This window comes from Ovis aries, chromosome 2 (assembly GCF_016772045.2).
Source record: "Ovis aries strain OAR_USU_Benz2616 breed Rambouillet chromosome 2, ARS-UI_Ramb_v3.0, whole genome shotgun sequence".
Taxonomy (NCBI): domain Eukaryota; kingdom Metazoa; phylum Chordata; class Mammalia; order Artiodactyla; family Bovidae; genus Ovis; species Ovis aries.
This window is the reverse complement of record NC_056055.1, coordinates 49,667,059-49,737,988: the sequence shown is the minus strand read 5'-3', so window position 1 is coordinate 49,737,988 and position 70,930 is coordinate 49,667,059. Positions and strand designations below refer to the sequence as shown.

The window sequence follows — 70,930 nt, the reverse complement described above, 5'->3', positions numbered from 1 at the left end:
TGCAGGGGGCCCAGGTTCGATCCCTGGTCAGGGAGCTAGATCCCACATGCTACAACTAAGACCCAGAGCAGCCAAATAAATAAATAAAATTTAAAACAAAACATGCCTTTCTTTAAAGTTTTTTTTTAATGTAGACTATTCAAAAAGTCTTTATTGAATTTGATACAATATTGTTTCTGTTTTTATGTTTTGGTTTTTGGGCCAAGAGGCATGTGGCACCCTAGTTCCCTTACTAAGGATTGAACCTGCACCCCCTGCATTGGAAATCGAAATCTTAACCACTAGACCTCCAGGAAAGTTCCCCTCATGATGTTTTGATGTTGAAATATAATTGAAATATTTTGAAACATGGTCTAATACTGGCCCACGTTTCAGCAGTTCGTGATCCTGGCCAGAGAGAACATAGGTGTATTTTGCAGCCCAGAGAGCTAAGTTGGCACTAATGGCGATCAAGAAGTCAAGATTTCAGCTCAACCCAAAAGGTTTCCTATGCAATGAAGCACCTCAGGAGGTAGTGAGTTCCTTGGCACCAAAGGCCATTGTTTGAGTCTAGTTAGAATTTGAATTATATGATTTTTGAATTCCTATTCATTGATATCCATATAAAGTGCTGTATATACATATCACCCATATACTCTTCAGCTAACATCAATAGCAAACAGCAATGGGATTGCACCAATGGTTCTACTGAAACACAACTCAATTTCCTTTTCCTAGAAAACACGCTCCACTTGACTCATGGCTTCTGGATACTTCAGCATCCAAGGAAACAGAAGGTGAAAAGAGAAGCATGTGTTTCATTGCCCTATTCTAGTCTTAGATACAAAAATGTCACCAGCAAATCCATTATGAGACCCTCTGTTGCTTAGAAATTAGCATTATATTCTAGATATCAGAGCTGGAAGCATCTGAAAGGTTATGCAGTCTTGCTTTCTTATTCAATAGGAGAAACCACAGAAAAGAGAAGGAACCCACCTGAAAGACACAGAAAAGCCAGGACTAGGACCCAGATCTCTTTACCCTTGAAGGTGAGTTCTTGCTACCACGCCAAACCCATTTTTTATTTTTTTTTTGTCATTAAGTTGCTATCAGCAAGTTATCCTGGAGTGATAGGACTTCTGGGCTAATGGACCTCAAGAGTCTCACAGACAGGAGGTAGCCAGACTCTGTCTTTTTCAGCGGTCTAGAATGCCTAACCATTTATAGAGACAGTTTATTTGATTCTGTTTAGAATTTTTTGTAAAAGGTAATATGCTCACATGGTTTAAAAAAAAGAGGTATACACTAAAAGTTTCACTCCCACTTCTTCCCCCAATACCTCTTCCCCCTCCTATAGGTGATCTTTCTTATTAGTTTCTTGTGAATCATTATAAGAAATTTGAAATTACTTCCCCTGATTCTCAAAACCATCTTGGTAGGGTGGGGATATGCACTCATCTTCATTTTACCTATGAGGAAACCAAGACTTAGGGAGCCTCAGTGAATGAAAGAATGAAAAACTAACCAAATCCAAACTCAGTGTTTTTTCCAAAATGTCACTATGACTTTCAATAGCCCCACCATGTATGGTAAGAGCTTAGCTACTAGGCGCAGGATGAAAGTACAAGTGGGCCCAAAAGGCAGGTTGAGCTGCTGACCAGAACGTCCTTACGTTTCCTAACACAACAGAGCTTGCAAAGGGAGTGATCAACCCAGGTCCTTCTTAAAGAAAAGAAGGACATACCAGGCAAATGACTCCCTGGAAACAGCACTTGTTTCATCCTGCTCCTTCATCCCATACATCTGTCACAAAGCCGTGTCAAGCTTTTCTGTGAAATATTTAATCCATTTGTCCCTCCCTTTCTCTTTTTACAGCAAAAACACTGGTGCAGGCTTCAGTTACCTTACATGTGGGTTGCTGTCACAGGCTTTTAATTGGTCTCCTAGCGCACAAATAGTTTTAGCTTAAATGAGCATGCTGCTGCTGCTGCTAAGTCGCTTTACTCGTGTCTGACTCTGTGCGACCCCATAGACGGCAGTCCACAAGGCTCCCCCGTCTCAATGGCACCCCACTCCAGTACTCTTGCCTGGAAAATTAGCATATATTACACCTAATTTCCATTTGTAACATGGGTGTAAATTATGCTGGTCCTTTAAAAAGTCTGTTTTGTAATCTTTCAACTCCATGCTGTGGAAACAAGCCCATTAGTATGTTAGTGGGGGAAAAAAAAAAAAGGTCATGTAAAGAAGACTTGCTCCAGCTCAGAAATAAAGCTAGTCATAAGAGAGAAGAGACTTGTTTAGAAAATGGATAACTAAATCACAATGTATCCATATGCTGGAATAGTACTCATAAAGAGAAATGAGCTACTATTTTACTCAACAATCCAGATGAATCTCAAAAATATGTTGAGTGAAAGAAGTCAGACACACAAGAGTACAGGTAGTACAATTTCACTCATATGAAGCCTAAAAACAGGCAAAATTGCCTCTTGGGGATATAATTGAAAACAAGGGTTGCCTCTGATGGGGCACTGGAAGGAGTACATGGGGATGCTACAGCAATGTTTTCTGTCTTGACTGGAGTGCCAGTTACACAGTTGAACACCTTTGTTATAAGTAGCCAACTGAAGATTTTCCTGGTGGTCCAGTGGCTGAGACTCTGTGCTCCCAATGCAGAGGGCACAGGTTTAATCCCTGGTTGGGAAACTATGATCCCACATGCCATGCAGCACAGCCAAAAAAGAATTTTTTTTTCAAATTGTTAAAAGTTATCCCAGCTTACACCAATTGTAAGTTTAACATCTGTGCATTGTACTGTAATTATTCTTCAATTTAAGAGAGAAAGATAGGAGAAAAAGCAAGCGAGAAGGAGGCTGACCTTCTTAGGCTTTTGCAGAAAGGAGAACCGGATGTCCAAATACAGCGGCTTCAGAGTAATCCCTGCCCTCTCTCAACTTCTCTCTAAAACACATTTGAAGAAATTGGGAAATTAGGGATCTCCCAACACTGTACAAAACCTGAAAGAAATGTCATGCCAGAAACTTAGCAACATCTCTGCTCTTACAAAGTGTGTGTTGCACCTGGATGGAGCAAATCTGACCCAATTTTGAGCTCCTATCACGCCCACCTCTATTCCAGAAGCAGACCGCCTCAGAAAGGGTGGAGAGGCCCTTGGTCCCTCCCACATCTGTCCTCTATGCTCTGGGGTCTTCCAGCCCTTTTGGAATAGATCTCAGACAGGCAGAGCACCTTTTCCCACCATCCATACCCATAGTCAGGAGCCACCTCTGCCAGCTTGCATGCTTTTTTTTTTTTTTTTTTAAGGAGACTCTACTCACCCTTTTTATTTATTTATGATATGTACACACTGCTTTATTTATGTATTTAGTTTGGCTACACTGGGTCTTCATTGCTGTGAGTGGGGTTTTCTCTAGTTGCAGGAAGCAGGGGCTGCTCTCTAGCTGCAATGCACGGCTTCTCACCGTGGTTACGGAGCCCAGGCTCTAGGTGCATGGGCTTCAGTACTTGCAGTACAGTGGCTCATCGGTTGTGACTTGTGGCCCTAGGGCGTGCAGGCTTTAGTAGTTGTGGCAGGTGGGCTCAGTAGTTGCTCCACTACATGTGGGATCTTCCAGGGTCAGGGGTTGAACCCATGTCCCCTGCACATTCTAAGAGGTGAATCCTTTTCCTCAGAATTTCCTCAGGAGGCATCAAATGCTCCACTGTCTTCTGGTTACCCATGTTCTATTAAGTCTCATGCATTTTGATTTTTGAGCTTTTCATTATAACTTTTTTCTCTCTTAAGACATTTGCATTTGTTTTTTCATTGCAATATGCCTTGATGGGCCATTTCAGTCTGGAAATCCAAAGGAACTGTGTTGTATTATTGCTTGATAATTTCATCCTTTACAACTATAGGTACTGAAAATACTGGCATTTGGAGGTCTCTCCATGGAAATGCCAGCTTGCTTCCTGATCACCATGGAGTGATACCCACTAGTCTCTAAGACCTACCAGCACGTCAGAGTTTCTGATCGTCTTTTGAGTCCCTCTCTTGTAAATGTGAATGGATATTCAAGGATGTCCACATACTCAGGGAAGACTTGTGAATATTAACAAAGAGAAACCGCACTAAAACAGAGTTGGGAGGCCAGAAGGGGAGCTCTCATGTATGTACTACACAACATCAATATAGAGCCCCACAGGTAGAGACCTCTTTTGCATCTCTGGGAGGAAGTGACACTATTATACTACCTTGGGAGGAAGAAAAATTTCTCCTTGCCTGGTAACATCTCAGCCAGTTTCCTCCAATGGACTTTTTGCTCTTAACAGCGCATCCCAGTTTCTCCTCCTCTTCTGTAAAAGAGTTTCCTCTCTTTTTCTTAACTGGGCTGGCCGGTGGGTCACCACAGCTGTGTGTCCCAAGCTGCTGTTCTTTTCTGGCCCCCAGTAAATTCACTTTGCTGGTAAAATAACTGGCCGTTATTGTTGCCGGTTAACAGACTCTAATACAAGAGCCAGAAATCTGAGCTAGTAAAAAGGAACTTGGAGGGGACTTCCTGGTAGTCCAGTGGTTAAGAATCCACCTTGTAATGCAGGGGACATGGGTTCAGTCCCTGGTCAGGGAACTAAGATCCCACATTCCATGAAGCAACTAAGCCTAAGTGTCACAACTAGAGAGTCCCTGTGCCACAATGAAAGATTCTGAGTGATACAATAAAGACCCTTTGTGCTGCAAATAAAACCCAACACAGCCAAATAACTACAATTTTAAAAAAAAGGAACTTGGAGAAAATGGAGACAATTCAGATATCAGAATAAAACTTATCTCCTCAAAGATAAGTGGTGTTACATCAATGAAATAAAAACAAGATGCTATAAAAATAATTATAAAGACAAAAAAAAAGGGCCCTCCCTTGGAAATTACAGCAAAAAACAAAATTTGGTTATCTTAGATGTTTACTCTTAAACCAGTCACTTTCCTCAGAAAAGAATCCTCCAATCTCCTGCATTTGGAGATAGCTATTAGCATTCTGGAATTAAGTGGGGAAAGGGGAGTCAGAGGGGTACCTATATTTGGGATGTGGATCCATTTTATCTTGTCTCTATTTCTTGAATTCTGATTAGTCAGATATTGGACCTTCTAGACTGATCCGTTGGTTTTATTTGTCCTTTAGTATATTTCATTATCTTTTTGTTCAGTTTCTGGGAAACTTTTCCCAACTTTATCTTTAAAGCCTTTTGAGGATTTGGGAGAGAGTGGTGATAAGCGTATGAGTTAAATTCAATGCTGTTTTTGTTCACTAAGTTGTGTCTCTTTGCAACCCCAGGGACTGTAGCACTCCAGGAATCCACCATGACTAACCAGAAATCCTTCTGATACCATTTTACATCTTGTCTGATTATCCAGTTGACTCTTGAACAACACAGGGGTTAGGGTTGCCTATCCTTCCTAAAGTAGAAAATCTGTGTAAAACTTTAGAGTCAGCCCTCCATATCCAATTTGCATCCATGGATTTAGTGAACCTTATATTGTATACAAATGTAATTCATATTTATTGAAAAAAATTCACATATAAGTGGTCCCACACAAAACCTGCACTGTTCAAGGGTCAAGTGTGTATTCTTTGGGGGACGAATGATAAGAAATAGGAAGGGAGAAATATGATGGGAGCATAGGACTAGTGGTGTCACTGTGCGTTCTGAAAGGTGTGTTCTCCATCTTTTACATGGTTAGTGGAGATGCACTCTCACCTGGGCCTGATGTCCCCAAGTCCAGGGCCACTCCAAGCCCACGTCTCCAGAGAATAAATTTCTGGTCTTCTGCCATTTGTCCACTGGCTTCCCATTTGCTAAACTGTCCCAGAGGGTATAGACAGAAAAATAAGTGAATAGAGAAGGAGGTCCAGAAATAGACTTAAGAATATGAAGAATTTAGTATGTGGTACAGGTTACATTTCCTATTCATTGAGGGAAAGATGGTTATTTAACACATAGCTAATCATTAAAAATAAAGAAAATTAGACCTTTACTTCAAGCCATACATTAAAATATTAATCAATATAGATTTCACATAAAAATGAAACCAGAAGTATCAGATGAAAATATATGTGAATACTGATATAATCTTGGGATGGGAAAAGCTCTTATGACATGAGAGCAATAAATACATAAATTAATTTTATCTTAAATAAAAATTAAAAATTTTTCATCACCCTTACCAGTGTGTGTATGTGTATGTTTATTAATACATACATACATAAAACTTTAAAAGCAAACAAGTGGGGAAAAATAGCTTGAAGATGAATATCAGGCTAAGTGTTAATATTCTTAACATATATGGAGCACTTGTTAATAATTTTAAAATACCAACAGGACATAAACATGTAACTTACAAAAGAAAGCAAACAGCCTTAAATACTTGAAAAAAAATTCAGCCCCATTAGTTATACACATAAGTACAAATTAAAGTAAAAATGATATATCATTGTCAACTTGCCTAATTGATTAAAATTTTTTACAGTTTTATTGAGATATAATTCAGATACCATAAAGTTCACTTCTAAAGATGACAATTTAGTAGTTTTTAGTGTATGTTCAGAGTAGTGCAACCATCAGTATCAAATTTCAGAGCATTCCTGGGGACTTACCTGGTGGTCCAGTGGCTAAGACTCTGCATTCCCAATGAGGGAGCCTAAGTTGGATCCCTGGTCAGGGAACTAGATCTCACATGCATGCAGCAACTAAGACCCAGCACAGCCAAATAAATAAATACATTTTTTCCCCTAAATTCCAGAGCATTCTTGTTACACCAAAAGAAACCCCACACTCAGTTCTGTCTGACTTTGCGCGAAGCTATGGACTGTAGCCCACCAGGCTCCTGTCCATGGTGTTCTCTAGGCAAGAATACTGGAGTAAGTTGCCATGTCTTCCTCCAGGGGATATTCCTGACCCAGGAATCGAACCTGCATCTCTTCCATCTCCTGCATTGGCAGGCAGGGTCTTTACTGGGAAGCCCTCTTTGTACATGGGTGCCAAATCAAATCTTGCAGACAGTTTTGGGTGAAGTAGCAAAGGATAGCTTTAGTGCTTTGCCAGACAAAGGTAGACACACCAGGTTTCTCCCTCAAAAACTATGTGTCCCACTCCCAGAGAACTTGATTCTTGCTTTTTGTAACAGTGGGTCAAAGGCAGGGTCTCTGACAAGATTAGGGTGTAAGCTGGTCTTGCACTCCCTGTCTCAGTCTCCTCTCAGGTGGTGGATCTCCTAGTCCTAAAGAGTTTCTCCCTTTAATCTTGCCTCAGGTGATTCCTTGGCTACTCCTCCCTTGATTAGCAACTGTTCAAATCTGCCCTTTGGAACTCCTGGAAGGTCACTCAGACTCATGGCTGGAGTCTTGACTATAAGAAATGGGAGACAGAAAGGCCTTTGTGCTTGGGAGCCCCACAAGGTCCCACTCAGATTCATTAGCAGTCACTCCCGATTACTCCCAGCCCTTGCTGACCACTAATCTATTTTCTGCCTCTATGGAAAAGTGAAAGTGTTATTTGCTCAGTCGTGTAGGATTCTTTGGGATTCTGTGGACTGTAACCCACCAGGCTTGTTTGTCCTCACGTAACCCATGCACGCTCCTCTTGCATGGAATTCTCCAGGCAAGAATACTGGAGTGGGTAGCCATTCCCTTCTCCAGGGGATCTTCTTGACCCAGGGATCGAACATGGGTCTCCTGCATTGTAGGTAGATTCTTTACTGTCTGAGCCACCAGGGAAGTCTGTATGGATTTTCCTATTTTAGATACTCCATATAAGTGGAATCACACAGTCATCTTGTCAAAGTTCTTTCAGTTAGCATAATATTTTTACAGTTCATCCATGTTGTAGCACATATCAGTACTTCATTCCTTCTAATAACTGAAAAAATAATCCCATTGTATGTATATACTGCATTTTGTTTATCCATTCATCAGCTTATGGACATTCGCGTTGTTTCCAGTTTATGACAATTATGAATAATGCTGTTACGAACATTCATGCACAAATTTTGTAAGGACATATATTTTTATTCTGTTGGGTATATACCTAGAGGTGATATTGCTGCCTCTATGTTTAACTTTATGAGGCACCTCCAAGCTATTTTCCATAGCAGCTGCATCATTTTACATTCTCCCCAGCAATGCACAAGGGTTCCAATTTTTCCACATCCTCACCAACACTCATTGTCCATCATTTTAATTACAGCCATCCTAGTGGGTGTGAAGTGGTATCTCATTGTAGTTTTGACTTTCATTTCCCAAATGCCTAATGATGTTAAGCTTCTTTTTGTGCTTATTGGCCATTTGTATATTTTCTTTGGAGAAATGTCTATTCAAACTTTTCTGTCCATTTTTAATTGGGTTTTCATTTTGTCATTGAGTTCTAATAGTTCTTTATTCTGGATACAAATCCCTTATTAGATGTATGATTTACAAATATTTTCCCTCATTCTATGCATAGTCTTTTCATTTTCTTGATGGTGTCATTCGAAGCACAGAAGCTTCAAATTTTGATTAAGTCAAATTTATTTCTTGTTTCCTTTGGTTTGTTGTGCTTTTACTGTCCTATTTAAGAAAGCTTTGCCTAATCCAAGGTCATGAAGATTTACTTGGTTTCCTCTGAGTCTTATGGTTTATATCTGTGTGTGTGCTCAGTTGCTCAGTTATGTCTGACTCTTTTCAACCCCTTGGACTGTAGCCCACAAGGCTCCTCTGTCCATGGAATTTTCCAGGCAAGAATTCTGGAGCATGTTGCCATTTCCTACTCCAGGGGATTTTTCTGACCCACGGAGTAAACCCTCACTTCTTGCATCTCCTGCATTGGCAGGCGGATTCTTTACCACTACACCACCTGAGAAGCCTCTTATAGTTTTAGCTTTCGTATTTAAGTCTATGGTCCATTTTGAGTTAATTTTTGTATTTGCTCAACTTCATTCTTTTGCATGTGGATATAAGAGAAGTGATGTTTTTGAACTGTGGTGTTGGAGAAGACTCTTCAGAGTCCCTTGGACTGCAAGGAGATCCAACCAGTCCATACTAAAGGAAATCAGTCCTGAATATTCAATGGGAAGATTGATGCTGAAGCTGAAACTTCAATACTTTGGGCACCCGATGCGAAGAACTGACTCATTGGAAAAGACTCTGATGCTGGGAAAGATTGAAGGCAGGAGGAGAAGGCGACAACAGAGGATGAGATGGTTGGATGGCATCATCAACTCTATCAACATGAGTTTGAGTAAGCTCCAGGAGTTGGTGATGGACAGGGAAGCCTGTCGTGCTGCAGTCCATGGGATTGCAGAGTAGGACATGACTGAGCGGCTGAACTGATATCAGTCCAGGCACATTTTGTTAAATGACTATTCTTTCATGTTGAATTGTCTTGGTACCCTTAGGTCTTCCACCTTGTCATTAGGTGAAAAATGATAAAGATTTTTAAAGATAATATCCAATTTAGGCAAGAATGAGGGGAAGCATTACACACTGTTGAGGAACAGCCTCTGAAGGGTGATTTGCCATGTATATCTGATTTGAAAAATATATACTGATTCAGGAGTTGTACTTCTAGGAATTTATTTCGAGGAGATAACTGTAAAAGGATGTATGAATCAACTGTTGCTCAGTTGTGTCTGACTTTGTGACCTCGGACTATATATAGCCTGCCAGGCTCCTCTGTTCATGGGATTCTCCAAGCAAGAATACTGTTTTGGGTAGCCATTCCCTTCTCCAGGGTATCCAAAGGTGAACAACTGAAGTAACATAAATGTCTATCAGAAGATGAGGTGAATAAATTGTGTTACAGCTGTACAATGAAATATGATGCAGACTTTAAAATGAAAAAATGATTTATTGACTTGGAGCAATAACTGTGAGTTACTGCTAAGTGAAAAATAAAAGCATGTTACAAAGCACCCTTTCTAGTAGTATTCCACTTATCTATTTTACATATGCATCTACATTCATAGAAACAGCTCACTGTTAACAAGAAATGTTAACAGTGGTTGCTGCTAGGTAATGGGATTTTAGCTAGCTTGTATTTTCTTCTTTATACTTTTGGTACTTTTTATGCATTTGCACCATGAATATGTATTGTCTTTATATTCAGAAAGAGAAAAGCTATTTTCATTTTGCAGAAGAATGTCCTCAAGGAATATATATTGTAGAAGATTATTCAGTGGCATGGAAATATGTTCATAATATGTTAACTGAAAAAAGCAGGTTATAGTATCATCCCACTTAAATTTTTTAAATGTAATATACACAGTATTTCCCAGGTACTATGATATCTTTTTTCACCACTATTTCTGAAATAAAAATGTCTCTTGCAATCAATATGAATATTTAATGTAGTGGTTTCCCCCCTCCCTGCCTGTCTGCAAAGCTGTTATTAATGAGATGATCCTTCTGTCAATCTGAGACCTGAGAAAGTGCCATATGTGTGTAGAGAAAAGACTGGAGTAATAGACACCAAAACGTGAGCAGTGCTTTGCCCTGAACTGATATTTTAATTTTTTGTTCAGCATACTTTCCAAGTTTTCTGTAGTATGTGCATAAACAAACATAAAAGAAATTAGGAAACTGGCTGCTCCACTTTTCAAAGAAGCAGAGTGTGAGGGTATTTGGGACTTTGGGCCTTTATGAAATAAGAGACTAGCAAATTAGGGTCACGCGCACCACCTCAGTAGTGTCAGAGTCTGAAGTAAGGGAGGACTACCTTGTGCCCATCAAGGGGCCTGGGCTGGGCAGGAGCTGGTAAAGCAAACTTTAAAACAGATGTTAGAGCTCAGTGAGCAAGAGCAGGGCTCTTGGGTCAATCTTAGTTCTGTGTGGACAAGGAAATCCCTAAGAGGTAGGAGAGAGTCCAGATGGTGGGGACGCTGGCTAATTATGGATGAGGATGCCCAACACTATGAAGCCACACAGATATTTTCCAAGAGTATGTTCCCAGTCACTCAAGAGAGACCAAGGCTGCATGAAAGAGAACATGAGTCCACCCATCTTAAAAGTCAAAACTTACACTGGTTAGGGAATTCCCTTGGTGGCCCAGTGGTTAGGACTCGTCATTTTAACTATGGTGGCTCAGGTTCAATTCCTGATGGGGGAACTAAGATTCCACAAGCTCTGCAGCACAGCCCCCTAAAAACAAAACAAAACAAAAAATACCTTATATTGTTTTGAGGTGAGCCCTTCCCTCAGCCAAAGGGGCAGAGTAAATACAGGAGATGAAGGGCATGGAGCAGAAGTGGAAGATTAATGGCCAGAGTAGAACTTCAATAGTCCCTCAGGAGGCCAGCAAGCTCTGGGCCTCTGCTAAGGAGAAGGGAGGGGTGAGTATTAACTCATTGCTGCTGCTGCTGCTGCTGCTAAGTCGCTTCAGTCGTGTCCGACTCTGTGCGACCCCATAGATGGCAGCCCACCAGCCTCCTCCATCCCTGGGATTCTCCAGGCAAGAACACTGGAGTGGGTTGCCATTTCCTTCCCCAATGGCTCAGCTGGTAAAGAATCCTCTTTCAATGCAGGAGACACAGAAGACATGGGTTCGATCCCTGGGTTAGAAAGATCCCCTGGAGAAAGAAATGGCAACTCATTCCAGTATTTGTGCCTGGGAAATCCCATAGACAAAGGACCCTGGTGGGCTACAATCCATGCAGTTGCAAAGAGTCAGACACGACTGGGCACATAAAGTCATCACTTATCACAGTAGGTGAAAAAACAAGTATCTAATGCCAATATTGTTTTTAAAAATATGTATAATAAAAAAATATGTATAATAATAGAAAAAAGTTACAAGGATATACATCTTAATGGTGGATATGTCTCAATAGCAGGAATCTAATTTTAAAATTTTTTCTTTAGTTTTTTTTTAACTTCCTCTCCACCTCCTCCTTGAGCATGTAAATCTTCTTAAAATAGAGAAAACAAAAAGGATTTTCTAAAGCAGTTGTAAAGACTAGTGGATCAAAGTAATGAGAATGAATACAGTGAGATTTTAATTACATAGAAATCCAGGTTCTTACTAGCTATGTGAGCTCTACTTGGCTTTGCTAAGCCTGTTTCCTAAACAATGAAATGGGATTATAAAGTCTTGTCCCAGCGAGCCCGTTGCCAGGATGAACTGAGATGCAATGTACACGAAAAGTCCCAAGCACAGTACTTGGCATAAAGATAGTGCTTAATAAATATTAAACTCGACTCTTGGTGGTCAAAGCTCTCCCTTGCTGCCCCCGGAAGGCCAAGCACCTACAGCTGTTTCAGAGAGCAAAACGGAATCTGGCTCTCTTGGCAGGGCCCCTTACTGGACCTGCAGCTGCCTGCACACCTGACACTCTCCCATCTTCTTTTTCTTGCCATCTGGAGATGAACAGGATCTCATTCCTTAACCCATTTTCACCCATTTGCCTTCCTTCTCTGTCTCAGTGTCTCAGCTGTCTTTCGATAGTATTTTTGAGTACACATGACATTATTTCAACGTAACACACAATTGCAGGGCACCTATGTTCTAAAGATGGCCCCAGGCTCCTGCTCTCCATTCATATCGTCCAGAAATATTTGTATGAGCTCATAGTCTCGCTGAGAATTTAGATCCTTCAACAGCTCCCACGTGTTGCCTGCTATAAAAGGCACACACACCATGCTGTAGAGACTCAGAGGGTAGACTTACCAGAGCATGCACATGTGTATGGGAGAGGAGGGAAAGATTGGAAGTATTTAGGATTTAAGGAGTAATGATCTCTTCACCCACATCTGTTTCATATACTGTCTTTCCTAAAGAGAAAAGGTGTCCCTTCTGCTAAACTAGTTTCAAGGCCAGTTAAGCCAATGCCTATGTGGGGCTCTTTCCTCTCATCTTCAGATTTGTTAAAGTCTGTACATATACTTAAAGTTTGTGGAAGGCTCTGGTCATCTGATGCCGTTGCTGGGATGGAGAGCAGGTCCAAGCAGTTACAAACTAGCTCAGAGTGTTCTCAGACATTTTGGAGATAGTTGGAATACATACATTCTGATTAACAAGCAGTTTTAAGACTCAACGGAGTGCCAAAACAAGGTGTTGATATCTGTATTACTTATTGGACAAACATTAACATCAATAGAAATAAAAAGAGATTTACCCATAGTTCAGATTCCCTCACAAACTAAGATTTTTTCTCTTTTCCTTATTCCCTTCTAGTCGTTCCAAATCACAAATTCATGGTCATGATAATAATTGGGCCTTAGATGCAGTTTAACATTCTACTTCTTTCTCACAGCCAGATGCATACGCAGAATGATGTTAAGTACAGCAATATCCAAAACCAGGGCAGTGTGACAACAGCCCCTTCAGGCCCGTGGACGGACAGTCCAGTGGAAGACGTTGGCAGGGCAGTGAGACACACCCTGTTCTGTCTGTGTTATTTATGCCTCTGGCAGTGAAGCCCCTGACAAAGAAGCATGTCACTGGAACACATGCTCTTTGTTCACAGAGGTGCATGCCAGCACCGGCTGTGTCGGAAGGGACAGTACTGGGTCTGTAGTCTCTCCTTTGGCTCATTTGCTCTCTTTTTATTTGCTGCACATTGTGGCTATGTTTATTAATTACTTTGTAGCTTAATCTCATAAAACACACATTTATCTTTTGAGTCCTCATACCCTTCAGTTGGGCTTCCCTTGTGGCTCAGCTGGTAAAGAATCTGCCTTCAATGCAGGAGACCTAGGTTCAATCCCTGGGTTGGGAAGATCCCCTGGAGTAGGGAACAGCTACCCAATCCAGTACTCTCGCCTGGAGAATTCTATGGGCTGTGTAGTCCATGAGGTTGCAAAGAGTCAGACGTGACTGAGTGACTTTCACTCACTTCACTTCACCCTTGAGCTGCCCATTAGGAGAGGATAAGGACCCCAAGATTTTGCCCTCTTTCTGTAAGGATTGATATCACCTCTCCCATGAGCTACCCAGGTTCTACTCTAGCAGAGCTGCCACTTCTCCTTCAGCATCTCCCCTTTACCTACAAGATGGCACCTGCGGCCTCTGTTTGATATTAAAGGCTCTCTACAGATTGTACCCAACCTACTATTCCAAAGCAGACTCCCACGCTATATGACTTCACTCCAGACTGATGGTGTACCAGAAGAGATGAGGCCTTGGAGTCAGGCCCATCCAAGTTCAAACCCTGGCTCCGCCTCTTGTTGGCCACTTCTGCATCTGTAAAAATGAATAAAATACAATCTACTCGACAGGGTAATCTGAGGATTAAATTAGAAAGAACAGTATTAAGCCCTAAAAGTGGATGCTCAACCATTGCTTGTCAACACATGTAACTAATTTGCCAGCTTCATCTCACCGGCCCTGTGGTTCTCATAAGCTTACAGTTACAGACTTCCTGTGACATCCTGAAGAGCACTTCCCTCATTTCCCTCACTCATAGAGATGTCTCTAAGGCTAACATTTTAAAGACTTAGGAAACAACATACTGGAATTTTTTTTTTTTTGCTTTTTCCCATAATCCTTCTAAAATTTTTTTGCTTTGGCACTTTAATGCATCTGATGTTTTTAAAATTGATACAGTTTTGTTTGCCACTAAATGAATTTAGGTTAAACGGAAGAGCGCAATCTTTCTTAACATTAAGAAAAACTGAGGTTAACGCACAGAATTATGCTTTTCTCTATTCATAAGTTGTTCTCAATCTTGGAGGCCCTCGTCTATACTAGAATTAAGATGGTATCTGATCTGACATGTGACGTATTTACTTATTTTAAGCGGAATGTAACCTTACATTACTTCCTGGAGGTCTGCAAAGCCGGCCTAGGGCTCTAACCCTGTCTCTCAGGGAGCTCTCAGAGGCAGCCCATTACAAAGGCTACCTGCCAAGCTTCCCCGAAATGGAGCCCATCAAGAATTCACACATCACAGGGGTGCCCTTAAAGATAAAAGTGTTCGGGGAAACTCTGTAACTCCGAGGCCCCATTAGAAATGCTAATTGCTGCCTTCGTTAGCCTATATTTATTTTTTTACAAATAATACAAATATTTATTAGAGAATTATCTAGCTTACTTTCAATATACTAACATTAAAAGAAAAGAGAAATAGAAAGCAGAGAAAACATCACCAAATTGGGTTTTGACCAACATCCTGACTTAAATAGTACTGAGAAGTCTCATGTCGCAGTACATCTGGAACCCCAACTGGGAAAAGGTCCCAGGCAGCAAGTCTGCTCTATGGGTAAAACTTTAAAAGATTGCAGTTCAGGGTTCCCATTTATAATCCCAGGAGGGCTGCAAACTGATATTATCATCAATCTGTGACCAAATCTGGTTTCATGTTAATACTGTTGGTTTTGTCATGTAAAACTTGGAATGTTGCTAAGTCTGGGGCTTGGCTGGCCAGGCCCCCTCCAGGGGCTCAACAATCTCAAGATCCCTCCCCCATCTTATCTATGGTGCTGCAAGTCTTGCTTTCACAGCAGGCAGTCACTCATAGTCACTCACTGTCAGGACAGTGTCCAGAAGGTTGGAAGCAATGTCAGAGGCCTGCTTTGTCTCTGAAGCCTAAACAAGACTATTTATTTAATTTCCCAGCAGATGCAAAGATTGCTCAGACTCATCAACTGATCCTATTCATCTCAAACTTGAAATATGATTATAATGATGATGATGACTTTCACCATTTCCATTATATTCACAAACATCTGCTCTGTTGATTTCTTTCAAATTGAATGATGAAATTGTCACGCGAGTGTATGTTCCTTGGTTCTTTGTCTCGTCACAACAAAGATTTGGAGCGACGGACATTAAAGCCCTCGGCGTGTCACAACTCTCGGGTCTTGGACAAACTGTGTTATAGCTCTTAGGCAAATCAGTGTTACAGCTCTATTTTATTTAGAAGATAGCAAGAGAGGCCATCCTCGAAGCGTGAGGGCATGCCAACCGAAAGACTTGAAGAGAAGACAGTGGAGGAGTGTGTGGGGGAAGAGAGGGAGAGGCAGGGAGGGAGAGAGAGGGAGGGAGAGAAAGTTGGCTTCTCCTTTTATGTTTTTGCCTCCACCTGGGCCTGCGCTATGCAAACTGCGCTTAGCCAGGAGAGCTGTTTGTTCTACCTGAAGTCTTCACTCTGGTCCTCAGACCTTCCTTTGACCTTCCTTGTTTTTTTAGCCACTGCCATTTTGGACTCCTTTTCCCTATTCTACCTACCTAACAGTGCCCCCTCAAGAGATGGGAGGCCCAATTCTTTGGGAATAGGGGCGTTGAGGTCTTTCTGGCTACTTCCTGCTGAAATGGGACTGTGAGGGGTATTGGGCCTCCCCCTCTTGCTAGTCTCAAGCCTCAGAGTCCTTATAGCAGTGTCCATCTAAGGGTGTGTGATATTTTCCGTGGTCGGCTGTAGTTTTACATCTTTGTTGAACTGGCACTGCATGTTGTAGCTTGTTGACCTTAACTGGAGGTCTTGTGAGATCTGAGACTGGGCCACGTGAGCTTTCTGCTGAGTTTGTTTTTCACTGTCCCGGTTTCCAGCAGGATGGGCCTTCCCCTGCACTGGATTTTCTTCACGTTCCACCTCTACCACCGGAGCTTCGATGAATTGGGCTCCTGCTGTGCCTGGCCTCTTCCGCGTGGAGGTTGTTTCAGCCAGGTTATATCCCAGTCACAGCACCATAGATGTCTCGCGAGTGTAAGTTCCCTGGTTCTTCATCTCATCACAACAAAGATTTGGAGCGACAGACATTAAAGCCCTCGGCGCGTCACAACTCTCGGGTCTTGGACAAACTGTGTTATAGCTTTTAGGCAAATCAGTGTTACAGCTCTATTTTATTTAGAATATAGCAGGTGAGTCCATCCTCGAAGCGTGAGGGCATGCCAACCGAAAGACTTGAAGAGAAGACAGTGGAGGAGCGTGTGGGGGAGGGAGAGAGAGAGAGAGAGAGAGAGAGACGGGGAGAGAGAGAGAGAAAGACCGCACGCACACGGGAGATAAAGAGAGAAGCCTATATTTAAATGTTAGAAAACCCAGGGAGATCCTCCAGGACTGGGGGACTCTCGGCTCCTCTGTGGTTTGGGCAAGCGGCCCGGGCTACCCGGTCCCGCCGGCTGGGAAGGTCGACTCCGCCCGGTGCCACGCGGTACAGCACCAGACCACAGCGCTCCAGCCGCCGACTGGGGTCTTCGCAGCACTTTCAGACCCATCCGCCCAAACAGACGCGGGGCTCCGGCTGCTGGCCGCACACGGTGCGGAGGCGCGGAAGGTGAACCCGAAAGCCCTTGTCCCACGGTCTCTACACCTTTCCCGCCTTCGCGGGTGTTGGGCTGGCCTGGTCGAGTCTTCGAGGAAGAACTTGGTCTTAGGGACTCCCAAAGCCGGGCAGTAATTTACTGCCCCCAACCCTCCCAGCAAACGTCCAAGCGAGGGGGTGGAGACCCGCCTCCGGACGCGTGGAGAAGGGACCCCCACGGTCTCAACTCGGCGGCAGGCGGGGAAGCCCCCAGGCGGGTCTTACATCAGCCACCCCACGTACGATCGGAGGGCGGGAGTAAGTCGCTCCAGTCCCCGGGGCTGCGCCTTTCTCCCTCTCCCACCCCCAGCCTCCGCCCCTCCCGCCGCGCCTCTTCCCCGCCCCGTCCTTGGTGCACAGCGGCTGCCGAGCCGAGCGGCGCCGCGCGGGGCCGAGTCGAGCCGAGCAGCCACCCGCGCCGCGTCGCCGGTTTAAGCGCAGTGCGGGGCCGCGGCCGGGGGCGGCGGTAGTGAGACCAGAGCTGCGCTCCAGCCCCCTTTTCCCTCCATGGTTTCTCTCCGCTCCCGCGAGTAACTTGGCTCCGGGGGCTCCGCTCGCCTGCCCGCACGCCGCCCGCCACCCAGGACCGCGCCGTCGGCCTGTGCCTCGAGCAGACCCCTTCCGACGGCCCTCGCTGCGCAGGCTGGGACGCCTCTCCCCCCTCCGCCCCCGCCGCGGAAAGTTAAGTTTGAAGAGGGGGGAAGAGAGAGAAACATGGACATGAAGAGGAGGATCCACCTGGAGCTGAGGAACCGGACCCCGGCAGCTGTAAGCAGACCCCCCTTCGGGCGCCCTCTTCCCCCGATGACTTGCATGTAATGGTGGCCACCTGCGGGGCCCGGACCGCGGGTCTGCCGGACCCGGCGCGGGGAAGAGCGCAGCTCGCGGGCTCGGACGGGGAAGGCGGGCGGGCGATGAGGGGGGAGCCAGCGCGCGGGGATTAACTCTTTGGCGCCCGCGGGTGCCCGCGGCCGTCCGGGGAAGGCAGTGGGGTAGGGGAAAGCAAACTTTGAGCTCCTCGCCCGCCGGGGTCCTTTCCCTGAGGAGCGCGTGTGCGTGTGGCCGGCAGCGAGGGAGGGAGGAGGGGATTGTGTAACGCTGGGAGCCATGTTTGCAGCCTCCCGGGATGCGCGGCCGGGCGGAGGTCGGGCCTGCCGAGGAGCCGCGCGGCCAGCCGGAGCCGGGCCCGCTGCGGGCCAGGTTGGGCTCCGCGCGCCCCAGGCCGGCGGGGGACGGGGCTCGGGGTGGGGTGGGGAGGGAGGGTCTCCTCAGGCCAGGCCTCGCGGTTGGCGCCGGCCGGACTCGGGCAGGGGCCGAAGGGCAAGTAGGGGGCTCCTCGCCTCTACCGGGGACGGGAAGCCCCCTCGGGCGCCAGGGGGCTTGAGCGGGTGCGGCTGGGCGCGCGCGGAGCGGGGGAGGGGCGAGTCCGGGCGGCGTAGGTGGCGCAACCGCCGCCCCTCCCCAGGCTAAGTTTGAAAAAAGGACGCGGTTCCCGCCATTTTTCAAGCCTAAAAATAAAACTTTCTCCCCCATTTCTCTCGCTCCCTTTTCGCCCCCCGGCCTTCCGCGGTCCCAGCCTCCCAAGGCGGGCGTCGCTCGGCCGAGCCGGCCGTTGTGGCGTAGACGGCTTCTCCCTCCCCCCGCGCCGCGGCGGCGGAGTCCGGGGGCCCCTGCCCGGGAGGCTGGCCCCTCGGTGTGGGCGGGCGGCGGCTCCTCGCGTCAGCCCGGGCGCGCCACGAGCCGACACAGCGCCATGTTGGCTAGCACTCGTCTCCCTCCGCCGCGTGAGCCAACATGCTGGCTCGGCCTGCCAGGCCCCGCTCGTCTGTCCCGGCGGTGGCTGTGGGCCGCCGCTCGCCGGGCCGAGCTTGCGGCTTGTTTGGCGCCCGCCTCGCCAGGGCTCTGCTCGTTCTGGCGGGAGCTGCGCGCTCCGGCCGCCGCCGACTCATCTCTTGGGCGCACTGCCGTCCCCTCCCCCCTTCTTAAAAGGGCAACGCCAGGCGGCCGCCTCCGCCCGAGTCGGGCGTCTAGGGGGTACTGACGGGTTTCGGCTGGGCTCGCGGGCCGGGAGGCCTCTGCCCCCGCACGTGCTACAGGCCGTCGACCGAGGCCAGCACTCGCCTGCCGCGGCGGGTGGGCCTTTTAAGAACCGTCTTTCTTCTCTTCCCCGGGCCCTCCTCGCGAACTAGGGCAGCTTCCTGCGGCCCTCGCCGGGGGGGGCCGCGCCTCTGCCAAACCCCCTTTTCGGGTGAGTGGCGTCCTCTGTTCCTAGGGCAGCCCGAGGGAAGTCCTTCCATCTCCGCTCGGGCTGACGATGGGCTCGCTTCGTGCAACCGGAGAGTTGTGGGTAACAAGTTGCCCACTTGTGGAAATTTGTCAACCCGACCTTCCTTGTGCGCACGAGGTTTTGAATCCGAGGTCCCCACAAATGAAGTGTGGGGTTGTGGTACCTCGTGGCCTCCCCACTCGACCCTGGAGGACCTCGAGGGGTGAGCGTCTCGACTCGGTCCTCCGAGTTTTAAGGTTGAGGTTTGACCACGGTCGTCCCCTCCGTCCATCAGTCAGACATTTTGTTTCGGCCACGTGCTAGTATCCTGAACTGTTAAGCTTCTTCACACCGTAAAACTTGCAGAATTGTGATCTCATTTTGAGGCGTTGTTAATTTAAGATGTTTGAATTATTACTGCGTAGTTCCAAGTCAGTAGAATATGGAGGTATTTGATTTAGCCAAATTTCCAAAAGAAAATACACAAGAATCTTCACAGTGCCTTAAAATGTGGGGAAAAAAAAACCCCCAACCATTTGAATTCTTCAAGTGTGCATAAAGCACTGTTAAAATACTCAGCTAAGAGCACCGTTGTTCCTTCTGGGAAACACAATTGGGCTGGTTGTATATGGATTTTTTTGAATTTGAAATAACTAATTACTGCTTTTGAAAATACATATACATGTGCATGTGTTAATTTCTCAAGAAATCAACTTAAGCCTTGCCCTTTTGCCAAAAACAGCCTAAAGTGGCGTGGCTATTTAACTTAAAAGGTTAATTTGTCAGTTCACATATCAGGTACTCAAGCCACAAGTGACTATTGGCTACCTTATTGGACTTCACTCTCCTACTGTAATCCACTGGTTTTATTAAATAAATATTTGTGTACCAACAGTATGGCAGGGCCTGGAAAAGCAGTGTGAACAAGGCAGAGAGCAGCCTCTTCCCTCCTGAAGCCTCAGAACCCGGTGGGGCCCGTTGCATTGTGCAAATTAGGGGCCTTGGGAGAGTGTCATGGGAGCCAACCAGGATTGTGGGGTAAGAATGGCTCCCCTAAGGACTTAAGGGAGACTGAGTAAGCCTTAGATTTTTTAAAACATCAATTTAAAAATGTTTTTTGCACAAAAGCATCACCCTTAAGGTAAGTGAGAAGTTACAAAATGATTCTAAGTCAGCTAGTCACGTGGCTCCATGTCTTGTGGAGCCAGCTGTTAGAGTAGGCTTGACCTCTGGGATCCTGTAGACTCTTTTCATCTGGGAAAAGAGGAAGAATTCTGTCTCTTGTAAACCTATTGGTTTAGGACAAGAGGCTCTTAAATGCGCATCAGTATATTCCTTGGTTGACCTTGATGTCATCGAGTGAGATAAAAGACTGAGGAGGGTAGGTGGAGTTTTTTCTGCAGTGTTTTTGTTTGAAGATCAGATGAGCTTTTTTTCCCTATGAGTACGGCTTCTTTGTTTTAATTTTTTTATTTGGAAATTTGAAGATGACCCTGGTAACACTTTACTGTCTTGTGTTCTTTAACTAAAATACATAAGACAGACCAAGAGAATAGGTTCCATTTCACCTGTTACTAACAGGTGTGCTGTTTACCTAAGGGAGTGACTCATAAAGAAGTGCATAATTGAGTTTTATCTGAGTCCAGAACACCTCTTTATATCAGAAGTTTGTTCTCATAGTGCAAAAATGGCTTAAAATGGCATTATAAAGTAATCTTCAAAAAGAATAGTGATCAGTATTTTAAAATACAGGCAAAGGGTAAGAATTATTTTATATAAAATATTGGTGTCGTCAGTTGTTTCATTGAGAGCAAATTGTATAGCACTAGAACATACCAGGTACACGACAGAAATTGATGGTACTGTCAGAAGTGGAAGGAGACACATGCAGTAATGAGATATTGATACAGTCTGTATCTAGATCTGGAATTTAGATATATTCCAGAATTGGAGGAAAAATGTCTTTATGTGAGGCTATCATTTTCTATTATGCCAGACATGCACCTCATTAACAATGAATCTAGGGACATCTGTCCTTGATCTTCCAGTCTGTTCAGAGTTAGAAAGTCATGCAGTTACCGTGGTTTACAGTCTGTGCGCCTGGTGGGAACACTGGTAGCCTGTATGTGAGGGAACTTCCCTGATGGTCCAGTGGTTAATACTCCATGCTTCCAATGCAGGGAGCATGGGTTTGAACCCTGGTCAGGGAACTAGATCCTGCATGCCGCATGGCAGTGGCCTTTTAAAGAAAAAAAAAAAAATCTATAACATGGGAAAAACCTTTCGCCCAACTTTTGGCATTTATTGTGTCTGTCGAGATTTTAAACTCAAGGGCTTATTCAGATTTGCTGCATAGCAGCCAATTGGATTCTTTTTCTTGTATTATATAGAATGTATATTTCTTGTATTCCTTCGTTTACAGCTTCATTGAATGAAAAATTAGATACAGATAAGCTTAAAAGAATAGATATAGGTTAAAAACCTAAAAAAACAAAACAAAACAGGAATCTCACACACACACATTCGACCAACAAGATATTCTGGTACAGTCCACAGGAAAAGTTTTTTCCGAACTTGGATCTTGCTATTAGTGAATATAATATCTTGTTAAAGTATAGTAAACATTTATCTTGCATTGGTAATGTCTGCACAGATCATAATTTAACCATCCTCATTAGGTGGTTAGAAAGTTTTTTGCTGTTTTAATTAGTATTGTAACAAACATTTTGTAATGTGAATCTCTGCCAAATTGCTTTTTAGAATGATGCTCTTTTTTACCTACCCAGTAGTAGGATGAGTGTTTCCTTCTTTCATATAGGCAGTTTTGCCACTCAAACATATTTCAGTACTACTAATGTTCTATTGTCATTTTGCAGACATTCTTTTTAAAATAGTAGCAGGGTGGAAGGTCTGAAGGTTGTTTAACTCAGAAGGATGGGAATTGTCCAGGGTGGCAAGAGTTACTTTCTATGTGTTTGGATTATTTCACTCACTAAATAATTGATAACTTAATGATCTTTAATTCTCCAGATTGTCTTTCCCCCTCTTAATAACTGTTGTAACTGATAATTGGGGAAGGTCACTCCAAGAGTAGCTAGGTAGCTTGTTCAGTAAAGAACCTGCCTGCAGTGCCGGAGAGGCGGGTTTGATCCCTTGGTCAGGAAGATCCCCTGGAGAAGGAATCAGCAACCCACTCCAGTATTCTTGCTTGGGAAATCCCATGGACAGAGGAGCCTGGTGGGTTACAATCCGTGGGCTCCCAAGAGTCAGACACAACTTATCGACTAAACCACCACCAGCCAGGGAAATAGGAAATGAGACTAAGTGGGGAGGATGAAAGGAAAATTCCTTGATCTCCTCTGTGGCTCCTAGCCCCAATCTCTGTAATTTGGCTACCATGTATTTCAAATTTTTCATGGGAAAAGTAGAGTATTAGCTTTGCTGATAGCTATAGAAAACTTAGCAAGTTTCATAGGAAATAGTGTGGATTTTTGTTTTTAATTCTTAAGTGTTTACCTTAAATTCGTGTTGGAGGAAAAAGAACTAATTTAGTTGGAAAATAAGGGATGAGGAAGAGTGAATTTGGCCCCCAAAGTTGTCATGTATCTTCAAGCAGAAGACCAAATAAATAGCCTTAGATCAAATAGTGGTAAGTGGTACACACAGATGTACAAGTGCCTGCCAACATTCCCTCCTGGGAGGGTTTGGGACATGAGGAAAACTAGGGCTGTTTATCCTTGATTCGAACCTCCCATTTATTCTTGGTCTATATCAGGAGGCAGTGACGACATATGTCCCCCATCCTGTACACCCTCCCTTGAAAGGTATTCTCGATCCTGTCACACTCAGGAAGGACTTCAGGGAGAGGGAAGGCCTAATCTCATATGCTGCTGACATAATGCCTGAGAACAGACACCTTTTCCCCAAAGTCCTGTTTAGAACTTTAGGCTGGCTAGAAGGGTGCTTATGGCAGGCTTTCCAGGCCTGTCATCCTTGGGCACAGCCCTAAGTGAACCCTCCTTTGGTCTCTGCTTTCTGCAGTAATTTCCACTCTGCTGTGTGCTTTTTTGTGGCTCATCTTCTTGCTGTGACTCTGGACTTTGTTCTGGGGTTAACACATTTTTTTTTACTACATCCTTAGCCTTGCTGGAAAAGTTCAGAGACATGACTTAACTGCTGAGCCATATAGCCCTTCCCTGTAACTCACCCCAATAAATTGTTTCCTCCTACTCATGGAGAAAATTAAAGGTCTCAGGTGTGTATTCTCTGACTTCTTTTCACTCCCCACTTGTAAACTTACCAGCTCCTTTTCTTAATCCTATCTCTTCTCCATCCTCAAGAGAGTGGAATGACATCTCATTTTTAATCCGTCTCTTTTATGATTTGTTGTAAACAACTGAGTTTGTTTACTGATTACCTTTTTATGACTTGTCTGCTTTTTTGTCAGTACTTTTTTTGGGGTATTTGTTTTTCTTCCTCAGGGTAAAACCAATATGCTCAAGAAAAAGGTAACTATGCATATACCTAGAATTTCCATATATCAAGAAAGGTAACAGAAAAATCTTGAGAGGTTGATTGTCATTTTAAGATAAAGAACTTGTAACTCAAAAGATTCTGATATTTGTTTTTTCACCTAGCAATAGATTGTGAGGAGATAATTGTTATTACAAAAGAAATTTCATATAAAAAGATAGCATGGCACTATTTATAATAGTGGAGGTTGGGAAACATGTTCAGTAGGGAGTATGGTAATTTATTTTACATCATACCTTTTAATTTCTTTAGCCATTAAAAAGTATAGTTGTTAATTAAGTAATACTGTTTGTTCCCTGTTACTGTATTTAAAATATACAAAGACTGGAAAAAAGCCCCGCAATATTAAGTGACAAATAGCAACATGCTTTGCATGTGATTATGCCTATCATCAGAAAGTAGTTTCTATATCCAGGTTTCCTGTTTCATCATTTCCTCAGTCCTCTACAATCCTGACACAAGCTCCTGTGCCAGTTTTTCTGTGTTTGACTGTTGTAAATACTCTTTCATATTGGAATATCCAGTTCAGTTGCTCAGTTGTGTCCGACTCTGCGATTCCATGAACCGCAGCACGCCAGGCCTCCCTGACCATCACCAGCTCCCAGAATATGATGGTAACTAAAATAGGCATGACCCTGCCATCGTGATGCTTGATGAAATTTAAAATCTAGCACTGACTCTTTTTAACCTTAATTTTTTTTAATAGATCAGTAATCTCATTGTAAAAGCGTTAGATAAGATTATGGAAAAGTTCTCAGGACAGTCACTTTTACTCCCTGAGAAGAATATAAGAAAGTGAATGTGTGACAGGTTACATGAATGAAAACATTTTATGTATTCATCCCCCAGTGTCTCCTGGAGATGTCTCTCCTTGATGGACAAATTACCTAATTTTTTTAATCCTCCCCCTTGCCCCAGTAACTTCTTATGCCTAATTTCATAAGCCTTTCTACGTGTTTGAAACTAATGCTTCACCTTTGGGTACTACCACTACTAATTCTTCTCAAGTTTCCTTTGCAGGATCCCCAGGATTCCATCCTTGGTTCTCTTCGTAGGAATTCCATCCTTCCACTACTCTCTGCTCTGATTACTTCCAAATACAGAACTTAAACCTTGAACTCCAAATTCTCTTGTCCAACTCCTTGGGGATACTTTGACCTGGACTTTTCATGAGAACCTTAAACTTGATATCCTTTGTAGTATCCATTACATACCTGCTCCCCTCTCCGTGCCCAAAGCTGTTCCTTCTTATTTCCATCCAGTTGCATAGTTCCCATTTCTTTAAACCAGAACCTTAATTCCTCTCCATCTTCTTTCAGACCCAACAATTCAGTTTGCAGATTTGGACCACTTTAACATCTTCTTTCCCCCTACCAGTTTCTCTTTCTTGATTCCTATTCTGCTGTTTGCTTCAGCAGACTTGTTCTCTTTGACTCTAATTAAAGTGGAATTTTACCAGTTGAGAAAAACGTCCAAGAGGTGATTTCACCCATGAGCTGTGAGGCAAAATGGCCATCTAAATTGCTCCTTATTTGGCTTTTGGCATATTGGTGTCATTCTGTATAACATTTTTGGATTCTTTGTAAGATATAGTCATAGAAAACCCCCAAATCAAATGGAAACATTTAGTTATATTGCAATATAATGCTTAGATTGGTGGGTAGTTATAGTTGGCTTTTTTTTTTTTTTAATGATTTGTTGGTTTTCCTTTTTTTTAATGCAAAAGAGATAATGTTTGTAGAAGATTTAGCACAGGCAGGAATAAAGTAAGTCACAAAGGTCCTTGTCATTCTCCTACACCTTTTCTCAGAGGTTATTTTCTCAGCTTTCACTGTGTCTAAAGCACTACTTTCTACAACAGTTCTACTTCACCTTGAGGAAACTGAGGCACAGATAGGTTAAGTGCCTTGCCTAAGATCACAGAGGTTGTAAATGGCAGGGCTAGAAATTGACCCTAAGCATCTGTCTCTGGTGCCCAGCTCTCCTCAGTTTACCTTAAAGTTTTCAGATAGGCTAATTTTTATCAGAAGAGGGGAAGACTGTCCATAAAGAGAAAAGTGGAAGGAAGGGAAGAAAGAAACAAAAAGATGTAATGGGCCTGTGTGCATCTTGAGAGCAAGGCTTCTGAAGAGGAAGTAGAGTAATAACGAGTGAGAAGTTGTGGCGTTGTGGGTATCCCTGACTCTCTTAAATCTGTTTCCTTCTCTTTAATTGGGGGGAGGAGGGTATGGTGGTAAAAAGAATAATGAGTTAATTCTCCATAAATGTTAGCAATTACTAGAGTAGTATCTTTGAATTGTGTATGGGAGGATAAAGATACTAACTCCTATTTTCATTTTAGAGCTATCAGCATCTCATACATGTTTAATTGCTCATTAATGCCATTAAATGTGTTAGATTCACTGCAAGAATGCCTTTGGCAGTTAAAACTTATTTGCATCCGTGTAAATTTATCAAAACGTGTTTAAAACTGGGAAGTGTCAGAGTCAACCACAGAGCAAGAATGGCAATAGAGATTAGCATGGTAGATATTTACACAGTAGACTTTATTAAATAATCAGTATTCAGAATTTTCACTTGTGATACTCTTGGATGGGTTTGAATTCTGAATTTCAGGACCTCTAAAGGAGGAGATTTTATGGCCTAAAAAAAGAATCTAATAGCTAACTGTTCTCTTCCCTAGAAATATCTTTTTTACATATAAAACAAAATGATCTTGGTTTTGAATTAAAAAGAGTTCTTGCATCTTGGTCTTTTCTTAGTGTCAAGATAATCTTAGTAAGGATTAATAAGACCAGAGGTAGAAGTGTTAGTCCAGAAACCTGTAGCCACAATCTCTTAGGGACCTTGCTGGGAGAGTGAAGTTTTCGTCCTCTTGTGTCAGTCTCCTGGGCCTTGTGGCCTAAAGGAGTTTATGGGTGGGATGGACCAAGAAGGGGGTGGGTGTTTGCTCCTGTACTTGTAGTTAAAGCGCCTCTTGGAACAGACTTGGGAAAAGGACTAAGGGGTGGGGGGGGGTATTGTTTCTTCACTTAACATCTTAAGAGCTGTAGTTTCTGTCTGGAAAGTAGAGTTAAAATCTTTATTTGTAACCATGGTGTGACATTTCACCCTTGATATCTATTAGATTATTGTTATTAAAGGCTTAATCATTTTTTTCATTTATTTATAACTGATCTGGGTCTAAGTAGAGGCTGCCCCTATATGTGAGTGATTTGTTGGGTATTTATGGTTGGAGGTTTTGCATTGTTCTTTGTTTTCCGTATGTTTTTTAAAGCTTTTCTTCCCTGCTTTGTCACCCACAGGTTCGAGAACTTGTCCTGGACAATTGCAAATCAAATGATGGGAAAATTGAGGGCTTAACAGCTGAATTTGTGAACTTAGAGTTCCTCAGTTTAATAAATGTAGGCTTGATTTCAGTTTCAAATCTTCCCAAACTACCTAAATTGAAAAAGGTAAGTGCTTTTTCTTTTAACAATAGAAGAGAACCATTCTGGGCAAGAGAAAAATAAACAATTCTATCTGTAAGGAAGCATTTAGTGTAGCAGAGACCACATGGCCTTTGTAACTAGGCAGATCTGGAACTCACCATTCCATCCAGCTCTATCATTTCCCTGATGGTGAATGTTCTAAGACTCAGTTTCCTCACCCGTAAACTGGTAATACCACCTGATGTTGCAGAATTGCTATGATGTTTGGAAATAATATATGTTGGATGCTCAATAAATAGTTATGATGAATAATTTAGTACTCAATTTGTTATGGATTTGTTGCTATAATGTCACTACATTTTGTTTTTAGTATGCTCTGGTTTAGGAACCATGGGTTCCTCCTGCTTTTCATGTTTAATGTTGATTAAGGGAAGATTTAAGTAAAGACCTTTCAGATTTGTAGCCTATGATATTTCAAATCCATTATGTAATTCTTAATGACTAGGGAATTTAAAATGTGTTGTGACTGACTGAGAATCCATTTAAACAAAACTGCTATATTTCCCTTGCCTAGTTAATGGTCCATTGTTAGGGCTTTATTGGTCTAATTATAAACCAATCACTATCCTGTCTAACACTGTCGACCCACCCCCCTGCCCGCAAATAGCCACACACACCCATCCCTGCCACGCACCAAGAAAAAAAAATTCCCAAGAAAAATGTTTTTCTGTGTCTTTGCACGTTAACCTGTCACAAAGCCTCTGCCAGAACTGAAAGAAACTAAAGATCTTCTAGCCTTGTTTATAGGCACAGACCCAGCAGTAGACCCAGACAGGTACAGTAATTTCCCTAAAGCCACCCACAGAAGCGGTTTAGTACTAGAGCCAAAACTAGAACCATCTCTCTTTGCTAACCCACTACCTTTTCCATTACATATGAAAATGTGTGTGTGGTCTTGGCGGTGTTGCAGAATTCTCCACCGTTTACCTAATCTCTTTATTAGGGAGTTTAAGTTGAAGCTTCATCTAAGAAAGATACACATAGAAAACCGAAATGAAATTTAGGCAACAGATAGGTAGGCTGTTCCTATATGCTTGCTTGAATCTTGAGAGGGACTTGTTTTTTGGTTAAATACATGAATTAAAATCCAGAAGTGCTATGTGTTTTAAATGCTTAGGCAGTCCTCATGAGTTTCAGGGCAAGTCTGCTATTAAAAAGAATTCTGTTAAATTTGTAAATTTCTTTTCTTTTTTCTGATAGGTATCTGCTTTAGAGGTTCAAGTGTAATCCATTTTTGTTTATGTAGATTGTCATGACATTGGAAACTCTTAACTTGGCATTTTACCCTGTATCTCCATAAACTTGATACTAGCAGATCCCTACTAGGTGTTCTGTGTTCTCTTCTGCTTTTCTAGCACCCTGGTACATTGTCCTGAATTACTGTGGTCTCTGTACTGTCATACTTAATTCAGAAAGCCACAAGAAGCAGGTTCTGAAAGAAATGTCACGAGTTTCCTAAATTACACATTGATTTCATTTCAAAACAAATACACCACTAAATGTTTTGGCAGATTGCCTTGTTATCTCTCCTCCCTAAGATACTCATGTTGAAAGGTTGTGAATATTATATATGTCGATATTCCAACCACCCAAGAGAAATTTTAGGTATTTTACTGGACTGCCCATCAGAACGGGAAAAAAATGTATTGAAATGTTGTATTTTTCTCTTCTGAAATGCTTAAAAACACCTAAACAGACTTCTTGTCTTTAAAACTCTTCCTTTCAGTGAATATTTAAAATTTTAAGAGTTCTGCTCTGCATCATATACTTCATTTCATTGCATGCCAGACTAAATTACAGAAGTTTTCATTCTATTCTAGGTACCTAGCATAGGGAGGAGCACACTGAAGCTAGGCTCCCGGCTGCAAAGCATAGGCTCACCACTGTAACAGCTGTGTAATCTTGGGCATGTTGCATGGTCTGTTCTTAGTTCATTTTCCTCATCTGTAAATGGGGGTAATAATTCTACTTACCCATAGGGTGATTGTGAGATCAAATGAGTTCATGGATTTCTAGTTCTTCGAGCAATGCTGTAAGTACTTGGGTACTTAACACTTAAGTACTATGTAAGGATTAGATACAGTTACCATTGTTGTTGGCAGTTAAAGTAGAATTGAAACCAGCTGTCTGGCCTTAGTTCTCTCATCTGCGAAATAGAGTTTGAATTAGATGCTGTCAATGGTCTTTACTTTTCCAGGCTCCAGTTTCTTTCCCTGTAATATTCCATGGTGAAGGCTCATTCCTTTGTTGGCATACCACTTACCACTCAACTTGACCTGCAGCAAAGAAATTAGAATTCTTGTAAAGGCTAGTGACAGATCTGTAAGAAGTGTCCTCTGGGGAACTGGTTTCCCCAGGCCTGAAGCTATTGCCCCATTCCCTTTCTTGAAGTCACGGAACTTCTTTAAAGGCTTGTACCATTCCTGTAGCCTTCAGGGCAGCATTCCGTGGTGGCTTCCAGATGTAGAACCCCATGGCAAGTCAGCACTGTATAGAAACAGATGAGGTTCCAAGTAGGCATCACGAGTTTTGATACAGAATAGCTGCTTAGAATGCATTTATCTTTCCTGGCACATATAGCGTATGGCAACTTCACAAAGAATTCTAATTTGTTTTGACCCACTTCTTAGGTTAGAAAATGTATTCATTGATGTTAGGGGCCAAACTGTTAAAATTGCCAGCTGATTGAGAGAATGCAACTCTCTCATCCTTACATGTCTCTCCTTCTCTGAAGTGTTCCTAGGATCTGTAATTTGGGTTTAATCAAACAAAATGAACATATGTGCCCTAATAAAAAAGAGGTCATTTGATTTTGGTAAGTGTTTGAGAACTGTCTTTGTTATTTCTAACACTTTAATGATACCTGTTTCTCTGTGTGTTTGTGTGCTGTGTGGGTTTTCTCTTAACAGCTTGAGCTCAGTGACAATAGAATCTGTGGAGGTCTGGATATGTTAGCAGAAAAACTTCCAAATCTTACACATCTAAACTTAAGTGGAAATAAACTGAAAGATATCAGCACCCTGGAACCTTTGGTAAGTAATTGAGAATTTGGAAACCAGGACTTATTGGTCATTTTCATTTTCATATTTCTTTGTGAGGGAAATAACTGGAAATAATAATTGAGAAGGTGGTGGTTTTTTAATAATACTTTTTATAGAAGGAGTCCAGAGTAAAAGATCAGAACCTTTAGTTACATGTGTTCCTGTGACTTCCTCCCTCCCTGTTAATTGTGGCTGCTATCTTCAAAGGGGAATTCTTTTCTTTTTTGATCTTTTTAAATGTCATATATTGACTATAGCCTTAAACATTTATCTTAAAAAATTTTCCCCAGACTGGCCGGGCTATTCTATACTTTTACAGAAAAGGCTGTCTATATTGGGTTGGGCATCTGATCTGCTGGAACAGGCCAAAGGCAGCTCCAGTGAGTTTTAGGTCTTCTGATTCACAATTTTGAGCTCCAGCTGGCTCTCTTTGCATGGGAACCCCCAAATTCTCCTCCTCTTACATGCTGGGATAAATTATGGAAAGTTACATTTAAGTGCCAGTTGGGTTATAGACTTTGTTGTGTGACCTTGGGCAAGTTGCTTCTTCTCTCTGGGCCTCAGTTTCCTCCCTTAAGAAGCAGGAAGGATAGTGATCCCTGCCTTACTTACCTCACTTAGGAGTTCTGAGAATAAGGTAATGTACTTACTTTGTGAAGCTGTGCTGATGGGGGTCTAGTTAAGTGAAAGTTATAGTGACCAGAAAAGAGCTTACGAAGCAACGCTGGGGGCCTGTTGCTCTCCTTTGCTCCAGGAATTTTGCCTCCCCCTTTTTCCCCGTCATAGGTACACTCAGATACTTGGGCTCCTTCCTTTCTCACTAGTTCTGTTTTCTTCCCAGTTAATGGCGGGTGGGGGGATGGCCACACAGACTCTTTTCTTTTGATGCCACCTGGAAATTCCTATGATTTCAAGATTGTTAACTGACTTTTTCCCCTAAACACAACATTCTATTCACAGACATAGAATTCAATTTTAATGAGGCTGATGAAACTCAGACTTGTTTCATATCACCCAAAGAAGCCTGTGGCAGCTGTCTTTTTTTCTGTTTTACGTAAAGTCCGTATTTCCATTGGAGTTAACTTGTGGACATTAATTGGGAGAGGGGCTAGTCAGGAGATAGGAGCTGTCTTTAGGATCCAGCAGAGCAGAACTCAAGAGGAGAAGGCATCCTTCTGCTGTCTCTTATCTTTTCTGACATCACAATATATTAAAATATTTGAACTTCTTATCATTTGCATAGAATATTGATATTTCAAGGGAGGATAAGAGTTAAATTATGACTTCCTTTAATGAAGATTTCCTGATGGAACTAATAGAGTTTTTTTCTCTCCTAATCAGTAATCGAGGCTGTATTCCAGTGTAAATTTAATCACTGTTTACCAAGACCCTTTGTTTTTATGTTTCGTTAAGTAGACCGCATTTAGCTCATTTCTCATAAATGTTGGGAGCTTGTTGCTCACCTTTACTCCATTTTTTGCCCCTTTTTTTCTATTAGGTACACTCAAGACACCTGGGCTTCTTCCTTTTTCACTGTTGTTTTCCTCCGAGTCAATTCCCATTTCTTGTGTATAAGCAGACTTTTATTGCAGTTTTCCTTATTCAGAGATGTTAACATTTGCCCTTTGTATCCTCATGTAATGCAGAGCAGAGAGAATGTCATTTTGAAATGAGGAGACTGCGTTTAATTACACAGCATCTTTAGAATAAATGGTGAGCAGGAATTCAAGTCCAAGGCCATTCTTTCCACTGCCCTTGGAACCTGTTCTCTTTTTAACCTGTAAATTTACTCCATACCCCAAAAGATCTAAACTGGAATTTCCAGTGTTAAATTAAGCCCTGATGGTCTCCCTTCGGTCCCATGGGCTATACTAAACCTTTGTGTGTGTTTAATGACAGCCCTGTCAATTCACAGTAACTGTAAGCATAGGAACCCCTTTTCCCTAGAACAGAGTACCAGGCCATACCTTTCCATGCTAGATCACTGGCCATGGCCTAATTCTCATGGCAGCCTTAGTCTTCTTTGATGTTTCATCAGCTTTTATCAGTGTCCTAGCATTCAGAGGCAGAGCAGAAGCAAACATTGTGTAGGAATCGTTTGCATGAGTATTCCTGACCTGATAAGTGATTTATATAGTAGGACCCTTCGGCAGTGAAAGTCTTAATCCCCTGAAACAGTGAAATATGAAAAATAATCATTATATAATATTTACCATTTTTGGAGGATCTACTGTGTGCCATACATGGTAGTGGATGCTTTATGTACGTTATCCATTAATAATCTTCAACATTTCTACAAAACGGATAGAAATAACATGGCCCTTATTTTACACATGAGGAAGCTGAGGCTTAGGAGAGGCTGAATCCCTTGTCCAGAGTCACATACTTGGCCTGCCAGTGACAGAGCCATGGCACCGCACACCCAGGACTGTCTGGGGAAGGCAGAGCTCCTGCTATTCTCCTGAACTTGCTGTTCCAATTCCTGGGGGTGCTAGGTGGGTCTCCTGAAGTTATAACTTCAGGATAAATAAAACTGTAGGAGGAGGTGAAGGGGGGAAGTGTTGGGTCCATTTTAACTTCTGAAAGTGTTCTTCAGTGGGGAAAACACCATCTCATCCTCATCAACCACATGCATTTTGAACACCGTCTACGTTGAGCCCAGTTCTTACAGTCAATGCAATGATTGTAAATGCCTCTGCTTACTACAGGGACATTAATCGAGAGACAAAGAAGGCATCAATTCAAACTTCCTTGGACACCTTTTTTAAGAGACCTGGGCCATCCAAACCATCCCCCAAAGCCCTTCTAAATTCTAAGAAGGCAAGCAAAATTATTGTTAATAAAATGTTTACTGTTTATTATGGCTAGCCTATTAGTTTTAGGCCAAATTTCTGAAGTGGTAGAGTTGTGATTTTTTTTTTTTAAAGCAGTATTTACATATTACATTGGGATCCTGAGTAACCTGTGTGTAGTGTATTTGGGGTCTTAAAGCACAATTTTAGAGCTTTAAAGTTCTAGAGTACTCCAGTTATTTGGGGTTTTGTTGTTTATTTGGTTTCACTTCATTTCTAGCATACTGTTCGACACGTCCAGGTTATTCATAATGGTTCTGTTCTGAAGAAGTAGCAAAAAGTGTTATAGATTCAGAGTTTCAGAAACTGGAAAACCTTGGAGGCCCTGTGTGCTAGGCTAGTCAAAGGAGTTAGAAAACGGGCTTGGAACACTGTTGAGCATGATCAGGAGTTGTATGTATTTTTGCACGTCCATTCCTAGGAAATAATGTTGACCAGTAAATGGCTTGTTCCTTTGAGCGAAGAATTTTATACTGAGCCTCTGTGGGAAAGCTACCAGATTTACTCATGGTTCTATCTTACGGAGTATAGTGGCAACATATTTGTGAAGAGAAAAGTTTCCCCAGTTACCTGGTGTGCTATTTCAGCATTTTTTTCCTCTTTGGCAAGAAGTCATACCTGGACTTCTGGGGCTCGGGCTGTCCAGTAGGGAGCCTATTCTGAAAGCTACATGTTTCTAAAAGTCATTCTCCCTACGATTAGGACTGGGGACAACTTTCTTAAGACTTCAGGTACTAACTTAATAAGCACATTATTGGATCCACAAACTCTTAGATAACTGCACATTGGTGTTTTGAGGAATACATTTTCCTGTTGCTATAACCCTGTTCTGTGTTCCCTGCCTGGCTCTATGTTCCCAAGGGCTGTTCAGTGAGAATAAAGCCAGTGTGGGAACCTTTTTGATAAGGAATATGAAGGTTTGTGAGTGCAGGGGTCAGCAACCCTTGCCACTGCAGGACCAGGTGGTAGGCCTTCTAGGCTTTGTAGGCCGTATAGTGTCACAACTTCTCCACTTTGCCATTTTAAACATAAGAAGCCGTATGTAATACATAAGCAAGTGAGCGTGCTGTGTTTACAAACACAAGAGGCAGGCCAGAGTGGGTCAGCCAACTGTCATTTGCCAAGGTCGGCTTTAGAGCAAAGATTTTTAAGTCATTTTGTAACTCCCAGCAATTACACAGATACTTCAAGTCCTGAAGACAGAGTTTTGTTTGATTTCTGTGTCTTCCCAGGTGCTTGTGAACGTTGAAGTAGATTTCCCAATAAAGCATCAGTCTTTCAGTAACATTTATTTTTTGTAATTTACTTCATAAAGAGATCCTCTTAGTAATATTTAGAGAATGCCAACCTTTTTGTATTGACTCGGAGCCATTAAAAAATTAAGTTTATGAATCCATATATCTGTGTTCCCCACCCCCACTCCCTGTTTTAAAAGGCACCAAGCCATATAGTTGTCCCCATTTTGTGTTTACTGTATCAATTTGCTCCTTTGTTTCCTCCCTGTGAGGGTCTGTTGTCACTTTCGGTTGCTATCTGCTTACTTGCCTGTGATACTACCTCTGCCCTCCCGATCTCTTAATTCACCCTTAATCAAAACTTAATAGACCTGGTATTGAAATACTATATACTGAGGTAATAACAAATGATCTGAGTAGAATACACAGATATTTTCCTATCAGTCTGGCTGCTCAGAAAACTTCCTGGGCCAAGTTTTTAGATCTTAACCATTTTAGATAACGAAACAGGTTTCAAACAAATGAAGTATTGCAACAAAACTTTAAGGTATGGTAAAATCAGAAGAATTTTGTATCAGGAAGGTCTGGTAATAGTATCAGTCTTTGCCCCCAAAACTAAAAAAAAAGACAAGAGTGTAAAGTTTCTCTACTTTCCAAGTTTCAACTCTGAGTTCCCCTTGTTTTCCCCCAGCTTGCATTAACTCCTGTCTTCCCGGAAAATACTTACATCCCCACACCTTGTGCTTTACTTTGTTCCGTTCTCGAGTGTTTTGCATCTGTGTCCCCAAGTAGAAATGTCAGGGACCTTGATGCTGACTGAATTGGTATGACTGAGAAAAATGTTTCCCCGATTATCCTACCACCCCAAAAGTACTGATGACTTGATAACCCAGCATGGTCTTATTGGTCATTTGATCGCTCAAGTCTCTGACTTGCCTCATACCGTATTAATTCATAGTGCCAGAAGGAAACAGCTCTCTGAGAGGATAGAGGTAGAAGGGAAGACTAGTTAAAAATCTAGTGACCAGTCATAAAGGTTGCGATGGACTTGAGATGTTTTCCTATGTACAAGGCTGAATAGGTAGTAGCTTATTGAATTCAGAGCCTAGAATTTTACCTCTTTAGGAGATGGTTTTTGTTGCTTATGTTCCTTTGGTTTAGGAGGTATGTTTCTTGATCCTTTTCTTCAGAAAAAGTTGGAATGTCTAAAGAGCCTGGATCTGTTTAACTGTGAGGTTACTAACCTGAATGACTACCGAGAGAGTGTCTTCAAGCTCCTGCCCCAGCTGACCTATCTGGATGGCTATGACCGAGAGGATCGTGAAGCCCCAGATTCAGATGCCGAGGTGGATGGTGTGGATGAAGAAGAGGATGATGAAGGTGAGTCAGGGCACTGAACGCTCTTGCTATCAAGAAAAATAGTCCATGCACGTAGGCCTTCTGTTAAATTTGGGGTTCTTGGGACGTTGAATCTGCCTGCAATGCAGGAGATCCAGGTTCAATCCCTGGGGCGGGAAGATCCACTGGAGAAGGAAATGGCAACCCACTCCAGTATTCTTGCCTGGAGTTTCCCATGGACAGAGGAGCCTGGCAGGCTACAGTCCATGGTATTGCAAGAGTCGGACATGGCTTAGTGACTAAACTACCAGGACTTTGAAGTCTTCAAATGATTCAAAGTAGACAATGGTTTGTTAGCTAATTAGTTTTGAATTTGGAGCCTAGAGATCATAAACTGTGCTCCAGCCCATTGAAGTGGTTTATGGTTTCCTAGAAGGACCATTGCCTCAAGCCTCTGGCCTTTCTCCTAGCAGTCCCCCTTTCTTGACTACTGCCTATTTACCCTTGCCATCTCACCTTTGTCAGCACTTCCGGGAAGCATTTTGTGACGCTGGAGTCTCTGTGTATGCCCGGGCATTCCCTCGCTTACCTTTCTCATACACTTGTTGCTCTGCTATTCTTGTCTGTTCTGACTTTGCTATGATTATCTTCTTATCTGTTTATTCACAGGCCCTTGCACTTAGTGGGTACTTCATACATGATTTTTATATTCAAATATAAATATCTTTCCTACTTTTGATATATAGCTAGAGTTTTAAAAGGTAATGATTTGAAAGCACTGTATGTTGAATTCCATTTTCTCTTTGATAAAGGAGATAATCTCTGGCTATAAAATGGAATTAGAATGTACTTTTTACTTTTGACATTTGATCAAGGTTTTTCATCCTGTTACCTTTAAGAATCTTAATATATTTTGTACCCAAACTAATCCTCCTGCTTAGCTTGTGCTTTCCTTACACAGTGACTTATTTAGTAACAGTCACTCTTAGGATAAAGGTTTTTCACCTGAGAGGCTTAGAGGAAGCAGAGCTATTAGTTATCACATCAGTCAGCATGAAGAAAATTTACTTTCCTAGAATTCCTCATGTTGCTGGAATTCTCAGTATTACTATATTTGAAGTATTATTTTTGATATCTCTTTAAAGATAGAAGTTTATAAGGCAGAAATAATCAAGAAAAATGAAGAACACCATCAGGAACCTTGGTTACAATCAGTGGCATAGTACTCAGGAAACATTTTACAGTTTTGTTTTGCAGCAGACTTGAGACAAGGCAAAAAGACATGGGATGTTAGATGGTAAAGTGAATAGGACACTGAATAGGATGCTTCAGCTTGTTCCAAATGTTCATTTCACTTAGTGCCTTCACTGCTGGTTCTCTGTTTCTCTTACACATCAATCTGGTTATCACCCTAAATGGGTAGAGCAGCCACTTGTATGCAGAAACCTGAAGGGTGAAAGGCAATTCTTAAGAGCAGGATCAGTCAGGTGAGTATTTGAGAGTTTCCTGCATGCCAGGCTGTAGGAAATAGTTTTAAGAAAAAACAAACATGTTTCCTGTCCCCTTGGAGCTTACTGTCTATGCTGTTGCTGCTGCTAAGTCGCTTCAGTCGTGTCCGACTCTGTGCGACCCCATAGACGGGAGCCCACCAGGCTCCCCCGTCCCTGGGATTCTCCAGGCAAGAACACTGTGGAGTGGGTTGCCATTTCCTTCTCCAATGCATGAAAGTGAAGTCGCTTAGTTGTGTCCCGACTCTGTGCGACCCCATGGACTGCAGCCTACCAGGCTCCTCTGTCCATGGGATTTTCCAGGCAAGAGTACTGGAGTGGGGTGCCATTGCCTTCTCCAGAAATGTTAAGCAATCATAATAAATAATCATAAGTGAGCAAAGTTTGTGGTAATGGAGAAGGACCCAGGTACTTGTATGAGAGCATATGAGCTGAGATTGCGGATCTGGCCTGAGGAAGTGATGTTTAACTGAGACTTGAAGGCTGAGCCAGTGTTAGTCATACAGGAAGGAAAGGGAAGAGGCAGGAGAAAGCACAGTGAGCTCCAGGACCTGGAGAGGTAAGAACTGCTTGACTAGGGGCCTGCACCAAATGCAGTAAAGATACAGGACACGGGTGCCTGGCCACCACCACCTCCCCATCGTGGAGTTGTTACGGGTGTTCTCCAGGTTCCTGATTTGCACAGCTGGTTTGTGGTGGAATGGGTTAATGCCAGAGAAGGAGGTTGGTGGGGGTTTTTTTGGTTGTTTGGGGTTTTTGTGACTTTGTTCTATGGAGAATTCGAGACATAGACAAAGGTAGAAATAACAGTAAAACTATTATGTTCCCATTACTGAGTTTCAGCTGTGATTGCTTCATGCTTGATCTTATTTTATACACATGCACTCCTACCCACTTCTCCCCTTCCTTATTTTGAAGCAAATTCTAGACACTGTATCATTTCATCAGTAAGTATTATAATGTACATAGGACTCCTGGCCTCTGGATTTTATGGATCTCAGGTCAGAAGAACTGAGCCTCAGCAGCTTTTGAGGAAGGAGGTGACTGTGGTTCATGGTTTTTGCTGGTACTGGTGTGGCCCAGCATTTGTCCATGGGCCAACCCACAGCTCTCTGCCACCTGAGTAGGTATACCTTGTGAGACACACGGGGTGTTTGATGTGTTCCTTTTGGACTGTTTTCAGAAGGAGAAGATGAGGATAAGGAGGAGGATGAAGATGGTGAGGAAGAAGAGTTTGATGATGAAGAGGATGATGATGAAGACGAAGATGTAGAAGGGGAGGAGGATGAAGACGAAGTCAGTGGGGAGGTCAGTGCACCTCTTGGCTGCCCTGCTTCCCTCTCGTAATTAAAATGTGGGTTGTTCAAAAAAGAAAAGTCTTCTGAAGAAATTAGTATACTTGTAAATAGACTAATAGTGGTCTGACTAATTTAGCTTTTGTCCCCCTTTTAGTAAATATTAATACTAAATGGAATACTTACCGAGTGCCAAACCAGACAGTGCTTGGCTCTGCAGAGTAAGTTTTGACCCTTTAACTTTGGGAGGCAGTAACAAGTTGAGTATTCATTCATTAGGGTGAGAAAGCTGGGAACATTGAGAACTGATGAGGTGTCCTTCCTTTTGTTGTATTGAAATGAAAGGTATCTTTACCAAGCCTAAACTTCTTGTATATCCAGCTTAATGAAATAAATACATTATGTACCTTCTGTGATAAACAGTTAAGGATGCAAAGTTGAATAAAAATGTGGTCATACTCTGAAGGAGCAGGGAAAGGGGTCTAATTTATGGGATACGTAGTAATAACAGAATCTCTGAGGAGCTGAAGAAGATGCCATAGCTATCCTTCTAACCATCGCAGGATAGGAGAAAGGAGTGACTTTGATCCTAATGGGGATTTGTAAAAACAGGCCAAGAAAATTAGATGTTGTTAAAAAAAAAATGTTCTTTTATAGTACCGATATAAGACTGAGCATTTGTATAGTCTTGCAGGTGGCTAATGAAATTAAGTTTCTGAAAGAAGCATTTTATTTTAAAAAGGTGGGGGGGATATAGAAATATTTGTCCAGGGACTCCTGGTGGTCCAGTGGTTAAGAATCCACCTGCCAATGCAGAGAACATGGGTTCAGTTCCTGGTCTGGGAAGATCCCACATGCCTGGGAGCAACTAAGCCTCTGCGCCATAACTACTGAAGCCCACAGGCTCTGGAGCTCATGCCCCACAAGAGAAGCCACTCAGTGAGAAACCCGGTGTGCCGCAACTGGAGAAGAAAAGGAAGCTCTATCCAAACCTGCTTTGAAGTTGAAGGTTTTAAAATTAATTCTAGAGTTATCCATTGTAAGTTGTATACTAATGAAAAACGTCTGGCAAATAAAATGCTTTTGAAAAGCAGTTTAAGAAATTTTTTAAAGAAAAACAGCAGCTCTCAGTATCTTAAATAGATAAAAGTAACATTACCATTTTCTCCTTGAATGAACTGTTAAGTTTATTGACAGTTCTTATTTTTCTTTGTACTTCTCAGCTGGGCAGAATTAATCTAATGGCATGCTGTTTACCATTCTTTAGGAAGAAGAATTTGGACATGATGGAGAAGTTGATGAAGATGATGAAGATGAGGATGAGGACGAAGATGAAGATGAAGGTGGGTTAAGGCATGCTCTTTGGTCCCCCTCAGTTAAAGGTCAAGGGAAGTGTTCATTAATACAGAATTTGAAATCATGGAGAAGAAAATAAAATACCTTTGGCCCTGGTGGTCTTCAGAGGCACGGATAAAAGGCCTGTTTGTGTGTGTGTGGCTCATCCCCTGCTCTACAGCAGTTAGTAATGCCTGTGAGGGAAGGAGGCCCTGGCCTCACTCCCTGCATGTTGTGTTTTTAGACCCCATCATTTGTGTTACTGTTAGGCATGAGATTCCTATGTTCAGAATTTATTCATAAAAGAAAAAAAATTTTTAATTGAAATGTAATCTTTGTAGGATAGATAAATAGCATCGTTCCAGTTTTCCTTTCCTCACCACAATTAAAACCAAAGAAACCCTTGTTTATTAAAAAGTAGATTTTAACACTTGTGTAAGTTTCAGAGCGCTGGATTGTTTGCTGCACTTGAGTTTATACTTACCAGCAGCATCTTTGCTCTGTGTTCATCTCAGAACTAAATTTACTTTGGATACAGCAGTGATCCGGGCCTGGTCTCTGCCTTCAGGGAGATTTTAAAAACACAGTTTAGTGCAGATTTAGTTAACTTCATAAAAATAATCATATGAGTTTACTAGTTAAAAAGAACGATATGAAAGTCTCTGTGTCTCAAATACCTAAAGTCTAAGAAATCTCTTAAGTTAATATGAACTACAGTTTGAAGCTTGCCATATTCTAGGCTAAGTACTTTGCACTGGTTCACTTAATCCTCAGAATAACCCTATGGAGTCAATGCCATTGTCCCTATTTTACTAGTGAGAAAATAGGCTTAAGGAGCTCATCTCCTAACCATTAAATTCATTATTGTTGCTTCCATTTGCAACAATTAGGCAAACTATATATGCCTTTCCAATTGTCTCAAAGTGAATTTTTGTTCTCGTACAGAAGAGGAAGAAAGCGGGAAAGGTGAAAAGAGGAAGAGAGAAACAGATGATGAAGGAGAAGATGATTAATAAGACCCCAATAACCTGCAAAAAAAAGAACTGTTCAGTATTGGTTGGACTGCTGACATGGATTTGGTAGCTTTTTTTTTTTTTTTTTTTTTTTTAAGAAAAATAAAAGGGTAGCTGTGATACAAACCCCAGGACACCCACCCACCCAAAGAGCCAAAGAATAGTTCCTGTGACATTCCACCTTCCTCCATTTAGTCCCTCTTGGAAATCCACCACCAAGCTTGGGGACTTCACCCCAACAAAATTGTAAGCGTTGTTAGGTTTTTGTGTAAGACTTGCTGTAGCGTGTGTAGCTGTGATTGGTGAGGCAACTGTCCGTGGCTACCAGTTACACCAAGATTGTAACAGCATTTTTACTTTCTGTACAACAAAGAAGCTTTGTAAATAAAATCTTAACATTTTGGGTCTGTTTTTTCATGCTTTTCTTTTCAAAGACATTTTTTTTACATTAGGACATTGTGACAACTGGCAAAAAAATATTTTTAAGAATTTAAGTGAAATAAACACATTCCTCTTTGATAAAGCCTAGTTGTATGCTTACATTTGTAAATTAAGACTTTGTAAGCCTATGTTTAAACACACTACAGAACTGGTTTCTTTTTTTTTTTTTTTTAATTGGTAGTTGTTGAGAAATACACAAATGTGTAGGATCTGTGAGCATTTAAACCTAATCCTCATTCTTGATGACTCTGGGAGTGAATGAGGTAGACTTCTGCAAATGATGTTTGAACTTCAGTGCTGTGGAACCCCCAAAAGGCAGTGAAAAATGACGTTAGGTTCAGGTAATAGATGAGTTAAGGAAAGGAGGGCCGTATAACGGAGGAGAGTCCCAGGTGATCTGAGTTGTAGCTCTGGCTCTGCTGCTGGTTTCCTGTGTGACCTTACGTTGCCCTCTGGATTACCTCCCAGTCTATAAAAGCGAGGGGGTGTGCCCAAGTGGCTTCTGAAAGTCTTTTGCAGCACTGATGGTCTCTGACCCTCACTGACAGGAAGGTCTGAAGGAAAAAATGAGCTTTGTGCTAAGGCTGAAACACGGAGGGGTTGACTGACAGGTGAACAGAGTACGGTTTGTTATCAAGACAGGCGTGCTAAGGAGGAATGACATGTGAAAAGCTTGGCTGGGAGTGGGTAGGCACTGCCTGAGGTCAGCTCAGCTTTTTTTTTTTTTCCTTTGCAGAAAGATGATAATTTGCTCTCTTACAGATCTTAAAAGGATTTGGAGGAGGAGTAAAATACTCTGCAGTCTGTGTGCACTGGTTCAATACACGAGTGACTGTGTTGTCAGTAATTTTTGTGGTGCAAGATCTGAGGATTGTTTTGGTAACTCTTAGCTGTAAGCTCCTGGATGAGTGGGTTTTTACACATGTAAAAGCAATGTTAAAGATTGGAACCTAATCTGAATTTAGTTCTAGCAGAAGTTACATAGTGTCAGTGGAGCCCCCTGATACTGGGAAAGATTGAGGGCAGGAGGAGAAGGGGGCGACAGAGGACGAGATGGTTGAATGGCATCACTGACTCAATGGACATGAGTTTGAGCAAGCTCCCAGGGATGGTGAAGGACAGGGAAGCCTGGCGTGCTGTAGTCCATGGGATCACAAAGAGCTCGACATGACTGAGCGACTGAGCAACAACTAGGCTTTAGAGTGGAAGTTGCTTTTTACAAAGGAATATCAGGAAAATTAATTTCTGGTTTGACATTTTCCCCAAACACAAGGTCTTAATCCGTGCCCTATGGCACACCTTCAATACATTATGAAGTGATTTGTACCACCTAAGCGTCCTTAGATTTTGCATATATTGTCAAATAACAAACAGTAACTTCGGATGACTTTGTTTTCCTGCTTTTTCAAGTTTATGGAACTTTTTGATATCCTTCAAGCTCCTGGGATATGCCAGGCTCTCCTTGGCTGGGCAAGAGGGAGGGGATTGGGATAGAGACAAGCCAGCCCTTGGATGCTCACCAGAAATGTAAGGAAGAGAAGACACGTGGGAGTGATGCTTACCAAGACTTAGAACAAGTGGTCCAGTAAGAGGGTCAGTCAGAGATAGGAAGGGTAGCTTTCAATTGGGAGGATCAGGGAAGTTCCCTAGAGAGGGAAGTATTTGAGCCACACATGCGGATATGAGTGACTAGAAATATGAATGGAGAAAGGAGGGAAGAACGTGATGGACAGAGGTCACAGGTAGGGAGTTGTGTACGCTTGGCTTCAAATAGGCAAGTTGGACTAGAGAATGAAGAAGACAGGAGTGGCAGGTGAGACAGGAGCAGTGATTTGGGACCTTATCCCAGGGGGGCTTGAACGGCAGAGCTTTTCTGTGCGTTCACTTTACAAAATGTCATTTTGACCTATGACCTGTGGCCAGTGAGGATTTCTAGGGAACTATCAGACCTGCTTTTCCTTGTCTTAAAATGAAATTTTCCAGAAGCTTGTAACGTGCAGACCTCTGATAGGGCCTTGAGGCCCAGGTACTCTCAAATAAAGACTTAAACTTCTTGAGAAACAGGCTTTTTGGTGATGAGGTCACAGAGCAAACCCTGTTACTGGAGTTCTCTCCTCTGAAGGAGACGTTCATGGAGTGGACTTGCTCCCAGCTTTTGCAGTGAATGTTTTAAACATCTGAGCTGGGTGGAGCCGTGATGGGCTGGATAACTGGTCCTTAACCTGTTCCTGCAGGGTAGGGAGAGGGGTCTCTCCCACACACAGCTGCCCTCCAACCAGAGTAACGACCCTGTTCTGTGTGACATGGGATGTCATGATTGCATTTGTCTTTTAAAAACAAAGGAAGGGTTAGGGACTTCCCTGGTGGTCCAGTGGTTAAGAATCAGCTTTGCAATGCAGGGGGCGAGGATTCAATCCCTGGTCAGGGAACTAAGATCCAGCATGCTGCAGAGCAGCGAAGCCCACATGCCACAGCTACTGAGTGAGCCTGTGTCCCACCAGTGGGAGATCTCACATGATGCGACTAAGACCTGAAGCCAAATAAGTATTTGGAAAACAAAGTATTGCTCCTTGTACATATGGGGAAACCGGCGTAGGAAAGCATCAAGGCCTGGCCCAAGGTTTCCTGATGAAGTAGTGAAAGAACCTGGCCCTGTTCTCAACTCTGCTCTTCCCTTTAGTTTACTCCTGCTGTAGGAATCCAGGCCCTAAAGAGTGAATGACACTTCTGAGGGAAATGCACAGCAGTTTGTGTAAAATGTTAGCCCACGCTCATCACCACCGCTGGGGCCTCCACCCAGTATTCATGCGAGCAGAATTAGAGTCGTTTTCATTTCTGGCATCCTATTTGGGCTGCATCACCCTCCCATCAGAGAAAGATGAGACAGAACCACGTGGCTCTGTCCCTAGGCTATGACCTTCCCTTTTCTCCAGTCCTGTCAAGTTGTGCTGACATCAATTTTAATACCACTGTGTTGACAGTTTAAAAAGGGAGTCAAGTTACCAACTGACTCAAGCTTCACCTGCCAAACAGTTGCTCTGCAGGAAAACCACCAAGATTGAAGCAAGTGTAGAAGTTCTTTCTAGAGCCAATTAGGTCAGCCTCGTAATCTCCAAGTATATTACAACTTGTCCCAGAGGTGTCAGAAGGGCATTACAAAGAAAATGACCCTGACTCTGTCTTGTTAAGGGGACTTGACCCAGACCAGCTTGTGTATGTTCGTTAGAACACTGCCTCAGCCCAGCCCTGGAGAAGAGAAGTGGAGATGTGGTGAGGGAAGCCTCAAAGAGAACCCAGAGATCTGTTCTACTGTTCTAGCCCCAGCCTGGCCACTAGCTGGTATTTGACTCTCCTGAGTCATTTCCCTTCTGGGAACCTTCAGTTCCTTGACTGGAAATATGGAGCCCAAGCTTAAGTGAGTTTGCAGCCCTGATATAGCTATGTACATCAGAACGAGGTGTATATATATATATATATATATATATATATATATACACTCCAAGTTCTAACCAGCAATAGACATGATAGTAGTTACTCAAGCTGTTACTCCCACCTTACCCTGCCTTCCTGAGGAGCAGGTAAGGATTTGGGCTGGTAGAAAATAAGAAAGCTGTGCCTTAGGCTGATGGAGTAGAAGGGGATAGACCTATAGCAAGAGGTCAGTGAGGAGGTGGTTACAGTTATCTGGACAAGTGTGCATGAGGGCTGCACCGCTAAGACTGATGGAGAATGAGGTGTCTTCCAAAAACTGCAATAGGGATACTAGTAAATCCATTTTACTACTGCGGTGTTGGAGAAGACTCTTGAGTCCCTTTGGACTGCAAGGAAATCAATCCAGTCAATCCTGAAGGAAATCAACCCTGAATATTCCTTAAAAAAACTGATGCTGAAGCTCCAATACTTTGGCCACCTGATGCGAAGAGCCAACTCATTAAAAAAAGACCCTGATGCTGGAAAAGATTGAAGGCAGGAGAAGGGGATGACAGAGGCCAAGATGGTTGGATGGCATCACTGACTCGATGGACTTGAGTTTGAGCAAGCTCCAAGAGATGGTGAAGGACAGGGAAGCCTGGTGTGGTGCAGTCCATGGGGTCGCAATGAGTCTGACACGACTGAGTGACTGAACAAGTCAGACTAGTCGGTCTGGGGAGTATCTGGCATTATAGACTCACCTTAGCATGTGCAGGATGTGTATCTGCCCCTGGGGGGCACTAATGTTCTGAGTTGGAGGGAGGGAAACTGTTTTCACAGCTGTGCAAACTCCAGGATTTAGAGGTGAAGAGCCTCCAAAGTCAAATAGCCAGCCTGGCTGGAGTTCCAACCCAGCTCTGCCCAAATACACAGCTTCTGCTGATGGCTACATGCTCCTCCTTAGGGCTGTCTGGCTCCTGACTCTGTTCTAATGAGAAAGTTAGTGGACCTATTTCTTCTCAGTCTGGAGCAAAGTAGATGCAGGCTAACATGAGGTTCAGGGCAGAGTAAGAACAGAGCTAGCTTTCAAAATTGGGACCAGGAAATGCTTTAGGGGTGCGGGCAAACTGAACAATCTACAAATGCAACTACCACTCTCAATCATAATAGTTCCACACTGAGAGGCAGCCCTGCCATATACCAACTCAGTGAGCCAGCCAAAGACGCTCTGCTCCTGGGAACTCAGTTTTCCATTCCTAAATTGGGGCTGCCCTGCATACTCTCTGCGTTAAGTTAATGAGTGTGAAAGTGCTGGACACCAGGAGGGGTAATGTGGAGAACTGCTGGGAACAGCCTACACCGTGGGCTTCTCTCAGTGGCAGACTAGGCTGGCCTACACGCAGCAGTGCACCAAGGAGCTGCTGCAGCAGCAGCAAGTGGGTGAGACGTGGGCATCTGAGCAGAGTGGGTGCTCGGGCACTGGAGGAGTCGGAGTGGGTGACAGGACCCTGGGGAAGCAAGTAGTCCTCAGGATCCCAGCCAGCCCCCAAGGAAGGGAATTCCTTGACTTTGCCCATTCCAGTGCTAGGTCAGGACCCTGCCTTGTCCCTGACCTGTCATTTCGTTCCCTGCCTGCTGGGACACCAATCCATTGTTACCCTGTTTCTGTAGCCACCTGGTGCTCCCTGCCTGTCGACATCTATTCTACAACCTCTCTGCCAAGCTCAGGGCTGACTTGTCCTAAGCCCCACTTCTGACACAAGGATGATGGTCCCAGGTTTTCCATAGTATGCTGCCGTTTGCTGAGCTCACATCCATTATCTTGTTCCAGAGAGGCAGTGGGAGGATTCCCACCCCATCTTTCAACTGAGGAAACAGTCAGGGTGACTGTTGCAAGGCCCCCAAGTGCAGAGCACTTGTACTTCTTTCCTTGCCTTGGACTCATCGAGAGGAAAAGGCCAAGGGTGAGCCAGTAACTAGACTATAGGACCCAGTCCACTGAGCTTGGGTGAGCTCATCTCAGAGGATCCCTTATGTGGATGGGAACTTCTGAAACTCAGAGCGCTCCACAATACAGGTGCTTCAGCAGGAGGAAGATAGAGGGAGATGGAAGAAATGAGGCTGAGGAAGTCCAAGTTCCCACATCACGGGCCACTTGAGGTCTCTCAGTGTCCCACCCAGGACCCATCCTCTCCAGGCTGCTCAAGGGACCTCAGCACAGTTGCGCTCTCCTGACGCCACTTGGGAACTTACAGTGACTTTCTGGCACCACACCCCAGTTCTCCTTCCCAGCCTTCCTTTCCCTGGTCCCCACACACCCTGCTAACCAGCTGAACACTCCTGTGTGTTTCGCCTTGCTTGTGCCGCCTCCTCTGTCTGCACTCTTCCTCCATCTGCCTAAGCAAACTGATCCCAGGAGCTTCCCTGGTGGTCCAGCGGTTACAGTCTGCCTACCAGTGCAGGGGACATAGGTTCCATCTCTGGTCCTGGAACTAAGATCCCCCATGCCGTGGGGCAACTAAGACCATGCACAGCAACCACTGAGTCCTTGTGCCTCAGCTAGAGGGAAGCCCACGTGACCCAGCAAAGATCCTGCATACTGCAACTAAGACCCGATGCGGCCAAAAATAAATATTAAGCAGACAACACAAGCCAAAGAAGACCCATCCCAGTTTCAAGAGCCAGTGCAAAGGCATTAGCCTCCCCAGTAACCTCCCTGCATTTCTTGTTCAGTGACTCTGATGGCCTCGTTCTCACTGCCCTGACTCCCTCCCCTGCCAGGAAGTGAGAGCTCTGGGCTGTAGGCCTGAGTCCCTTTGCTGTGCCTCCCACACCGGCACTCAGTGCACACCTCCTCAGTGATTTTTACCCACGCGTATTAGCTTCCTGGGCCCTCCGTAACCACATACCAGAGCCTGGATGATATAAACAGCGGACATGTGTCATCTCACAGTTCTGGAGGCTGGAAGTCCAAGGTCAAGGTGTCGGCAGGGTTGGTTCCTCCTGAGGGCTGTGAGGGAAGGATCTGTTCAGGCCTCTCTCCCTGGCTGGTAGGTGGCCACCTTCTCCCTGCGTCTCTTCAAGTGGCGTTCTTGTGTATGCGTTTGCGCACAAATTTCCCCTTTCTATAAGGACATTTATCTTGGATTACAGCCCACTCCAATGAACTCAACTGAATTCATCTGCAATGACCCTTTTTCCATATAAAAGGTCACATTCTGAGGGACTGGGCATGAGGACTTCAACATATGCATTTAGGGGAGGGATCATAATTCAACTCAGAACACCAAACACAAGAACTGTGAAAACCTCTGGGCAGAGAATGGCAGTCACGTGCTGAAAAGCCCCCACTTGGGTATTTGGACTTATAAGCAATGCGATTAAAAGGTGGACCTGGGTGCTCAGGTTTGGAGAGGAGAGTCAAATACAAATTTTTTGTGGACACATATTTTTATTTCTCTTGGGAATATATTTAGGAGTAGACTTACTGGGTCATATGGTAATGAGATGATTAACCTTTTGAAGAACCACCAGACTGTTTCCCAAAGTGGCTGCACCATTGTACATTCCATCAGCAGTGTATGAAAGTTCCAGTCTCTCCACACTTTTATTTGTCTTTCTGATTCTAGACATCCTACTGAGTGAGGTGGTATTTCACTGTGCCTTTGATTTACATTTTCCTAATAGTTAATGACATTGAGCAACTTTTCATGTGCTTGAAATATTGGAATATTATCTTTTAACACATTAGGATCAATCTGGTTGGGCTTGAGTTGGCAGTATCACATAGTTGAGACCGGGTTGCTATAGGGTGTTCTGACGTACTGGGGCTGTTTCTAGAGATAGCTGTGAATTGAGCAGGCAACCACGTAAGCAGTCAGACTGGGGTTGGTGATGAATATCTGGGAGTTACCCGTGAGGGTGTACATCTTGAAGCCCTGTAAATGGATGATATTCTCAAGGACAGCATGAGGGAGAAGGAGTGAAAATTGTTAAAGTTTTGGGGACTCTTGGAAGTTAAGAGTGAGAGGACGAAGGGGAGACAACAGATTCACTGTTTGTTTGTTTGTTTGTTTGTTTTTTGGCTGCTCTGCACAGCTTGCAGGATCTTAGTTCCCTGACCAAGGATTGAAACTGGGCCACCACAGTAAGAGTACCTAGTTTAATCACTGGACTGCCAGGGATTTCCCTAGACCCACTGCCCTTAACTGGGGTGGTAAGGGGGTAGGACCTTCCAGACAGCAGGGTATGGTAAAGGGTGAGGAGGAGAGGAGGCTGGTGACAGGCACAGACTGTCAAGATGAGATATGAAGACGAGGATGGTCCTTCAGGCCACAGGCAGTGGAAGCAGGCCAGGGGGCAGGAGCTCAGGACGAGACTTCTTTCTCTCGAAGTCTCTGGGGTGAGAACTCTGGGCAAGCAGGTTTCACACGGTTCTCACCACTGCTCTCTGGTGGTGGTGGTTTTCATTCAGCAGGAAGGTGAGAAGGAACAGGGCTGGGAGTAGAACCCCGGCTTTGCTTATTCCAAACACTGCAATTTTTTTTCCAGGACACTATACTGTTTCAACCTCCTGTGGGGGCCAAGCTTGCAAATAGATTATTATCATGTGGGAGGAATTTGGGGTGGGGTCTGAGCTTCAGTGTTGATCCTTCAGACAGACCCTTGCTGACAACCTGTGTGAAAAATGTCCCCCTGTTAGTCACATACAGCACGCAAGTGCTTTCCTTCATGCCCTCCTTATGACAGTTCATGATTTTATAGCTATGTGTGAATATAGTTTACTTTTATCATAAACTACATTTACTGTAAAATGCAGTTTATAGGAAGAGGCCCCACGCTCTTTGTTCCCCATTCTATTCCTGGTTCTTGGCATGGTGCCTGGCATGCAGCAATCCAAGAATCATTTGTTGGACGGGTGAGTGAGGTAGCATTTGGAAAGTGGAGGCAGGTATGGTGTGTACCCCAGGTCAAAATCCTTCCAACAGAGATAGTGTGAAGTGACTTCCACCTCCCATACTGCCCCGGGTGTGACAGTGGGCTTGTTTGCTCAAGGACAGTATAAAAATGATGCTTCTGTTCCAGGTATAAGGACCAAGGTTGAGGAAGCAGGAACTGGGTGTAAGTCAGGGGGTGTCCATCAGTGGTGCCTATAAATGGAGCAACTGAGAGAACCTTGGGAGAAGCAGACTCTTTGGCCATTTGACACCAGGGTGGCTGGGGGTTGGGGAGCTTGGGTGGATTAATGCTTCACGCCTTCCTCAGAAGAACTTTCCAGAAAGCTGACTTCAGGGAATGGTCGTGTTCACCTAAGAGGCTGAATGCAGCTTGAAGAGTAAATATGTGAAGTCAATTATGCATGCCTCAGTCTTCACTGTCATATTTCCTTTCCTGTGCTTAGCCATTCAGAAAATGTTTATCAGCACCTATGAATTGTTAAGTTCTGTCTTTGGTGCTACGGATATAAGAGGAAACAGCTGAGGCCCTGCTCTCAAGGAGCTCTTTGTCCTGGAGGACTCAGTTATAATACAAGGCTCCAAGCCACACAAGGGCAGGGGCCTGGTCTGTCTTGTTTGTTCAACATAGTGTCCATAGAACTTTGCCCTGGGTTTAGCACTGACTAGGCACTCCAGCTAGTTCCAACCCAAAGGAGCTCACACTCTATAGAGAGAAAGACAGACAAGAGGCAGTTCTATAAAGGGGGGAATAAAGAGGGTCTTGCAGGAACGTAGAGAAGGCTGTTGGGGAGATCAGAGAAGGTCCTGAGAGGAAGTGACTTCTACCCTGAAGGACTTGCAGAAAGGCCTGCAGAAAGCAGGGGCTCAGCATGGTGGGTGTAGGGAAACAGGGAGTGTGCAGGTTCAGGAAACCACCTGTGTCAAGGGCTGGAGGAGAGAACACGATCCTTTAGAGCAACTCAGAATAGTCCACTGTAACTAGAACACGGAGCGGTGACAAAAAATTAATCAGAGTTCTAGGTTGGAGGAGGCTTTGCAGGAATCAACTTCAGGAGGGGCCAAGCACAGCTGAACTAGCTACTGAGGTCCCAGGCCCCAGCATCTCAGTTCTAGGAACTATAGCCAATCCTTGACCTTGACCCTTATGACCCAGCACTCTGGGTGCCCTAGTTTCTCCAAAGCTAAGTTCTTCCTTGCCCTTTCCTGCAAAAAATAAAAAATAAAAAATAAATCCCTCATTGGTTTTGTTTTTAAGACCTTCCCACATGTCCTCATCCATTTCGACAGACTGAACACTGACTCATTACCCAAGCATGGAAACTGGCTTTAAAAACAAGAACAAGAGTAGAATAAAAATTGCATCTTTTCCTCCTTATTTGTGGTAGGTACTAAATAAGTGTGTATTTTAATGTATTGAAAGTTTTTATTTAACCACAAGTAACATTAACCCAACTTCCTTTCATGGTATCATATTTCTAAATGTGACATCACTTTTTTTTCTTTAAACTTAACTTCCACTTATATATGAATTATGCAAAACCATAATGGTTTTCCAAGTCAAGTGACTGAGTTACTTTAGTGCTGGGTTTAATTTTCTCTGTAACCAAGGCCTGTTGCTCAACCTCACCCAGCTGTGAAAGGCCATTTAAACTTGAGAGACATAAAGCACGTGGCCTCTAGTCTAGACGTATTGCAGATGAATGAACCCCGTTGCAATCTCCTTGTTCCTTGGTTACTTTCTTGCTGTCCATCCAAGCTCCTCAACCCCAGCCACTGAAGACCTGCTCTGGTGTCAAGTGGCCGAAGAGCCTGCTGCTCTCAAGGTTCTCAGTTACTCCATCTATAGGCACCCTTCAGGGTCACACTCTGACCCACACCCACTTCCTGCTTCCAAATGTGCACTTCTTTGGAACCCCTTAACTTTAGGACAGCTGCCCCCACCGCAGCCCATTTTCCAGCTGCTTTTTAAAAAATATAAAGTTGTATCTATTTATGTGTGGCTGTGCTGGGTCTTCACTGCTGTGCAGGCTTTTCTCTAATTGCAGCGAGTGGGCTTCTCATGGCAGTGGCTTCTCTTGTTGCAGAACACAGCATCTAGGGTGCATGGACTTCAGTAGCTTTGGATCATGGGCTCAGGAGCTGTGGTTCCTGGGCTGTAGAGCACAGGCTCAGGAGTTGTGGCCTATGGGCTTAGTTGCTCCGAGGAATGTGGGATCTGCCCAGACCAGGGATGGAACCTGTGTCTCCTGCACTGGCAGGCAGATTCATTACCACTGAGCTACCAGGAAGCCCCTTCCGTCTCTTTTAACAACTGAACTTTTTCAAGAAAAGATCCATTTTGCCTCCTCTGTTTTTCCATCATCCCTTGGCCACCAAATCTGTTTTCTCTAGCATTCCCCCTGCTCCCATGTTCCCCACCGAGTTCTTGCTCCTCATTCTCATGCACTGCTCTGGGCCTTCAGCTCTGTGGGTCTCTCCTCAGGACACACCCTGCTTCTCTGTCCTTTCAGGGCAGCTGCACAAGGCTCAGTCCTCCACTGCTCAGTCCTCTGTACACTCTCTCCTTCAGGAGTCTACCTAGTCAGTCTTTCCTCACTCAGAATGGCTTCTGGATTTCTATCTCCAGCCCAGACCCACACTGAGCCTCAGAACTGCCTCTCCTCCTACCTAATGAACAGTTTCACCTGTATATTTATTTTTTAATATTTATTTACTTTGTCTATGCCTCGTGGGACCTTCAATCTTCTGTTGAAGCATGTGGGATCTTTAGTTGCAGTGTGTGGGATCTAGTTCCCTAACCAGGAATTGAACCTGGGGCCCCTGCATTAGAAGCCTGGTCTTAGCCACTGGACCACCAGGGAAGTCCCTCACCTGCATATTTATACCAAGTGTCCCAAACCTACCCTTCTCCCTTCCATCCAGAAGTGCCTCTTCCTCTCCCTTCCGTTGTTGTTACTTTGCTCATTAGTTCTGGAAGTCAAGCAGAGAATCAAGTTTGCTTTTTCCTTCAAACTTATTTCTCAGTTTTGTTGCAACTCAGTATAGGGTATTGCAATAAGTGAACCATGAACTTCCAGATGTTCAAGCTGGTTTTAGAAAAGGCAGAGGAACCAGAGATCAAATTGCCAACATCTGCTGGATCATTGAAAAAGCTAGAGTTCCAGAAAAACATCTGTTTCTGCTTTATTGACTATGCCAAAGCCTTTGACTATGTGGATCACAATAAACTGGAAAATTCTGAAAGAGATGGGAATACAGACCACCTGACCTGCCTCTTGAGAAACTTATATGCAGGTCAGAAAGCAACAGTTAGAACTGGACATGGAACTACAGACTGGTTCCAAATAGGAAAAGGAGTACGTCAAGGCTGTATATTGTCACCCTGCTTATTTAACTTATATGCAGGGTACATCATGAGAAATGCTGGGCTGGAAGAAACACAAGCTGGAATCAAGATTGCCGGGAGAAATATCAATAACCTCAGATATGCAGATGACACCACCCTTATGGCAGAAAGTGAAGAGGAACTCGAAAGCCTCTTGATGAAAGTGAAAGAGGAGAGTGAAAAAGTTGGCTTAAAGCTCAACATTCAGAAAACTAAGATCATGGCATCTGGTCCCATCACTTCATGGGAAATAGATGGGGAAACAGTGGAAACAGTGTCAGACTTTATTTAGGGGGTCTCCAAAATCACTGCAGATGGTGACTGTAGCCATGAAATTAGAAGATGCTTACTCCTTGGAAGGAAAGTTATGACCAACCTAGATAGCATATTCAAAGCAGAGACATTACTTGCGAACAAAGGTCTGTCTAGTCAAGGCTATGGTTTTTCCAGTGGTCATGTATGGATGTGAGAGTTGGACTGTGAAGAAAGCTGGGCGCCAAAGAATTGATGCTTTTGAAGTGTGGTGTTGGAGAAGACTCTTGAGAGTCCCTTGGACTGCAAGGAGATCCAACCAGTCCATCCTAAAGGAGATCAGCCCTGGGTGTTCATTGGAAAGACTGATGCTGAAGCTGAAACTTCAATACTTTGGCCACCTGATGTGAAGAGTTGACTCATTGGAAAAGACCCTGATGCTGGGAGAGATTGGGGGCAGGAGGAGACGGGGACGACCGAGGATGAGATGGCTGGATGGCATCACCGACTCAATGGACATGAGTTTGGGTAGACTCCGGGAGTTGGTGATGGACAGGGAGCCTGCGATTCATGGGGTCGCAAGGAGTCGGACACGACTGAGCGACTGAACTGACAGAGTATTGCAAGAGCCCTAGGCTGGAAGGCAATCCAGGGTCCTAGTCCCAGCTCCACCGCGGCTTTCTGGATAGCTTGTGGACAAGTCAGTGAACTTTTTGAACTTGTTGCCTCTCATATAATAGGACCAGCAACCACTTATCAAAAGCTTACAGTCCAAGTACTGTGATCACGGTGATCTATACGCTATGTCACGAACCTTAGGATGTAGAGTCTATAATTTTTCCAGTTCAGAGAAAGAGGAAAATAAAGCTCAGAAGGGTAAGGTATTCATGATCAAGAGCAGGGGTGGGCGCCAACCAGCTCTGTAATTATAACTCCAGAATTCATTCTTTCCATCACACCGTAGGGCGCATTCTCTTCACGCCCAAGGAAGCCAGCCTTCAGCCTCCTTAGGGAAATGTTTGCTCACCGATGCACGCACCCTACGACCGTCAGAGGTTACGCTCTCGGCTGTAAGCCATACTCCAAGCTCCAGGCAAGGCTGCTGGACTTCCTCTTTCCGCCGCACCGCTCTCCTAGAGGGTGGCTCCGCCCCCTAATCTGATTGGCTGTCGGGAGCGAGGCCGTGCTTGGGGGTTGGCTGCCCGGCGGGCAAGGACTGACGTGGCGGGGCCGGTGTGTGGGTCCCGCTGGGCTGCGGACCTAACCCACCGAGGAGGTGGCGGGCCCCTGACTGCTGGTGCAGCAGGGAAGCGTGAGCTGCCACCATGCCGCTGGAGCTGGAGCTGTGTCCTGGGCGCTGGGTGGGCGGGCAGCATCCATGTTTTATCATTGCCGAGATCGGCCAGAACCACCAGGGCGATCTGGACGTGGCCAAGCGCATGATCCTCATGGCTAAGGTGAGGGGGACAGTCTAGACAACTCGGGCACTAGCCCGGGGGCGGGGGGCGGGGTAGGGAAGGGCCTGGAGGAAGAGCGGCCTGGACAGGGGTGGGGCGGGGCTGCGGAGAGCCCGAATCATCCTCGCTCTGCCTCTCGGTGCCCTGCATCCGGCCTGGCGTCCAGCTCTCCAGGTTCACTTCCAAATGTTTCGAATCCTGTTCTTCATCTCTTTGCCACCCTCCTGATTTGTTTGCATTACTACAATTGCCCCCTAACCCGACCTCTCTCCCCCCTTTCTGGTGGCAGAATGATCTTTCTGAAACACAGATTCGATGAGCCTTCAGTGGCTATGCACTGCCACTGTAGAGTCGAAACCCTTTAATAAAGTCTTCAAGACTTTAATGACCTGACCTCTTTCAGCCTATCATTTTTTAAATCTCTGACATTTTCTGCGACAGTGAATTACTTCAAGGAAGTTCCTGAAAGTTGCCGTTGTCTCTCTCATTCCTTGTAATTACTTCATAGAATTTTGAGAATAAAGTAAAGATGTAAAACTGTTAGTACAGTACTTGGCAAATAGGACTCAATGCATGTTAGCTACTAGAGATACGATGTTAATGAACGCTCATGCCCCCTCTTCTCTTGGATGCTCTCTCCAACTCCTCCTTTCAGAGTTGGGTTCTTGTAATTTTTCCCATGGGATTGCATTGTCAGGGTCTGTTTAAACTCTCTTTGTTAAACTGTGAGTGCTCTGAAGGGGGGACCTGTCACATTCTTCATTGTAAACCCAGTCCCCAGCATAAGATCTGCACTGTGATTCCTTGGTTTAGAGGTAGTTCACTAAATCTTTTTTTCCTTTCACTTCTCTTCAGCCAGAGCTGTTCTGTCATTCGTAATTAGGTTTTCTTTTACTCTTTCAGGACTAACTCTGCTTTTATGGAACCCTACAGAATCATAAAGATACTTTATTTGGGGACTTCACTGGCAGTCCAGTGGTTAAGACTCTGCTTCTACTGTAGGGGATGTGGATTTGATCCCTGGTTGGAAAACTAAGATCCTGGGTGCCACGTGGCCAAAAAAAGAAATACTTTTATTTAAAATTTTTATTTATTTTTTCATTGAAGTATAATTGATTTGCAATAGTATTAGTTTCAGGTATAGAACATAGTGATTCAATATTTTTATAGATTATACTCCTCCATTTAAAGTTATTGTAAAACAATAGTTGTATTTCCCTCTCCTGTACAGTATATCCTCGTTGCTCATTTATTTTATACATAGTAGATGGTACTTCTCAATCCCACACCCCTTTCTTGCCCATCACTCCTTCCCTCTCCCCACTGGTATCCATTTGTTTGTTCTCTAGATCTGTGAGTCTGTTTGAAACCTAAGTGTCCATCGACAAACGAATGGATAAAGATATAGTATGTATGCACAATGGAATATTATTCAGCCATAAAAAAGAATGATATTCTGTCATTTACAACGATGTGAATGGACCTGGAGGATATTATGCTTAGTGAAACAAGTCAGAGGAAAACAAATACTGTATGTTATCACGTATGGGTGAAATCTAAAAAGTAAAATATACTTTTAAAGAGTAACAATTGCTAACATTTTTTAATGCTTACTGGGTCAAGTGCCTTAAATGCATCACCTAACTTTCAAATTTGATGCAAAGGGTGTGTTACACCTTGACTTATTTGGCAGTTTGCTTTTTTGCCAGTAGAGAAGCAATAAAAGCTTGGACAAAGAAACAAAAAGGTCACTTTCAGTCTAATGTTCTTTGAATTTCTTTCTAGCATCAAGTTCTGACCGTGCCATTTTGTGGCTTTTCCAGGACTGAAAGGGACACTCTGAGCACAGACATTTCTGGAGCCCAGGTTTCCAGCAACGTGAAGACCTGGGTGTCTACAGCAGTGTCAGTGAGCTGAGACTTGAGAGAGTTTTCCTTATCTTTCTACTGAGTGGCTTTACAAAAAACAATTTTGAGAGCTTGGAGGCTAACTGGCAATAAAATTATAGCTTTTATAGTCAGACAATCCAGCTTTTATATTACAGCTTCTGTTCAGTAAAGCTGGGGCATTTTTAAATTTTTTTGCTTGCCATTGCCCCAGAACCTCTTGTTCAAACAAGATGCCATACAGAAACCACATGGGCAAAACAGCTAACGCCACCCCCATCAGGGACTCCTCAGAAAGTTACAGGCCTTGGAGCTGTTCCACACGGCCATTTGTACAGACAGAGAAACTGAGGCCAGAGATAGGGAGTGACTTATCCAAGAGAGTCAGAGTTAAGGCAGATTCTTTTCCCCCTAAATTCTGGTCCAGTACTCATATCCTCTGCTGAGTTATACAACTTAAAAATCTTGATTGTTTAATTAATTATTTTAAATATTATAATGTAAAGCAAAGTTCCCTCTGCTTTTTTTTTTTAATTGCATTTTAAGAGGAAAAAACAGAGGGGAACCCCTCTCCGCAGCCTTTATTCTTCTTTTGAGACTTCCTTGCTTCTGTTTCTCTTCTTTGGGAGTTCTTAAGAACTCTGTCATTAGATGTTGGCATTTGTTTGTTTGTTAAATATTTGTTTATTTACTTATTTGTTTGGCTGCATCAGGTCGTAGTTGCTGAGCCTGAGTGAGAGAGTGAGTGGTCTTAGTTGTGGCATGCAGGATCTTTTAGTTTTGAGGTATGCAGAATCTTTAGTTGCGGTATGTGGGATCTGGTTCCCCGACCGGGGATTGAACCCTGGTTCCCTGCATCTGGAGCATGGAGTCTTAGCCACTGGACCGGCAGGGAAGTCCCCTTGATGTTATTTTTAAAGATAATGGTTCAATAGCAGTTGCCCCAACATTTCTCTTCTCTCTGAGAGCCCGTGACCGAAAATTAAAGGAATCCTAATATGTGTTGCAGGAGTGTGGGGCTGACTGTGCCAAGTTCCAGAAGAGTGAGCTGGAGTATAAGTTTAATCGGAAAGCCTTGGAGAGGCCGTACACCTCGAAGCATTCCTGGGGGAAGACATACGGGGAGCACAAACGCCACCTGGAGTTCAGCCACGCCCAGTACAAGGAGCTGCAGAAATATGCTGAGGAGGTTGGCATCTTCTTCACTGCCTCTGGAATGGATGAGGTGAGCCCTCTGCCATTTTAGCAGACCTAGGGGACAACAGGTGGCCTGGTGTCTTGGTGTCTTTGACTTCAAGCCAGCTGCAGGCCTTGCTCACTTTACACTGTTCTGTTTTCTGAGCTAGAGTTCCCCATAACGTTGACCAGGTAAATGTCCAACTAAACAGGAGGCCAGGGGGATTGGTGGCCCAGTGAGATTTGGAGGAAAGAGAATATGGTTTTCAAAACAGGCTGACTCTGGGAGTAGGGGGCAACCACCCTGGCAACCCAGAGTCCCTCAAGCCCCTGGCGGATCCCACTGGGCCAGTTTGCTCCCCGTGGCCTAGACTCAGAATCAGGAAACTGCAGTCCTAACAGGGTCCTCCTGCTGGGGCGACACTGCATCTCGCAGAAGGGAGTGGCTCCCCGGGTGGCCGTGCCCGCATCCTGGAAGAGTCCAGCTGGTGCCAGGTCTCAGGTTCCATCTGCTCTGTGACCTGCCTCAAGACTCCTTCATGGGCTCTTTTTTCAAATATAAAAAAATTTAGTTATAAAAATAATGTCACAGAAGGTTTAGAAAACAGGAAAAAAGGAAGAAAAACTGACTCATAATCTCTACCTAGCAGCTCCTTGTACATATTTCCTCCTGAACTTGTTTTATATACCTGGTTGTTATATTTGTGAATGTTTAGTTCTGTGTTTAGTTCTGGTTAATATTATACCACAGCTTTTACCCATATCCTGGTTTTCTTTCTCAGATTTATTGAGCTATAATTGACATGTAACTCTCCATATCTTTTGCTGAAAGTTATTAATGGTGGTGTAGTATTTCTTTTGAGGACTTATAATATATGTGACCATTTCTTTATGTTTGAACATGAGGTTACTTTCAGCTTTTTGTGCTTTTAAATGATGCTGAGATGACCATCTTTCCGTGTTTTGAGTTTCCTTAGGATAACTTTGCAGAAACGGATCAGTAGACAAAACTTAACATTTTTAAGGCTTTTGGATTGTGATTCTTTTAGTCAGCTAGGGTATTTGAAGAGACTCCAGTTCCTTCTGTAGGCCTCTGACCTCTTGTGTTACTGTTCTAACCCTAGGCTGTGTCTGTAAATTAAGTCAAAAGAAGCATCACTCTAGTCTAGACCATTAGTAGATTAAAAAAGGAGGGGAAGCAAAGAACCTAGATGTCTGGGAAACTTGACAAGTTCAGGGATCAGTTCCGTAGCCCAGATTCATTCTTTAATTGACAGCACATTCATAAGCATGACATTCTTCAGATCTAGTTGTTCATCTAATAATCATAATTTCCTACATCTGAATTCGATGTTATAGTTTATGAAGCATCTTCATTTACAGTAACATATTTTATCCCTGCTATATCCCATTTTACAGATGAAGAAACAGAGGCTCCAGGGGCTAGAAAGTCTATGCGATGTCGCACAGTTGGGAAATGGGTCTTGAGGGCAGATCTGACACCTTTCTGGGGTTCCCCAGCAGCCACCCAGGTGCCTGTCCAGGCATGTACAGCTTCCCAGAGCTCAGCAGAGCCTTTGGGCATCCCCCTGTTCTTCACCGCCCTCCATGTTGGTGGCTGGAGAGTCTTGGACCTACGTTGCCCCCAGGACAAGGGGACTGATTTTTTCTCTTTTCTTTGGCCTCATCATGTGGCTTGCAGGATCTCATTTCCCACCAGGGACTGAACCCGAGCCAAGGCAGTGAAAGCACCAAATTCTTATCACTAGACTACCAGGGAATTCCCAGGGATAGATTTTTTTTAAAAAACAGCTTTATTGACACATCATACAATTCACTCAATTAATTTTAGAGCATTTTTATCGCCCCAAAAGGAAGCCCTGTGCCCGTTAGCAGTCATCCCTCAATTCCTTCAATTCTCCCAGCCCCAGGCAACTTCTAATCTGCTGTCTGTCTCTATAGATTTGCCTTTTCTGGGCATTGTATATAAAAAGAATCAGACAGTATGTGGTCCTTTGGGTATATATATATTTTTATGGAAACTCAGTGTTTAACTTCTTTGAGGAACTGCCGGACATTTTGAAAGTGGCTGCACCATGTTACGTTCCGCCAGCAATGTATGAGGTTTTGGCCTCTCATTCCTGGTAAGTCCGGGTGGAGGTTATGTACCTTCTTTGTGCTTCTGTGTCTTCAGCTGAACTCACCTCGCAGGGTTGTCGTGAGGATTAAATGTGATCACCCGCAGAAGGCGCAGCACACAGCCAGCGCTCAGCGACATTAGTTACAGTTGAGGAAGCAGCCCGGGCTGAGGGTCAGGAAATCCAGGTCCTTGCCCTGCTCTGCTGAGTTCATTTCCATGTGAGCTTTTCGAGTCGCTTCCCCGCTCTGGGGCCTCCATTTCCCTTCGTGTGTGAAGACGCTGCCCTCCAAAGGCTCTCCCTGCTCCTTTGTCCCGAGCCAGCATAGACTCTGGCAGGGTCACTAAGGTGACTTGGACCTGGAATGAGGACTTTCCTGTTCAGACTGTTTCCAGACACCTGAGCTCCCGGATGTGGGCTCTGAAGGGAGTGCCTGGCGTCTGCTTGCAGCTGGGCAGCCGCGGCTCAGGAAGTCACTTCTTTAGGTCTTTTCGCTGCCAGGTGGCTTTGAGGTTAGGAGTCAGGAGCACACAGGGGAAGGAGAGGAGTCTGGGTGTTGGTGGCTGGGGCCGCCTGGTTTCCCAGGAAGCAGTTTGGTGTGTAAATATGAGCTCTGCAGCCACACTCAGGTGCTGACACTGTCACTTGCTCTGTGAGCTTGGGCTGGTCACATAACCTTTGAGCCACAGGTGTCCATCTGTGACAATGAGGTAATCAAGATGCCCACCCCACAGCTACAGTGAGGACCTGGTGAGATGAACCTGGGGGCTTGCAAGATTTGTATCCACTGACTGACAGCTGTTCTGTTGCTTAGAATCCTTTTCTCTGCTTCACACTTAACGGGGCAGGGAGTCTTCTCTGTCTTAGGAATGCCATTTGCTCCCCACTGGTGTCCTGACAGACCAAGGCACAGGCAGTGAGGAGAAATGTATTCTTTTTTTTTTTTTAGATTTATTTATTTTTGCTGTGCTGGGTCTTTGTTGATGTGCACGGGCTTTCTCTAGTTGTGGAAAGCAGGGGCTACTCTTCAAGGGCTTCCCATTGCGGCATTCTTAAGAGCCTTTGCAAGAGTGCCATTTGCTTTGCCCGCCAGGTCCCTTTTTGCTGAACCAGCAAGTCCTGTCTACCCGGCTGTTCGGGGTGGGTTGGTCGCTTGTTCCGTGTTTGTCTAGCAAGCAGCTCTGAGAACTCACCCCTTGACTTCCTCTGGGCAGTAGGCATGTACTGAGTGCCAGCTTTCTCCACTCTGTGTGCTCTCCTAGGGCGTTCTTTGTGTGCTGAGGAAAGGTTAAGGCATGGTGGAACTTTATGAAGACCAAGAAAATACCAGGGCACCTGGTCAGAAGCTGCACAGAGGCCTGTGGAACTCGACTGAAATGAGCAGAGTGCCTTTGGTTGAAGTGGAGTTTTGTTGAGAAAGCAAATGGGAGCCATGACGTAGAGGCGGCCTTTGGAGGACCCAATCCAACAGAGCCACCCTTCCCTCCTCGTGCCTGCCTCCACAGTGCCTGCCCTCATTCCTCCAACACCCCTGCTCCAGAGCACCCCTGCCTGTGTTGTGGTATACTCTGACTAGGCTGAGGGCAGGCAAGGCCTTTTTGGCTCCATGCATCCCCGCCCTCCATCCTTTCCTCAGCCTGAGCAAGCCCTCCGGCACCTGTTCTCCCAGCTCATTGTCATAGATCCGGAAATCAAGGGGAGTGGAAGCAGCTTTAGAAAAACCCCATCCCCACTCCTGTCTTTTCTGTTACCCCTTAAATTAGCAGGCTCCCAGATTTCTCATGGGATACATTGTGGAAAGGGGGTTCCTCATTAATTCATTAATTTAGAGTCAAAGTCCCTTCCCCAAATAAACAAGGGTTCTGTGCTGAATACGTGTGGGAAACACTAGGAGTAAAACAGCTAGAGGAGTGTATTCACTAGGACCCTCCAAGGTGAGGTCTTACAGTGCAGTGTTTCACCCAAACCAGTTTGCTGGTAGGACCCTTTGCTCTGTGTGTAACCCCTGGATGCCTAGGGAGGGCCATACTCGATTGAGTTCCTTTCATACAGGCTCAGAAGCCTTTGTGATGTGGGGCAGAGGAGAGAAGTTATGAGGCTGCCTGGCTGCGTTGTATCGATATCCCGTAGATGGAAGGGGGACTGAAAGCAGCATAGAGAGAGGAAGCCAGGAAGTCCACAGAGAGAAAAGCAGCCACTGGCGCTGACCCAGCCTGACGAGGCCTGGGCCCAGTAATACTGCCTCAGCATGGAAGGCGAGCATCTTCCAGGTAACTACTGAAACCGGCACCCTTTGCAGAAATTAATCCAAAATGGCAGTTTTCTAAGTGGCCACTAGGTGGGGCTGGCTCCCTAGGAAGGTTGCAAGAAACCAGCTTTGCCAACTGGAATTTACCCCTTTGCTCGCTTCAAAATTGTAGAGCTCCATGTATATTTTCCTGGAGAAGGAAATGGCAACCCACTCCAGTATTTTTGCCTGGAAAGTCCCATGGACAGGCAGGCTACAGCCTACGGGGTTGCAAAGAGTCGGACACAACTGAGTGACTTCACTTTATGTAGATTTTATAATCAGCATAGGTAAGCTTTTGCAAAGCATTTTCCCTACATTTGGCCCCTCCTTGCCCCTGCGTGCCCTGCACCTCTCTTGATTGGGCTCATTCATCTCCTTATGCCCCTGGGGACTCTGATCATGAGCCATGCTCTCACAAAGTGGAGCATTAGAGATGAAATTTTGCATAGGATTTTCCCTCTTAAAATAGAAAACACTCTGTTCATCTGCCAGATAGAGTCGGGAGGGTGGAGACACTAGACTTTATTCAATAAATATGTTTAAAACAAGTGCTTTTCAGTTTCATCTTAGGGCTGGTTAATAGTATGAGAGACACATACACAGGAGAGAATGGCATAGAAAACTGTGGAAGGGGAGAGAGAGACAAGGAAGACATAAAGCAGAGGGGAGGAGGAGGCGGCGGCTTAGCACCTTGGAGGTGAGTGGTACTTTGGCCATCCTGAAAGGTGTCTCCTAGACTGAGGAGAGTGCCATCTGCCTTTGGCCTGTTCACTGGCTGGTTAGTCACTGTATGTCTCTCCAGCAGCTCTGCTGCTGCTAAGTCACTTCAGTCGTGTCCGACTCTGTGCGACCCCATAGATGGCAGCCCACCAGCCTCCTCCGTCCCTGGGATTCTCCAGGCAAGAACGCTGGAGTGGGTTTCCATTTCCTTCTCCAATGCATGAAAGTGAAAAGTGAAAGTGAAGTCGCTCAGTCATGTCCAGCTCTTTGTGACCCCATGGACTGCAGCCTACCAGGCTCCTCCGTCCATGGGATTCCCCAGGCAAGAGTACTGGAGTGGGTTGCCATTGCTAGCAGCTCTAACCCCTACTTACTAGAGGAGAGTGATTCTCTGAGTGAGGAAAGTGATTCTCTGAGTGAGGCCAGTGATTAGAGTAGCTCATCATCTGCTGGGAAGATGGGAGAAAGCTCAGGCAGTACTGGTTTGATTCAAAGAATCTGCTGGCAAGAACTTCCCTGCTGGTCCAGTGGTTAAGACTCACCACTTCCAATGTAGGGAGCACCAGTTTGATTCAATCCCTTGCTTGGGAACTGAGATCCCATTAACCTGCTGGCAGAATGACCTCATACTGTTCCTTACCACCCCTGAACCCTTTGGATTTCCATGCCAGTAACCTTGCTCCTTGCTAATCTAAATATGTTTCACAGAGCAGTAACAGTGGTATTACTGAAGAGCTTACAAGAAATGCAGACTCTTAGGCCCCACTCTAGATCAACAGAATCAGAACTTGTATTTCATTCTTCCAAGATCCATGGCGGGTTCGTGTGCCTGTAATAAAGTGTGAGAAGCACCGACCTAGCTAACTTCCAAACTTACTTCTGAGACTTGGCCAGCATTTTAAGATAGATGGAACTTAGATACTGGGAAATATTCCAAGGCATTGACTCTCCCTACTTCTGATTTTCAACTTCAATTTAAAAAAAAATTGTAATGAAAAGTAATTTGGGAAGTTTTAGTAATTGTACAGCAAATTGAGATTTTACTCTTAAAATTTGTGGTCCACTAATTCCTTCAGCAGGCATTTGCTGACATTTGCCAAATTTCCTGAGGGTTATTGATGAATCCCAGATAAGGATGGTGAAGGGCCCTCGAGAGGTAGCCTCAAACAGTCAGATTGGTTTTTTTCTGTGGGCAGCATAATTTGAGGTCTGAAAGGGCTTGGGTTTGATGAGCCCTGCCAGCTGTGGATCAGTGTGTCAGGGCTGGGCCTTGAAACACTCCATTTCTTCTACTTTTGGCAAGGATTGAAATGGCCTCTTTTCCTGGCTGTTTGGTCCTGAGGCAAGGATAAGGCCTTTGAGGGACACTCACTTCCTCAGTGACTACTTGTCTGAGTCAAGATTAGGTCATGACCCTTTCTTGTGTGTTCACTGGGCCGCAGGCCACCAGGGAAGGACGGTCTGGCCAGGGGTCTGATTCTTCCCAGATTCTCATAGACAGTGTGCGCCAGGGCGCAGTCTTTGTTGGATGAGTGGATGGGTGGCTATGAGTGAGGGAATGTCTGAATTTGAATGAAATGACTGCTAACGAATCTGCGTCTGCTTTCAAGCTGCTGGGCAAGAGAAGGGGTGTTTCTATTTGTAGGTGGCTCCTCGCCTGTCTTAAGGACCGTGATTTTGAACTGTGGTGAATGTGAGCTCCCCCTTTGATTTTTGTAGATGGCAGTTGAGTTTCTGCATGAACTGAATGTTCCCTTTTTCAAAGTTGGATCTGGGGACACCAACAATTTCCCGTATCTGGAAAAGACAGCCAAAAAAGGTGAGTGTTTAATTTTCGTCATACAGTCTGAGTCCAGACTTTTTGTGTTTCTACACCATTGGTAATAACCCACTAGTCTCCTGAAGACAGATTTTCCAATCAGCATATACTCCCACTTTTTCTTGTGCTGAGTTGAAAGAAATTAAAGATATACAGTTTCTATAGGAAGTTTTAAAGATTTCTTTTTTTGATATGGACCATTAAAAAAAAATCTTTATTGAATTTGTTGCAGCATTGTTTCTTTTTTGTTTCAGTTTTTTGGGCCGTGAGGCATGTGGGATCTTACCTCCCTGACCAGGGATTGAACCCATACGCCCTGCATAGGAAGGCGAAATCTTAAGCCCTGGACTACTAGGGAAGTCCTCATAAGAATTTTAAAATGAAAATTATTTTTAATTTCTAATAAAATATTTATATAAAATGAAGGATATGACAGTATAAATAAAACTCCTTAGAGGCAGCTCTGACTTTGAGAAGTACTCTCTAGGTATATTAGAACATCCAGCCTCTGCACGTCAGAGCTTGTACAGTGGTTCTACTACATGAGTGATCTCATAGGGTCCTCATGTCAGTACCGGGACTGAAGCAGGTCATATGATGCGGATGCTTTCTACTTAGCTCATAGCCAAGAATCTGAGACCATACAGGTAGGACTTGGCAGCTCAAGGCCTCACCCTCTTGTATCTGGGGCATGCTCACCCTACCACGCTGTACAACCTCTTAATACAGTGAGATGCTCATCTTTCTCTAAAGAGTGTCAGATTCCTCTTAATTTGGTTCACTTTGCCACACAATAATGTTGTGGGGTTAAGGGAGTCTATGTTTCCTGTGGTTGAGGACAGAAACCCACCAACCTCACCTGTGTTCCCCCACTGTGTAAGAGTTGTTTGAATGATGAGACCAACAGCAGGGGTGTGTTTAAGGGAGAGTTAGAACCCCTGAAAATAAAGTGATGATGGTACTGGTGTTGGGTCCTTCAGGCCGCCCAATGGTGATCTCTAGTGGGATGCAGTCCATGGATACCATGAAGCAAGTCTATCAGATTGTGAAGCCCCTCAACCCCAACTTCTGCTTCCTCCAGTGCACCAGTGCCTACCCGCTCCAGCCTGAGGACGTCAACCTGCGTGTCATCTCGGTGAGCACAAGGGAGGGCCCTTGTCTGACTGGCTCATTGGCTGTGGGAAAGATGCAGCCAAAATTTTAACCAGCCTTGACATGCTTTGTAATTGGGACATCCTTCCAGTGTCCTGGCCTGGAGAATTCCATGGACTGTATAGTCCCTGGGGTCGCAAAGAGTTGGACATGACTGAGCGACTTACCCTTCCACTTGATAGTCTTGCTGTTCCAGAATCAAATTAGAACCAACTATGGAGTTAAGCAGTCAGATACATTCTAAAGATTATAAATTAAATTTTCTTAACACCAATCTTAATTTCTCATTATAAAATTTAAGGTGGAGTCCTTCGGGGTTTTTTTGGGTTTGTTTTTTTATTTGTTTTTTTGTCGTTTTAAGGTGGAGTCTTTGTAATTGGCCATATACGTTTTCTTTACCTGTGTGTTTTGGTCATTAGGGGTCCCTTTTCTGTGAATTGCTGGCTTTTATCTTTTCTTAATGAGTTATGCATTTGTTTTTATAAAATGTACATAAAATTTGCCATCTTAGCCATTTTTTGGTGTCTAGTTCAGTGGCACTAAGTACGTTCACATTGTTATGCTACCATTGCTATGTCCATCTGAAGAACTTTTTCTCATCTCAGAGTCATATCATATTCTATACTCATTAACACTGAGTGCCATCCCCCCCACACTGCCAGCCCCTGGCAGCTGTCATTTTATTTTCTGTCTCTATGAACATAACTACCCTAGGTTTCTCAAATAAATGGAATCATACAGTATTTGTCCTTCTGTGTCCATCTGCTTTCACTTAGCATAACGTTGTCAAGGCTCATCCATGTTGTAGCATGTATTAGCATCTCATTGCTTTTTAAGGCTGAATATTTCATTGTATGTGTATACCACTTATGGTTTTTCTGTTCATCTGTTGAGGGGCATCTAGGATGGTTCCACCTGTTGGCTAGTGTGAATAATGCTGATTTGAATGTTGGTGAGCAGATATTCATTTTTCTTCATAGTGAATTGTAGGAGACCTTCTTGAAACTTCTAGTTATTCCTGTTCTGTTATTTACCAGCTCTCTGATATTTTAAGTACAGTATTTGACATTCTGAGGTTTTCTCCCCCTGATTATGTAAACTCTTATACATTTTTCTAGAGAGTCTTTCCTATTTAACTTTTAAAAAAGTAATCTTTTTTCGAAATGACATGGCTGTCTTTTTAACTAAAGTTTTAGTCCCTCCCAGTTTTGTAGTCTTTTCCGCATTGCTCGCTCATCTCTAAATCATATTATTTTTAAAATTAAAACATGATTAAAAAAAAAAAACTCAGCCTTGACGTATATAACATAGAAAGTGAACATCATCTATAATCCCATCCCACAGAGATTACCATAATTGACAATTTAGTGTGTATGATGCCAAATATTTTCCTCAGTTTTCTTCCTTTGTAAAGCGTGGTCCTGTTTCCCTTCCACTGTCCCCGCCCCTACCCCTCACCTCCCTGGTATGCTCATGTCCTTTATTCTGAGAGCAGGCCATGATCAGAGTTAAACTGCCAGCCTGCCCCCAGCCCCTACCAGCCCAGCCCACCCCATCTCGGCAGGGTGAGTACTCTGACCCACAACCTGCACTTCCTTGTCCATCACACACCCTGAAGCCTGGTTTCTGAGGCCTTTGCCACTTAGCCGTCCTAACCTTCTGTTAACTCCCATCTGGGTCTTTCTGCTGTACTTAAGCCTTCTGGTCACCCTCCCTGACAAGGCTCACTCGACTTAGCATGTCTTCTGTTGCATCCAGTGAATTATAGATAACCAATTAATTAATTATTTAACATTTCCACCGAAGGATTGAGATTGGGCTGTTTGTATTATTGATGGTGATCTTCGTGCATATAGCACATTTGCTTTCAGTAGCTCAGCCTAATTAAATGTGACAGATGCTTTCTGAGTGAGTTTGGGCATTCGGTTATAATTCTGGTGTTATTCCTGGTGGTTTGCACAGTGTGACACATTCTTCAGACGTGTTCCTGATAAGAGCAGCCATTAGTTTTGAGCCTTCACAGTGTGCTGAGTGCCCTCCAATGCTCACAGCAGCTCCCACTAGCTACCGTCATCCCCAGGAGAGGCTCCAAGAGCCTCAGAGACTTCCTGGAGCATCACAGATAGTGAGCGGCTGAATGGGGCCTCAGATCCATCAGCCTGACTCTGGATTGTATGTGGAAAGCACTACACTATTTAACTTTCTTTTCCTTTTTCTATTTTAAAGGAATACCAGAAGCTCTTTCCTGACATCCCCATAGGGTATTCTGGGCATGAAACTGGCATAGCGATATCTGTGGCTGCAGTGGCTCTGGGGGCCAAGGTCTTGGAGCGTCACATAACTCTGGACAAGACATGGAAAGGGAGTGACCACTCGGCCTCGCTGGAGCCTGGAGAGCTGGCCGAGCTGGTGCGGTCCGTGCGCCTCGTGGAGAGGGCACTGGGCTCCCCGACCAAGCAGCTGCTGCCCTGTGAGATGGCCTGCAACGAGAAGGTGGGTTCTCCTGGCCTGGCAGGTGCCAGTGTTGAGAGGAGCCATGTGGGCTTACCTGAGAGGTAGTGGGAACCAGCCCTACCTGAGCCCAGAACAGCAGGGTGATGCAGGGATGTTGCTGTGAGCCCCTGAGGTTTTTGGAGTTCATGTGAGCAGTGGGAGGAACTTTTTGAAGGAACTTAAGCTGTTCCTCTGGTTCCCTGGCATCATATTATGGTTTTCCATTAAGCCTGTGGCCCCAGCACTGAAGACCCCGCTGGTGTCTGGGGACTTATGAGGCATGCGGAGAGGTAGAGTCTGGGGTCCCATGTTGTAGGTAATCCTAGAGGCATGTTCAGGTGGAGGGAATCCATGAGGCGGGGGGAGGAGGGCTGTGAGAAGCCAAGGAATCCCTAAGCACGGGGAGACACTGGAAGCATGGGGCAAGGGTTCTCATGGGCTTGCTGGAGGATGATGCACACATTCCCTTGGGAGCCCTTGGAACGAGCTGTGCAGCATTAACCTTCAGAGTGGACGGGGGGAGGCCAGCAAACTCTGCCTGGCACAGGGGCCATCAGGCCTTCCTGGAAGCCATGGCCTAGACCTGGCTCAGCCTGTGTGTTGGGGCTGCCAGGGGAGCAGGCACTCACTCCTCTGATGCTGCAGGCTGTTTGGGCCGAAGCCAAGATGCCACACCAGGCCTGCTCCAGGAGGGTTGTCTTTTATTCCAGTGGGGCCTACTTGCTGCTCTCAAAGATGTATATACACTGGAAAATTAAAATAACAGTAAAAAGAAATTAACTGCCTTATAGAAGAGAGGAGAAAGCTGGCTCAGAAACTGGAATAAGAGTTTCAGCAGCTGAGCACTGAATTGGTTCTGAGCATCCTGGCTCTGTGGGTAGACAGTGAGACACCACAAGACGCAACATCTGATACTCATCTGCCAACAAGACCTTGTGTCCTGACATAAATTCCAGAATGGATTCCTTCCTCACCTGGAAGATGCAGAGTTAGATAATTTGTGGAACAGCATTTATAGACCAGACCTTAGAAATGCTGGTTCTGAGCTCCAGGTCTCCTTCATTCCCCTCGTTGCCCAGCCTGTCTGCCCCTTCCATGCTTGTGAGCCCTCCGTATTCCTGTTGTACTGAACGAGGAGGCCGTAAGGTTTGTGTCTGTTGAGCCACGGGCCAGGGGTCAGGGATCCCAGGTTCTCCTCCTTGCTCCTTGCGACCTTGGCTAGCTTACCTGCCCTCCATGCACCTCTGTTTCCATGTGTTTAAAATGTGATACTGAACTGGATGATGACAAAAGTAGTCACCATTTTTGTTTACCAAGTCTGTGTTCCAGGTAGATTACGGGCATTATCATCACTAATCCTTACAGTCCTCCGACAGGATAGAGGCACTGATATTTCCCATTTTACAGAGACTCTCAGCCTCGCCTTGTCCCCAGCTGCCTGGGATTCGGGTCTTGCTCTCTTTGGCTACATAACCTGAGTCCTTTATTGTAAAGGCCACCCCTCTGAGTCTGAGTCCACCCCGCACTGGCCAAGACCCTGCTGTGTGTGAGCTATTGTTCTAGGCACCGAAGGGGAAAACAGACTCCCTGCCTTCCCAGTACCTTGTGTGAGAAAACTGATCAGGGACCCAGGGGATAAAACAACATGTGCTAGTTATTTGTGTGGCTGGCACTGAATCTTAAATTTTATCCACAGCTGGGCAAGTCTGTGGTGGCCAAAGTGAGAATTCCAGAAGGCAGCATTCTGACACTGGACATGCTCACTGTGAAGGTGGGTGAGCCCAAAGGTTACCCTCCTGAAGACATCTTTAGCCTGGTGGGCAAGAAGGTCCTGGTCACTGTGGAAGAAGACGACACCATCATGGAAGAATTGGTAGAGAATCATGGGAAAAAAATCAGATCTTAAAATAAAGTGCCATTCTCTGAATTCTGAATTGCCTTGCTGGTACCATCAGGTGCATTTGGGTGAGGTGGGGCAGGACTGCTGGTCTCTGGGGATCCCAGGACACCAGACATTTTGGGGCTAGGCCTGGGGTCAAGCCCGTTGGAGGGATACAAAGAGCAAATATAGGCAGCCTCTGCCTCAGGTTGGAGAAGGCAATGGCACCCCACTCCGGTACTCTTGCCTGGAAAATCCCATGGACAGGGGAGCCTGGTGGGCTGCAGTCCATGGGGTCGCTAAGAGTCGGACACGAC

General features: G+C 44.3%; 2 protein-coding genes across 5 annotated transcripts; both read left to right on the top strand.

The window, feature by feature from the left end:
- The first annotated feature begins 17,726 nt into the window (after nucleotides 1–17,726).
- ANP32B (acidic nuclear phosphoprotein 32 family member B) lies at nucleotides 17,727–41,559 on the top strand. 4 transcript variants are annotated; one of them, XM_015093130.4, is made up of 7 exons: nucleotides 17,727–18,017; nucleotides 27,354–27,503; nucleotides 30,449–30,571; nucleotides 35,858–36,047; nucleotides 38,697–38,821; nucleotides 40,076–40,151; nucleotides 41,089–41,559. In XM_015093130.4, the coding sequence occupies exons 1-7, from the start codon at nucleotides 17,964–17,966 to the stop codon at nucleotides 41,154–41,156; spliced, it is 786 nt and encodes a 261-aa protein (XP_014948616.2). In that variant the 5' UTR covers nucleotides 17,727–17,963; the 3' UTR covers nucleotides 41,157–41,559. The 4 variants fall into 4 exon arrangements, with proteins under 4 accessions (XP_014948616.2, XP_060265262.1, XP_042099148.1 ...); XM_042243214.2 differs by lacking the exon at nucleotides 17,727–18,017 and adding an exon at nucleotides 18,350–18,449; XM_060409279.1 differs by having other exon boundaries at nucleotides 40,076–41,559.
- Nucleotides 41,560–54,852: 13,293 nt separating this feature from the next.
- Nucleotides 54,853–70,668, top strand: NANS (N-acetylneuraminate synthase). The gene is made up of 6 exons (XM_004005271.5): nucleotides 54,853–55,060; nucleotides 57,956–58,171; nucleotides 64,990–65,089; nucleotides 66,070–66,224; nucleotides 68,468–68,734; nucleotides 70,431–70,668. Exons 1-6 carry the CDS (start codon nucleotides 54,929–54,931, stop codon nucleotides 70,638–70,640), a joined length of 1,080 nt encoding a protein of 359 aa, XP_004005320.3. The 5' UTR covers nucleotides 54,853–54,928; the 3' UTR covers nucleotides 70,641–70,668.
- Nucleotides 70,669–70,930: the final 262 nt, after the last annotated feature.

Coding starts and splice junctions, on each gene's coding strand:
- NANS (XM_004005271.5), top strand. CDS start 54,929: ATGCCGCTGGAGCTGGAGCTGTGTCCTGGGCGCTGGGTGGGCGGGCAG. Junction 58,172..64,989: donor CTGCCTCTGGAATGGATGAG/GTGAGCCCTCTG, acceptor TGATTTTTGTAG/ATGGCAGTTGAGTTTCTGCA. Junction 65,090..66,069: donor GGAAAAGACAGCCAAAAAAG/GTGAGTGTTTAA, acceptor TGGGTCCTTCAG/GCCGCCCAATGGTGATCTCT.
- ANP32B (XM_060409278.1), top strand. CDS start 18,357: ATGTTTGCAGCCTCCCGGGATGCGCGGCCGGGCGGAGGTCGGGCCTGC. Junction 30,572..35,857: donor TCAGCACCCTGGAACCTTTG/GTAAGTAATTGA, acceptor CCTTTTCTTCAG/AAAAAGTTGGAATGTCTAAA. Junction 38,822..40,075: donor AAGACGAAGTCAGTGGGGAG/GTCAGTGCACCT, acceptor ACCATTCTTTAG/GAAGAAGAATTTGGACATGA.